We start from the raw sequence: 72,089 nt of genomic DNA, 5'->3' as shown, positions 1-72,089 counted from the left end.
ATATAAAACACATTAGTATAGGCTCTACCTTAAACATACACTGCACCCTGCCCATGGGGCTACCTACCCCTACCTTAGGGTTACCTTACATGTAAGAAAAGGTAAGGTTTAGGCCTGGCAAGTGGGTACACTTGCCAAGCCGAGTTGGCAGTTTAAAACTGCAAACACAGACACTGCAGTGTCAGGTCTGAGCCATGTTTACAGAGCTACTATTGTCGGTGGCACAACCAGTGGTGCAGGCCCAATAGTAGCATTTGATTTACAGGCCCTGGGCACCTCTAGTGCACTGTACTAGGGACTTACCAGTAAATCAAATATGCCAATCATGGATGAACCAAGTACATATACAGTTTGTATAGAAACACTTGCACTTTAGCACTGGATAGCAGTGGTAAAGTGCCCAGAGTAACAAAAACACAAAACAGAGTCAAGCACACATCAACACCATGGGAAACAGAGGCAAAACAGTAAGGGAGACCACGCCAAGGATGAAAAGTCTAACAGTCACATACAGATGAATATTGTGACATAGCAATCTATGCTATTCCAATAACATTAGCAAACAGCATCAAGAAGAAATCTTGGATTGTTCTCCTCTACACTTCTTGGATGTACGACATGTTGGGTATGGCTGTCACTTGGCAGCCATCATGGAAATAATAAAAATCTCCGCAAATGGCTAAACTTTTTTTTTCTAGAAGTCTAGACACAAAGTGCTGACCATCACAGAAGTATGGGAAATATTGCTCCAAGAGAGTTACCCAGAGCCATTGGCTCAAATGCAAATAGGGGGGGCAGAAGCAATACCAGAGCAGTGAGACTAATATTGGAGCAGTGATGTTTGGGGAGAGGGGAAGGGGTCTCAAGAACCAATGATGATCGGTGGGGTAGAGAGAGAGAAATGGTGGAAGACAGGGGAAGGAAGGGAAGAGAAAAAGAGAGAACATGCACTCCTGTTGTGTGCTAAATCTGACATGGCATGAAAAAACAAAGAGCATAGTGGAAACATTTTTTGTAATTTTTTTAATATTTTACAATTAAACATCAAACGAAAGCCTCAAACTACTAGCTCAGTGCATTTGTTAGTGTGTGGCATGACATTCTGTCAGCAACACCACAAAAAAGACAATATCATATCAAATAAAAGGTACTGTCTTCAAGCTCACATTAGCAGTGATGTCAAACTAGTAATGGGCTTCCAAACAGAGGACAGAGTAATTGAAGTTTCAGCGCTCCAGTAAGCTGTACCAAGTGCAATGGAGGGGGCGCTAATCTTCCTCTGCACTGCAGTGTCAGTGTCCTCTATATGTTGTTAGTATCAGAAGGACTATGCCCAATAGAGACTCATAGGGGGTCTGTCATCCACTTTGACTTTTAATGTTGTAATCATTAGATGCCAGGATGTGATCCCCTCCCAGACCACCAGCCCATCTCTCTAATGAAAGCAGAGTATAACCTCCATCATCTGCCCATTTCTGGTACTCTCTCATCCGCACATAAACATAAGGTGCCTGGGACACCTTTCAAAACCAAGTAACTTTTGACCAGCAACCATGCTAAATCAGCAAATCTCTTTTGCACTTTTGCCGCCTTTGCCCTTTTGCACAATCCCGAGTCATTTTTTGCACAGGAACGCCTACCTTGCATCTCATTAAGGCAAGGTAGGTCTCCACTTTCAAAAAATGACTTTAACTCCATAAATTTGGTGCTAGAGGGGTCTAGCACCAAAGTATAAATATGGAGTTAGTTTTGCACCGAATTAGAGTAAAACAAAATGACACTAATTCGGTGCAAACAGAGTATAACTATGCCCCTATGTCTCCTGTGGCAGGCAGCTGAAGCTGTTTGAATTAAGATGACAAAAGGGGTCTTCAATAGGAGTTGAGCACATAATGGAAGTTTTCCCTACATAAATATGGGACAATATGTAGCAGTACCAATAGAAATGGGAGAAATAAGAGGTAACTTGATGGAGAGGGGAGAGTGGAAAGTAAACAGATGGTACTTTCTTGGCAAATATTACAAACCCTTCATTATATAGCAGTTAAGGGAGCAGTACCAGTAAAATAATAATGATGATAATAATAATGCAAAAGAAGTAGAAGAAAAATGTGTGTGGGAGAAAGGTTGTCCCTATTTGAAATTCGAAACCACATTTAAAATTGTGGGTGCACAGATTTTTACACCATTTCCAGAATGTAAATCAGGCAGAGTTGTAAGGAAGCACAAGGGACTGTCTATAAAGAGTAGAATTATATTTGATCTATGATGAAAAGATCAAACCAATTAAATAAAAGGCTCAGCTAAAAGAATTCCCATTAGAATGTGTTTAGCTTTAACTGCTTATTAAATTATGTTGTTGAAGCGGATTAAGTTCATTTTGAGGATTTAATGCACAGTTCTACTTCATAAAAACCCCATACATTGCACAAAGGTGGCCCTTCAATTGACTGCAGCTGTAAAGGTGCTTTCAATAGAAAGGAATGCAGCCTAATTGTATGTTTTAATAAGCATTCCTTGGAACTAACAAGGACATACAAATTATTTTTCATGGAAGTTAAAAGAAGCAAATATGCGCTTGCCAAACACTAAGGAAATCAAACAAGATTTAAATTTAATTAGAAGGTTTAATTAAAGACGATATTTGATGTTATATTCTTCATAACAACATATTGCCCGCCATTCTTGTGAAAAGACTTGCTCGATTCTGTTTGATAAAAAATGTGACTATCTATAGAGACCGATGCAGTTAAAACTATTTGCTCAACTAATTGTTGAGGCGCAGGAAGGTGGAGAGTCTGTGTGTTATGTGTCACACACCATTTTAGTAGCATGCAATTAGATGGAATGGCAGTACTCCTCGTAGCAACTGATGACACATACAACTGTTACATGATTGGTTACAGTGCAGAGTCGCAATTTGATTAGTTAGAGCGGCAGCGGTGCAATTTGCGAGTCAGTCAGGGAATAAAATAATAGTCATTTGGCTTGCGCTGCAGTCAGCATCTGCATTAATATCTGTAGAAATAGAGAGCTCTCTCTTAATAGGTGTAGACAAAGCCACGCCTTTTTTTACAATGAATGGTTTTTGAAGTGTAGCATGTGTTGCCAATCAAGGACCATATTTACAAGCGGCCTGCACAGGCTGCTGACCCATATCTACAAGGCTACGCAAAGCCTCTTTGTGTGGCTTTTCATTGACTCGTAAGTATAGAGTAAGGCAATGCAGGGCAAGGGAGAGAGGTGTTTCCATGGGTGTTGCGTTTTTAATGCATTCCCAGATTTACAAGGTTTTGTAAACATGGGAATGCGTCAAGAGCCAAGAGTGACACAACTGGGAGGAACATCTTTTTTTCTCCTCATTTCTAACTCTTTCTATGTGTGCTATGTTCTGCTGCATACATGTGGGAAATGCCTCCATTGTTTTTTTTGTGCATGAAGGTGGTCCTTCCTGCACAAAAACACTCATCTCCATAGTGCAGGCAGGTGTGCACCATGGTGCAAGGGTGCCTGCATTGGTGTATGGCAGCAATTTGTGCACCAGAACAGGGGAGAGGACAGAAATGTGCCTTATCCTGTAGATACAGTGCATTTCTGCCATTTTCCCAGTGGTGCAGGGTGGCTCAGCAAGTCAACTGCTGCGCCACCATGTGCTATAGGCCTTGTAAATATGGCACCAAGTTTTAGTAGATGGGGTCCATTTGTAATGCCTTTGTGGCACAGGGCAGCTCAGCAAGTCACCTTGCTGCACTGTCTTGCATCACAGGGTAGGAGCAGGAATGTGTGGTAGTTAAAAGAATACCTCACATTTGTGTTGTTTTCCCTGCACTGGTGCGCTTTAGCTGAAAGAGCATCTGTGCTGCTTGCAGGATTGTATTTGTGCAGGAAGGGACACCTTTAAGCACAAAAACAATCCTAAGAGCAATAAAGATATTTCTCTTCATTACACCTCTCCTGGGGTGGCATATCTTCTTGGCACATTCCAGGTTTGCAAGTTCTTGTAGATCTGGAAGTGCCTCAAAATCCATGGATGTTGCATGGGAAATCCTCTGCAATACCCACGGAAACAGCCTCTCTGCCGCAGTAATGTAACGCCGCAATTTGCACTGCATTACATTGCTTGAGATTTCTGAAGCCACATAGGACCACGCAAGGTGCGCTGCGTGGCTTCATAAATCTTACTTAAGGTCTGTGTTGCTTTTGTACCACATTATGTGGTGCAAGTGTGATGCAAACCAGGCCATAAGTACGGTCCTGTGTGTCTGAAGATAGTGCGTTAACAATTGATGATCCTGTCACCAGAAAGGACAAAGAATGAATAACTTTGAGCCTCAACTCTACATAATCCTCCTGACCAGGTACAGTGCAGACTGATCGGAAGTACGAGAAGCCACGTACTATTTTCAGGAAAACTGCTCTGCTTTAAATGCTGAAGTTGCGCAACGTCAAGGCCTCATTTGGCATGTGAGTATCACTCAGTACGGGTTGCACTTCCTACCCAGGCTATTGTGTTTTAATTGCGAAAGTATGGTCACTTCTCAATAGAGTCGCTACGCATTTCATGACAGTGGGTGCGCTTCACAGCAGAGCTGCTATGTTTCTATAGGAAGCTCCAACCTTTTCTAACACAATTGCCACTTTAGTGGGGCAGTCTCAGATATTCTAAGCGAGACTTATATACCGTGTCGTAATTGCCAAAAGACCTTAGTTGGGCTGCAGTAATTTTATTGAAACATTAGGGACTTTTCTCGAAAGGCCTGTATACCTTTAGATACCACGCTTTTCACATTTCTTAGTGACACTGCTATGTATTTAATGTACCTGCGCTGGTATACCTCTGTTGGAAAACTCCCAGAACTGCAACTTCTAGGCTGGTCTACTATGATTTCATGACATTGTGAACAACCTCCATCAAGGAACTCGAATTTGACTCGGGCAGTCTTGGGTCTTTTCAAAAGGTCTGCTATGACTTCCATGGGACACACCCAGGATTTTTAGCAGGGCTGCTACGCATGAAAGCGTACAGGATCATACTTTCTCATATAGAAGTACCCATTCCCAGACATGCCCAGCAAAGCTGCACGATTTTAATGGGACAGCACCCGAACAATTACCAATACGATGTTGACTATTTGCACTCTCAGTAAAGAAACTATTGTTTGAATGGATATGGAGTATGGTGTCCTCTTGAACACTCGTAAGGAGTGTGAGAGGTATATCCATGCAATATTTTCTCACAGACAGAACAAGTACAGCTCAGGAAGCAGTGGGGTCCAGACAACATAGGCAAAAGTTCCACTGTCACATGCAGCAAGACACAATACAGGTAGCTGCAGTGCCAAGTAAACTCACAGGGCAGACAACTTACAAGCAGCAACAAGGTAATATCATTTCAGTGCAGGTATGAGTAGCTCATCCTGTCCTGTTCATTGTTTCGAATTTTATTGAGCAGTCGTGTGTTAAAATAATAAGCAGAAAAATAGTGTGGTAAAAAAATCATGGCCAAAACATCGAGAAGGTAAGTGCATATAGGTAAATATAGATTTTATGTCAAGACCGGAGGCTCAATTATGCATTATTTTCTTACTTTATTCTCAATAGCAGTAGTCAAGAACTACAGCTCCCAAAAGGGCTAGCAACAGGCTAGCTAATGGGAGCAAACAGAATCCAACAATAAACCAATCAGGGAAACCCACTAACCATAGAGACTACCCTTGACTGCAAGCAGCCCTCTTTTCTTGCTGCTCGCAGTCAAGATAAGTACTCTTTCTTGGTTTCTCCCTGTTTATGGTGATATTGTTTATTATATATTCGTGTTTAATAATTATTTTTCCTTGCTATTTCCCGCCTATTACTCATGCGGTTATCGCGTTCATTATATCTGGCCCCCTCCTTCCTTCCCGCTTTATTTACCGTGTTATAAGGCAGCGCGCGCACTAACCGTCGCGCGTTCTATTCGGCTGCTTTTTTCTTATTCCTGTCAGCGCGCTCTCTATCTTCGCGCGTCTGACCTCCAGGACGGTTCCCCTGGGTATTGCGCTGCAGTTCACGTTGTTTTCCTCCGAAACGGCTTCTCTGGGCACCTGTTTCTGTCGGAGAGCCTTCTGACTCGGCACCTCTTGTCGCGCTGCTTCCTTCTGCCGGCAGCGAACCTCTAGGGGGCGAGGCTTGTCGGCCCGGCTTCCCACTGCGTCCCCACCCTCGGGGAGGAGTTTTATTATTCTTCAGAGAGCGTGTTGCTCTCAGTTAACCCCTGCCTGCCCAGCAATTTCACAAACACCAACTTCCTCGTTCCTACTGTTTGCTTAATTTGGGGATTCATTTTATTAATGGATCCTGACAGCTCCCCTATGATGCCTGATATTAATGAGGATGAGGAAACCTTTAAACAGGTTTTAAATATGTGTATTCAATCTTCTGTGAAACATGCTCTAAAAGCATCTATGGACAAAATGTAAAAAAACATCGAAAATTCGGTAATGTCCATGGTGTCCAATTCTATGACCCATTCTGCGGGGGAAGGCAGAAAACGCAAATTAACTGTAACTAAATCCGGTAAAGGCGCGCAACTGGAAAGTGAGCTTGCCTCACAACAGACTGAGGACTTGATTCCTCCCAGGCCTCCTACGAAGGAGGGGAATATTACTAAAAAAAACGGTGTCTCAATTAAAATGTTAATCAAAAACAAGACATATTTCCGCACCAAAAAAGATTGTTATCTCAAAAATATTGGACACAGATGATGAGGACATGGACGATTTATCTCAATCAGATAATCCTGACGATGTTTTTTCTCTATCCTCTCCTCCTCCAAAATGTTTTAAACTTTCTTTCAGTGATCCTTCTTCTAGTGTTGTCGATTCAGAGGGTGTCCCCATGTTCGATCCGTCTCTGATACAACATCCTAACTCTACTGAGTGTCTTCCTTTGGATCACGTGGGCGATTATATATCTTCTTGTTTACGTCTCCCTTTGGACAAACAGACTCAGTCGAAACTAAAATCAGAGTGTCTTAGACCTTCGTTGGAGTCCAACATAACAGCCACTCCGTCTATCGACCAGTCGCTCATAACGTTCTTTACCAAATTCGGTAAAGATTGGGGGTGGACAAGGCCTGGACGACGTGCCAGGATAAACTCCTGGATGTAGTGGGACCCCTCGCTAGAATCTTTGACTTAGCCGAAACAGCCAGATTGGAAGATTCTCCAATTGGTCTTTCAGATCTTTCTCCTTGGACACAAAGAGCCTTCTGCTTCTTGGGAAATGCGAATTCGGCAATCATTCATGAGAGACGTAAGGATCTCCTTCTAAGGATGGATCCTAAGCTGGCTAACCTTGCTACTTTGGATCCCGGCATCCAGGCCGATGGCAAACTTTTCGGTGATTCTTTCATCAAACATCTTAGCTGCTTCATCTCCACTTTCTCTTCATTGGAAAAGGCCCAACAGTCATTAAAGAAGGTCTTTAACCAGCAGATTTTTGCCCGGGCCGGTAGAGGTAGGAGCCGCTTTACCAGCCTCACATATCGAAATCAAGGCTCAAGAGGCTATTCCAACTCCAACCAGGAGTATAAACCCCAATTCTACCCTCAAAAATTAAGTGGCTTCCGCAGCCGTGGACAACGCTACTCCAGGTCTTCCAGTAATCAAGGTAAGCCAACTTTCTGGCCTTCCCGTGGGAGGTCGGTTACGTTTTTTCCTACAAAAATGGAAGTCGATTTCCTCAGACCCATGGGTTCTAAGCACTGTTCAGGGATACTATATCGAACTCCTCTCTCCTCCTTTCCAGTCCCATCTGCCTCCTTTCCCAAGATTTTCTCTCGTAATGTCCTCTCTCATTTCTTCAGAAATTCAGTCTTTTTTAGACAAAAATGCCATTCATCCTTGCACCCCGGACCCTTCCGGGTTCATCAGCTCCCTTTTCCTCGTTCACAAAAAGAACAAGAAAGTAAGGGCCAGATGGAGGAAACTGTTTGCGACTCGCAAACGGCAAAAATTGCCATTTGTGAGTCGCAAACCGGAGTTTCCTATGCAGAAATGCATTTTGCGAGTCGGGACCGACTCGCAAAATGCATTTCCGAATCGCAAATAGGAAGGGGTGTTCCCTTCCTATTTGCGATTCGCAGTGGTATGCAATTCCATTTGCGACCGCGTATGCGGTCGCAAATGGAGTCGCAGTTACCATCCACTTGAAGTGGATGGTAACCCACTCGCAAATTGGAAGGGGTCCCCATGAGACCCCTTCCCCTTTGTGAATGGACCACAAAATATTTTTTCAGGGCAGGTAGTGGTCCAAGGGACCACTACCTACCCTGAAAAAATTCAGAAACTAAAGGTTTCAGATTTTTTTTAAGTGCAGCTCGTTTTCCTTTAAGGAAAACGGGCTACACTTAAAAAAAAAAAAACAGCTTTATTGATAAAGCAGTCACGAACATGGAGGTCTGCTGACTACAGCAGGCCTCCATGTTAGCGTGTGCCCATAGTCGCTATGGGGCCGCAATTTGCGACCCACCTCATTAATATTAATGAGGTGGGTCTTTGCGACCCCATAGCGACTCGCAGACGGTGTCTGAGACACCGTTCTGCATTGCAAATTGTGAGTTGCAATTTGCGAGTCGCTTGGACTCGCAAATTGCAACTCGCAATTTGCAATATTGCTACATCTGGCCCTAAGACCAGTAATCAATCTAAAATCATTCGATCAATTTGTCGTCCATCGACACTTCAAAATGGAAACCATCATCCATCTCAGGGATATTCTGCTTCAATACGATTAGTTGGTCAGATTGGATTTGCAGGATGCGTATCTCACCATTCCTATTCATCCTTCTCACAAAAATGTTTACAATTCCAATGGAATTAAATTTTTTTATCACTTTTCCTCCCTTCCTTTCGGCCTATCTTCGGCACCCTGGTGCTTCACGAAACTGTTGAAACCCATTGTGGCCTATCTTCGATCTCTGGGCATCAGGCTTATTATTTATCTCAATGACATTCTTGTCATGCACCAAAACATATCTTCCCTTCTGACTCACCTCCATACAACAACCACACTCTTTTCAGAACTAGGTTTCCTTATAAATCACGAGAAATCCATGGTTGTTCCTTCCCAACAAATAGAATTTCTAGGCTTCCAAATAGATTCTGTCTCGGCCACTCTTCTCCTTCCCCCTTCCAAGGTTACCGCAATCAAAAGAGAATTGGTCCTAACGCTCCAAAAATACCTTATTTCCCTCAGGTCTCTCACAAGGGTCGTAGGTCTTCTCTCCTCTTCAATCCAGGCCATTTTCCCAGGGCCTCTACATTACCGCACGTTACAGCATCTCAAAATACTTCATCTTCGTCGAGGATTGACCTTTTCCGACCTCGTGTCTCTAGACCAAGAATCCCGAATGGAAATACAATGGTGGATATCCCATTTAGATGCCTGGAACGGCAGATCCATCTTCCCCTCTGTGACCGATCTTGTGTTAGAATCAGATGCAAGTCTCACGGGCTGGGGCGCCCGCTGTGGTTCGATATCGACTGGCGGCATATGGTCCGCAGAGGAGTCGAAATTGCACATAAACTGTTTAGAGCTTCTTGCAGGCTCCTTTGCAAAAGTTTTATAAAAAACAGAGTGCGATGCTCCATTCTACTCCGTATGGACAACACATCTGCGGTGCAATACATCAACCATCTAGGAGGCACCAGGCCTCTCGCTCTTCTGGCCAAGAGCCACTCGGAATTCTGTCTTACCCACAAATTTACCCTTTTAGCCGAGTATATCGCAGGATCCTTGAATTTCACTGCAGACTGGCATTCTCGCCATCTCACGGATTCCAGTGATTGGAAACTGCACCACTCAGTTTTCCTTCAACTCATAAGGAAATGGGGTCCCTTTCGTGTAGATCTCTTTGCGTCCAGACTCAATACTCAGCTTCCACTTTTCTTCAGTTGGCACCCGGATCCTCTGGCCATCGCTACGGACGCTTTTCTCCAAGAATGGTCCCGGACACTCAACTATGCCTTTCCCCCTTTCATACTAATCAATAGAGTCTTGAACCAGGTCAGATGTCAGAAAGTGTCTCTTGTCCTGATAGTTCCCTTCTGGCAATCCGAAGTTTGATTTCCTCCTCTACTCGAGTTAGCGGTAGACTTTCCAGTTCTGCTTCCGGTGTTTCCATCCCTTCTCCTGGACCCTTTCGGTTGTCCCCACAATCTAATTCTCGACAATTCTCTAACCCTTTCATTTTGGAACATCTCCGGCCTTCCCAACAGTCCTTCCCTATTTCGTAAGAAGCTTTGGAATTCATTAATATTGCATAGGGCACCCGAGCCTACAGATCAGCTTGGTCTTCTTGGTCAGGCTGGTGTGTGGGAAAATGTGCCAATCCCTTTTCAGCAGATTTAAATTTAATTATCAATTTTCTAGCTGCCCAAGCGGGTACAGGTAAATCTTATCGAACGAAAAACCTTTACAGATCTGCTATATCTATGAACCATTCAAATATTGACGGCAAACCAATCGGAGTACATCCCTTGATTTGTCGACTTTTAAAGGGTGTGAAACTGTCGAGACCTCCGACCGCCAAATATTCCCATGTCTGGGATGTTTCCCTAGTCTTGAATTTTCTTCTGTCTTGGCCAGACAATTCAAGTCTTTCTCTTAAAATGCTTAATGCCAAACTAACTATGTTGTTATGTTTAATTTCTATTAAACGAGTATCAGATTTTAAATCCCTAGACGTGTCCTCCCGGCAGTTCTTGCCCTCGGGTGTTCTATTTCATATTTCCAAACGTACCAAAACCAATTTACATTCTGTCTTCTATCCTTTCTTTCCTGACAAACCAAAGCTCTGTGTGGGTCTCTGTTTAAAGGAGTATGAAAGAAGAACCTGTAACCTGAGAACGTCCTCTTCTAACCAACTTTTGATTTCCTTTCGCAAACCCCACAATCCGGTGGCTTCTGCAACTTTGGCCCGCTGGGTTAAATGGATTATGTCTCTTGCGGGTATTGATATTTCTGTTTTTGGAGCCCATTCTTCTAGGGAAGCAATGGCGTCCAAGGCTTTCTCCCTGGGGTCTAGTTTGGAGGACATTCTCAGGTCAGCAGATTGGTCTAATGACAATGTTTTCAAAACCTTTTATTGTAAACCTGTTAGAACTGCACCTTCGTTGGTTATTGACAAGCTTTAAACTTGCATAATAGAGCCTCCGGCCTTGACATAAAATGTAGATTTTCCTAGTAATTTATGACGGAAAGTCTTAATTTTATTAAAGACACGGAGGCGAATATTATCCCACCGCAGTTTTTCTATTAAGATGTATTTTTCTTTTTCCCACCCAGCGACTCCTGCATTGCCTCCAGCTTCGGGATAGCGCCGCTGGCTCCATCTCCTCCTTTTTCAAAGGAAGTCCTCTGGATTTTGTTCACCAATCTCCTCAGGATCGCCATCCTTCATCAACGTCTTCATGGTTTATTGCCGGTGTTCAGGACCTTTGCTCAGCTTCCCTCGCACTAGCGATCGTTGGACTTATTTACCATTTGTTTTATGACTCTATTTGATTTGCTCGCTCAAGAAAAGAGGACTGCTTGCAGACAATGGTAGTCTCTATGGTTCGTGGGTTTCGCTGATTGGTTTATTGTTGGATTCTGTTTGCTCCCATTGGCTAGCCTGTTGCTAGTCCTTTTGGGAGCTGTAGTTCTTGACTGATGCTATTGAGAATAAAGTAAGAAAAGAATGCATAATATTCGCCTCCGTGTCTTTAATAAAATTAAGACTTTCCATCATAAATTACTAGGAAAATCTACATTTAGTATTCTTGACTCCTCATCTACCTACTTTGAAGATATGTATATCAGCAAAGTATACGTATGTACAGTTAAGTATAGTAAACTTATAGCTAACTATATATACTTACTTTCGCAATATTTTGGTTCCCAGTGAATAGATTTGTTCTTTTGCTCCCACATTTGGGTCTCTGTAGCATTACAAGACACAATAGATTCAGCAGTTAAAAAATGTAGGTGTGACAATTTGACATACTGAAGAGTTCTTTTTTCCGCTTGTCAGATATGCCTGGTACATAATCGCTGCTATATCTCTGCTTTCTGGTTTTAGGAGGTTCATTTTTGTTTTATAAATCAAGAGTTGTAAGTAAAATCATCGAAAACAGTACAATAGAATATTTTTGTTTTCAGTTGCATAACTGAACATAAAGTTATTGCTAATGATTGGTTGTATCCAGTACTCCTTTCACACACTGGTGTGTAAATTAGACACCAAAGCATTAACACCAAAGCGTTTTGTCCATGGAAATGTACGATCGGATTATTCAATTCATTCTCTGAAAACAGATCTTAAATAACACCCCTTGTATTAAAATGTTGTAATTTAAACAAATATAACTTCACACAGTCTTTAGCATGCAGAACTACGCTTCTAAATTGCAAAATGTAAACTTACTTTCAGACATGCTCCTTACAGTTCCATGTGTGATGTGCGTTTTATTTATTATTTTAGAATAGTGTCCAAAGTCAGAAAAGGCATCTGAGCATTATTTAATATATAGTATGATTACAAACGTCTGAGATCCTTGGCTGGAAAATTAGACCATTTCTGCTATGATTGTGGTCATGGAGGCAGTTCTTCTGAAGGCACATAGATCTTTGAACTGCTGGCAGAGATCTCATATTATGGTGGGTAGTAATTTGGCCAGGATGATAGAGCTAATTCCCTCTGTCACCCTGACTGATGGCTAGTAACCTGCAAAAATCAAAACAGGCCCAGTCTGGATCCCTTTTCAGGATATTCCAGTTAGTTGGTTAACCCCTTTGCGGCTAGACCCACCCAACCTAAGCCTGTTTTTGGCTATTTGGAGTAGTTTGTGCTTAGGCATCCATAACCTTTTGTCCACTTAAACTATCCACGCCAAATTTGCATCCTTTTTTTCAAACATTGTAGGGATTCTAAAGGTACCCAGGTATTATGGATTCCTGTGGAGGGAACCGAAATATTTGCCAGGAAATAGCTACGTTTTGAGGTTTTTCATGAAAATGTGAAAGAAGTGCTGCAGAAGAAAGTGTCTGTTTTTTCTCCTGCAAATGGCATCAACAAAAGGTTTGGGGTGCTAAAATCACAGTCTTCCCAGCTTTCAGGAACAGGCAGTCTTGAGTCAGAAAACCAAATTTTCTAGCACAGTGTTGACATTTTACTATTTTCCTTCCTATTTTCTTTCCAGTTTGTGGTGGATACAGATGTGAAACCCATGGTGGACCCTGGAACGTTATACATTACTGAAGACAAGACAAAATTCTGAATTCAGCAAGCGGTCATTTGTGTATACCCATCGAGATTTTCGCAGAGAAACCAAGGGCCAGATGTTCGTAGCTTGCTGTTTGCGATTTCCTAATAGTGCATTTTTGCAATTCGCTATTAGAAACTCACAAACAGCTATGTACAACAGTGTCTAACACACTGTTTTTGATTCCTAAATGGGTCACAAGGGACCTGCCTCATTAATATTCACGAGGCAGGTCGCAATTTGTGACCTACTGGGAATGGCCACAATCACAGGGATGGTAGCCTGCTGGGCTCAGCAGGCCACCATGTCTGTGATTGTTTTTTTTTTTTTTTTTTAACTTGTTATTTTGTAATAAGGACCATTACCTGCTCTTAAATAATGTTTTCACCCATATTCACAATGGACCCCTTCCTGTTTGCAAATGGGTTACAACTGCATTCCAGATGGAAAATATTCATACTTATCAGTGAGATTCATATTAGAAAGGGGTGCCCTAAACAAGCCCCTTCCTAATACCCAATCGCAAAAGCCAAATGTGATCCCATAACAAATTCTTGAGCCACATTTTGCCTTTGGTACATGCCAAAAAGCATTTACTAGTTGCAAATGGCCCGCTTGCGACTGGTAAAATGCTTCATACATCTGGACCCTGTGTTGAAATATATTTTTGTTTTAAAGAAGTAGGAAAAAATGCTCATTTGTGACAACGTTTTTATTCGTAACTTCTCATCACGATGGCTGATCACAAAACTACACACCATTACATCTACTAGATACTTCTGGATACAAAAATATATAGGGTTTGGGGCTTTTCCAAGAATTCAAGGTACCCAGAGTCAATAACTAAGCTGCATCTTGCAATGGTTTTGCATTGTGTACTGATATAGAGCAATTCATATGGTAAAATCTAAATTGTGAAAAGGAGGTATCAAAGAAATGTAAATATTTCTGAAATGGGCACAAAATATGGAGTTTAAAAGCAGAAGTTATTTGCACATCTCTGAATTTGTGGGTACCTGCATGTGAATTAGAGGGTATTTCTCAAAATTACTTATTTTTTACACATTGTCTCAGATTTGAAAGGTGCAAATGCAGAGATATACCATTGGTAATAACACATGTTCTACTATTCTGTGTTTCTCTAAGTCTCCCAGAAAAAATGGTACCTCACTTGTGTGGGTAAGACCTGGTGCCCAGAACAGGAAATGGTCCAAAAACTTGGCATAGATTCATCAAATAGTTCCATGCAAAACTGACCCATTTTTTGCAAAGTAGCTGTAGATTTTTGGATCTACCGCAGCTGGTACCAAGGAAAACATGGCAAACCTACCCAATTTTGAAAACTAGATACCTGGGGGGAACCAGGTTGGGTTGCTTTTTGTGTCTCTCACCAGGTTGTTTTTCCAAAGAATCCCATGCAAGCCTCAAACTTTGATTAAAAAACACATTTCCCTCACATTTCTGTGATGGAAAGTTCTGGAGTCTGCACAGAGCCATAAGCATCCTTCCACCCAGCATTCTCCTAAGTCTTCTGATGAAAGTGGTATTTCACTTGTGGGGGTAGGCCTAGCGTCCGCAACAGGAAATGAGCCCAAAACACAACATGGATACCTCAAATTCTTCTACGCAAAACTGACCTGTTATCTGCAAAGTGAGTAGATGTAGTTTTTGGGACCTATCTACTCAGGTGGAACTTAAGGAAACCTAGCAAATCTGTACATTTTTCAAAACTAGACACTGAGGGAAATCCAGGCCGGGGTGACTTGCATGGATCCCATGAGCTTTTTTTAACCCACAATGCTCTGCACAAACCTTGCCTGGAATCACTCATTTTCCTTACATTACTGTGATGGAAAATTCTAGAATCTGCAAGAATCCACAAAATTCCCACTACTCAGCATTGCCCCACTTGTGCCAATAAAAATGCTGCTCCACTTGTGTAGGTGGGCCTAGTGCTGCAACAGGAACGGATCAAACCAAAGACAGTGGGAGTCCTTGCATGGGGACTCCATTCCTGTCGCTGGCACTAGGCCCAACTACAAAAGTGGGACAGCATTTATTTTGTCAAATGTGGGGCAATGCTGGTTGGTAGGAATTTTGTGGATTCCTGTGCATTCCAGAAGTTTTAATTGCAGAAACCTGAGGTAAAATGTATGTTTAAAGTCAACATTTGAGGTTTGAAAGGCATTGTGAGTAAAAAAATGGTTTGGGATGGATGTGAAGCACAGCGCCCTGGACTCCTCCAGATGTCTAGTTTTCAGAACCACCTGGGTTTTTCCAGGTGGCAGCCTACCCAAGCCCAAAAAGTGTAGTTGTCCACAATTGCAAGTGGGATGATACTGGGACTTTGCAAAACTCTCCTGGCCTAATTTGTAAAAACAACACCACAAAAAATAAAATATCCTTCTGCTTGCAAATGGGATGAAAAGCTTTTGTCTGCATGGGAGCAGAAAGACTGTTTCCTCACTTTTCAGGGAGTGGAGCTATGGCCATACCCATGCCAGGCAGCCCCCAACCCTACAAGTAAAATTAAAATCCCTGGTGTCTAGAGGGCTTCCCCCTCCCTGCCCCAGGGGGAGATGGGGGTAACTGCCATATCTGCCCTCCTGTGGGGGGGGCAGAAAGGCTGCTTCCCTTTTTTGCGTGGGGGGGGTAGACATGGCCATGCCCATGCTGGGCAGCCCTTACTGATACAAATAAAAAAATAAATCCCTGGTGTCCAGTGTGCTTTCTGAAACCCCGGGGGGGGGAGCGCAGGTTGAGATAAGTGCCCCATCTGCCCCCAAGGGTGGCAGAAAGACTGTTTCCCTTTTGGGGATGGGAATGCCCATGCCCATCCTGGGCAGCCCCCACCAAAACAAAAAAGCAGTCCTTGGTGTCTAGAGGGCTTTTTTGTCCCCATCTGCCACCCCGGAGGCAGAAAGACTGTTTTCCTTTTTTGGGGGGTGAGGGGGATTGGCCATGTCCATACTGGGAGCCCCTATAAATAAAAAAAAAAAGGAATCCCTGGTCTCTAGAGGGCTTTCTGTCCCTCTGTTGGGGACAGATGGGGTAGTTGCCCCCCCCCCATTTCCCCCAGCCCATAAAAATAAAAATATGAACAAGTAATCCCTAGTGTCTAGTATTTTTCCAACCCTCTTGGGCAGATTGGCCTAATAATAGGGCCAATCTAACCCAGGGGGACAGAAAATGGCTAAAATAATGCTCCCATAATAGGAGCCGATTGCCTTTGGCAAGGGCTGCTCCCTTCCAGAAAAATAAATCCCTGGTGAACTAGTGGAGTGGAACCCTTCTTGGGGATCACCGTTCTTGGGGTACACTTGGGAAAGGTAAGGTGAGATCCTCCCCTTCCAACAATACCTATTGTGTGTACTTTGGTGCTTGGGGGGGACGACTGAGATAGCTCCATGAGCACCTAAGTAGTGAAACTGAAATGAGCTGATTGTTTCATTTCACTTTCACTGTAATGACACCAGCGTGCCATGAGCGTCGATTGTCATTGCAGTGAAAGAAAGAAAATGACTTGAGCAACTGGGGAAAGTCTTCCCAAGCTCCTTAGGCCAAAAAAATGCCTCTGTTTACAGCAGAGGGATTACGTGGTCCTGTAATGTGAATGGAATGGTTTGTCCTCAGCACACGACCGCCGGTACTCATGATGGAACCATTTCATCATATGCACCGAAGGGGTTAATTCCTTAGCATACTTATTCAAGAAGGGGCTGTATTACAGAAAGGCTAATGTTTACAGGTCAACTAAAGAGAAGTTAGGCATGTATTATTTGATTATCTGTCAGTAGGTAAAGATCTTTTAGTTTATGGCAGTATGAGAAATATTAAGCAGGGAAGATCCTTTGACCCAAAAGGAGCTCCCCAGTTTAAAGGGCATTTACTGTAATGACTGTGATAGGTTCAGTATGCACTAATGTACTTAGTTAACAGGATCCTGATAAACCAGGGGGAGAGGGTGGAAAGTTAATTGGGTTATAAAATAATTAATAAAATTATGTTAATTCGGAAATTAGTTAATTAGCCAATTTAATAAGTATTGAGTGATTGTTGTACTATTTTATTTTTCCTAATATGTACTTTAGGTTTTATATGTTCATTACACATGTATTTTTAATGCTGTGATATTTTCTTGTAGGGGACTACGTTGGGAAAATAATAATTATATTGTTCTTTTATACTAATTGATGTTTGTATGTAATGTATTTATTGGTAGTTAAATAAAATGTATTGATATTTATTTGTTTAATTTTTTATTTATTTAATGGTAAGTGTTTGTGAAATTTTGTTTGTGAATGATTTTTTGTTTTTTACATTTTACTTTCTTCTGTAAAACAATATGCAATGATTTCATAATTTTGCTACTTTTGTGGTAGTTAAGGAAGTTCATATTGTTCTAAGTGATTTTATTTTGTTCTTTGTTCTTTTTTCCTTTTTTTATTTAAATTTTTTGTTTTTGTTAAAAAATGTACATTTTTGTGTTCTACATACTGTAAATTAATAAAATTGTATAATAATTGTTCAAACAGTTTTAGAAAATTAATAGGACTTGTATTCATGTATGTAATCCTTTTAAATCTAACGCTTTCCTTACTGTTGTGTAGACTGGGATGGGATGGAAATGGACATTCTAACTCCTTCAAAATCCAATGCTTTCTCTACTGTTGTGCAGAGTGGAGTGCTACTTAAACTGTGGTAGAAATAGTAAATATAATATTACCAGAGACTAACACTTTTTCTACTGTTAGTGAAATAGGATTTATAGTTATTTGTTTTTATTAAATGTTATCTGTTTTCATTTTTTTTACTTCTTGTGAATGATTATACTATTTTTAGTCAATGTGTTTTTTTGGGGGGCTTTAATATGTTAGTATTTCATACATTAGTGAAATTGATAAATATATTTTGTTTTGGTTTGTTACTTTTTTATACTTTTTTTTATTTGTGAGTTTATTTTATATACATATGTGTTTGTATAAATATATATACCTTTTTAAGTACAACAATTAAAATATTAAAAAGTTAAAATTAATACAATATATACTAAAATAAATAAATATTTGTCTTATAGGTATATTACTGAGTGACCGTAGCCAATTTGTAGAAGTAGTTAGGATTTAAACATATGGGAATTCCTCAAACTTTTGGTCACTAATAACGTTTAATCAATCTCCATGAAACTTTCCAGACGTGGCTTTAACTGCATTGGCAAAGGATAGAAAGTTTTGTGGTGATTGGTCGAGGTGGTGAAAAGATAAAACGGAGTTCCTAATTATTATTTTTTCCGCCGATGTGTTTTTCATAAGCTTTTATATCTTGCATAGCTCAAATGCAGCTGAACCTATTTATTTGACATTTGGCAGAATTAGACATTATGGTATGCAGATCTTCCTTTTGGGTACTACAGGTAAGTAGGATAAGTATGTTTAGGTTAGACATTAACTTAGTGACATGTGTTGTTGTTATACTTTTGTAAATTTGGCTGGCATTTCATGGTATTTCAAGGAAGTACAGAGGAACATAGTTATGACAAGGTATTATGCGATTGGCTATGACTGCCTTTACAAAAGATAAAGGCAGTTATGTTTTTTTTAGGTGCACTTGGACTGTGTTCTGTGTTACTCCCTTAGATATAGGGAAGTATTGGCTTTGATAGTTTCTCCCTATGTATTACCGCAGTGTATTCAACTCAGTCGCCACACTACATTAACTATAATTCACCACTCTAACATGCACTGTATTCTCACAAACCGTATAATTTGTGCTGGTATAAGTGTTGTTGTAAATACTATTATTTTAGATAGTATAACTAATATAATAGAAAATAGGACATCTGTTGTGGAGATGCGGTGGCAGACTACAGGCCCCAGAAAGTCCTGCAGGAGGAGGCAGAGCAGGACTTTTCATAGAACTTAAGCGCTTAATTAATCAATCAATCAATCAAACATTTGTTATGCATACTACTCACCTGCCAGGGTCTCAAGGCGCTGGTGGGGGCGAGGTGGGAGGGTGTGCTACTGCTTGAACAGCAGGTCTTGAGACGCTTCCTGTAGGTCAGGAGGTCCTGGGTCAGGCGCAGGTTGATGGGGAGGGAGTTCCGTGTCTTGGCACAAGGTGGGAGAAGGATCTGCCGCCGGTAGTGGTACGGTGTATGCAGGGGATGGTGGCGAGGTTGGCAGAGCGGAGCTGGTAGGTTGGGACGTGGAAGTTGAGACGCTTGTTAAAGTAGGCAGGGCCGGCATCGTGGAGAGCCTTGTGAGCATGGATCAGGAGTTTGAAGATGACTGGGAGCCAGTGAAGGTCTCTGAGGTGGGATGACGTGTTCGTGGCGAGGGAGGTTAAGGATGAGGCATGCTGAGGGGTTCTGAATGTGCTGAAGTTTCCTCTGGAGCTTGGCTGTTGTTCCCGCGTAGAGTGCGTTGCACGTGTCCAGTCTACTGCTGACGAGGGCGTGGGTGACCGTTCTTCTGGTTTCAATGGGAATCCATCTGAAGGTCTTGCGAAGCATGAGGAGGGTGTTGAAACATGAGGATGAGATGGCGTTGACTTGCTGGGTCATAGTGAGCGATGAGTCCAGTATGAAGCCGAGGTTGCATGCGTGGGTGGTGGGAGTTGGAGTGGCTCCTATAGTGGCAGGCCACCAGGAGTCGTCCCATGCTGATTTGTTGGAGCCGAGGACGATGATCTCAGTCTTATCCAAGTCCAGTTTGAGGCGTCTTACCTCCATCCAGTTGGCGATGGCGTGAAGTCCGTTGTGGAGGTTGGTCTTGGCGGTGGCGGGGTCCTTCGTGAGTGAGAGGATCAGTTGTGTTTTGTCCACGTAGGAGACGATGTTGAGGCCGTGGGATTAGACGATTTTGGCGAGCGGCGCCATGTAGACGATGAAAAGGGTGGGGCTAAGTGAGGAGCCTTGGGGTACTCCGCAGATGTTCTTGGTGGCTTTCGACAGGAACGGATGGAGGTGGACTCTTTGAGATCTTCCAGAGAGAAAGGATGTGATCCAGTCCAGGGCCTTGTGGCGGATTCCAGCATCGTGGAGGTGTGTGCGAAGTGTGTGGTGACAGATGGTGTCAAAGGCTGCCGAGAGGTCAAGGCCTGCTCACTCCTCACGCCACTGGACATCTGTTGTGGAGACACTGGAGGCAGACTACAAGCCCCAGAAAGCCCTGCAAAAAGAGTTGGGGGTGCTCCACACAGCACGCTTGCATGCTAAATTAAGCCTGCCTAGTCCCAGTGGTGAGGGAAGCACACAGACCGAGTCTGGGTGCATGCTAGGGAGAATACCAGGCCAAGAACAGGCTCATCTGCATCCATCAGAGTCGAAGTAGGCTGGGCCCCACTTTCTTTGACCACCTCCTTAGAAGGTAACTACGTTTCTTTTTCCAGCCTTAGATATTGCATCATTGAACTACTTGAGGTGCTTGGTTGTGACTCCATTATTTGCATATTGCTAGTAGCAGCAAGCAGTATGGGCAAAGAGAAAGTCACTGGTGGTCCTCCTGTTTTCCCAGCCAAGTGTACCTCCATGGACAGAATGTTAGAAAGGGCTGTGGTGGCTATCAGCATGGAAATGGCCCTTACAGAGAGATGACTCTCATTGAAGTTGGGAGCTGCAATAGGTTCATCCCCAATTGTGGATTTTGCATTTTCACCCCTGGCAGTGTTGACCTCCTTTTCTTGCAGGAATCTTTTGGAGTTTGATACTTCTCAGGCTAGAAGTGGGGCACCTCAGAATAGCCCCAAGATGGTAGTCAAAAACAAAAGGTTAAGGCGCGACACTCGGGTAAATCCGATGGAAGCCAATATCGAAATCTGTTACTCTGATGGCAAGGGCCTTATGAAAGGTTGTAGTTCTAAACTCAGAGTTGCTGCGTTTTGAGCTATCTACATTGATACATTGTTTAGAAGCTATTGAATACTGGCTTACTCTTTAGAGGATGGGTGGCCCACCCTGCGAGCAAGGATGTTGGGATCCTTACGGATGCTCATTTATCATTGGATTTCATGCATCCATGATCGGTATAATCCAATCGGGAGCAAGAAGGGGTGCTTCTGAAACCACCTCCAAGTTCACCTTGGTAACCAAGGGGTCAGGTTTTATTTCTGCAAGCACTCTTGGTAACCCACAACTTTGCAGGCCCTTCCATACTGGGGTGCATTTACGAGATCAACAGGAACAACAGGGTCTGCAACAGGGTCAAGCAAGTTTAAGTCAGTTCAGGTGGAATTAGAACCAATCGCACCCTAAGTTTAGCACAAATCAACCTCCCTTCTGCAGCCTGCCCATATGTAGCTGTCTCACTGTACCTCCCTTGTGGAATAATCAGTTGGAGTCCCAAGCGCTGTTGGCAAACAAAGTTTTAGACTGGCTAGTCCGCCACAGAGGTTTCCCATTTTATTGGCGGAGAACGTTTTGCAAACAAGGATGGTTAGTTGGATTGGCCAGGGGCCTGTGGAAACTGATGGTTACTTATCAATTTTAAAATCTCCACATCTGGTCCAGAGGCTTTTGTTTGGAAACTCAAGCTGCAGCCATGTAAGGAGCAGTTTGGGTGAAACACTTTACCTCCATCTACCAGGTAGGAAGCAGAACTCATTGCTAATGTGTTTATTTAGAGGTATTTTAGGTGGCATACCACCCCTGCAAATCACACTGCCTGGAGTTGAAGATGTGATCCAAAAAAGCCTGGTGGTAAAGCTCCAGGGCCGGGCAAGATTTCAATGCAGCTTCTTAAATGCAACATCGACCTTTGGGGCCCCTTGTTTGTACATTTGTTTAACAACTACTTTTGCTACAAGATTCCTTGGTTATGGGCACTTTCAATTATCGCCCCTATGTTTAAAAAAGGGATAGGAACCTGCCTAAATTCTATTTCCCAACCTCCCTCACTTATAGCACTGTAAAGATCATAGGCAGGGTAATCCTCCAGCAGATCAGAGACAGGATATGTCAAAATAATACCCTATCTCATTTTCAATGTGGTTTCCTTTCCACAATGGATACAATGGAGCAATGTTTGAATTTGTAGTTGAACCTGGACAAATACACGACTGCCAAGCACTGCCCCCTTTGCTTGGCATGTCTGGACCTGTCCACAGCTTTTGATTCCATTAATAGGACCAAGCTTTGGCTGAAAATGATGGATATGGGCTTTGAGGATACCCTTGTAAATTTTTGAAATACCTTAAACGAGAACTTAACTGCCAAAGCACGGTGTGGCCTGGTGGGTGAAACCTCTGATACTTTTCCATTGGCTTGCAGAGTGCGCCGGGGTGAATTGTGATGCTCTTCTGTTTAGTCCATACATTATCTACTTATGTCCTGTGGTATTATACATGTATTACATCACATATAGAATGTAGAATTTATGAGGATTCTACGTCCTCAGGCTGAGGGTTGGCAGAGCTGTTGACAGGAGCTGTGGATCGGATGCTCATAATAAATTAACCTGAAAAAGATTGACCTGAGACTTGTTCACTTCTTTACACTGGTGACGAGTGGAGGAACTTTGAGCGTCCCAACACCTTGAAAATCCATTTCTAGCTTTCTATCTTGCTGCTTCTAAATCTACGTGATACATTGTTTGAGTTGGCTGTGAACGATATTCCAACGAACCACTCAGAGTTAGAGAAGAAAGGAAATTATCAGAACTGCAACTAGATAAATTTTATCCACAGCGCTACTCTTGTAGTCGCGCTAATGTGTTATAGACTAGTGCTGCCTGCCAAAGTCTGAAGCTATCGACAGGAGTGCAAATTTTGGCCTGTGAGCTGTGTTTTTTTTATTGAGTCCGAACATGTCAACCAGACTACTTTTACAGCATTTAGGGGCATATTTATACTCTGGTTGCACCGAATTAGTGTCATTTTTTTTTACTCTAATTCGGTGCAAAACTAACTCCATATTTATACTTTGGTGCTAGACCCCTCTAGCACCAAATTTATGGAGTTAAAGTCATTTTTTGAAAGTGGAGACCTGCTTTGCCTTAATGAGATGCAAGGTAGGCGTTCCCGTGCAAAAAATGACTCTATGGCCTTAACGCCATATTTAGGGGCATATTTATACTCTGCGGCATATTTATACTCTGTTTGCACCGAATTAGTTTCATTGTTTTTTACTCTAATTCGGTGCAAAACTAACTCCATATTTATACTTTGGTGCTAGACCCATCTAGCACCAAGGCCCTGATTTAAACTTTTTTTGCACTGCATTACCGTCACTTTATGACGCAAAAGTGGCACAAACTTACAAAATATTGGCCCTTATTTATACTTTTTGCTGCAAAACTGCACTACCTCAGTTTTGCACCAAAAGGTTTAGCACCGGCTTGCACCATTTCTGTGCACCAGCCGGGCACCATATTTATGGAATGGTGCAAGCCGGTGCAAAGGGTAGGCTAGAGTTTTAAAAAATGACTTTAGTCGGGTGGGGCTGGCAGTATAGAAGAAGAGGATTTAGCACCAAAAAATGGCTTTAGGCAGGTTAGAGTAAAAAAAAATGACTCTAACCAGATTAGCGTCATTTTATGGTGCTAAACCTACCACGCCACATGACTCCTGCCTTAGAAAAGGCAGGAGTCATGCCCACCACCCCAGTGGCCCGCACAGAGGACAGGGGTCCCCTGGGCATGGCCATTGCACCCTGTGCCATGTATGGGGGCCCATTTCATGGTCCCCTATGGCACTTTAAAAAATAAAATGCACTTACCTGTACTTACCTGGGATGGGGTTCCCCATCCTCGCAGTCCCCCTAGTGTGGGTGGGGGTGCCCCTAGGGCCTAGGGAGGGCACCTCTGGGCTTATTCCATGGTGTTCCACCATGGAAATAGGGCCACAGGTCCCCTAACGCCTGCCCTGACCCAGGTCTTAAAAAATGGGGCAAAGCAAGCTTTGCCCCATTTTTTGACCCCTCCTCCCTCCCTTGCACCATTTTTACATGGGAGTATAAATATGGTGTTAAGGTCATAGAGTCATTTTTTTGCACGGTAACGCCTACCTTGCATCTCATTAAGGCAAGGTAGGTTTCCACTTCCAAAAAATGACTTTAACTCCATAAATTTGGTGCTAGACGGGTCTAGCACCAAAATATAAATATGGAGTTAGTTTTGCACTGAATTAGAGTAAAAAAAAAATTACACTAATTCAGTGCAAACAGAGTATAAATATGCCCCTTAGCGTCAAAAAATGATGCTAATCTGGTCAGAATCATTTATTTTGACTCAAAACTGCCTAACGTAATTTTTTTTTAAGCTAGCCTACCCTTTGCACCGGCTTGCACCATTCCATAAATATGGTGCCCAGCTGGTGCTAAAAAATGGTGCAAGCGGGTGCAAAACTTTTTGGGGCAAAACTGCCTTAGTGCAGTTTTGCACCAAAAAGTATAAATAAGGCCCTTAATTTTTTTTTTTCATGTTAAGCTCACGCGCTGAGTTCAAGCAACATTTGTGTTTTATTTTTATTTTAAAAATAAACCTTACTGTTTCTTCACTTCTCCTTGGTGACGCTTTTCCACACCTCGTGCTCCACTTTGTTCGCCATCCTGTCTTCTTTGCCTTGGACTACATAGCTCGCGCTTAACATGACTTCATGCGTCATGACAAAAAAAGAAGGCAATTTCTTTTAGAAAACGCCCTGAGAGTTTTCTCGTTGGCTGCTTGGATACCAAACCGAGCAGAAAGACGAGGATTTCTCACATTATTTTCTGCTATTAAGTGTATATTTTTACAGCGATATACACGCTATTGAAGACTTGTAGTTATACTTTAAACAGCCATTAGTGTATATTTCTACAGGGATATGCAAGCTATTGAAGATTCGTACTTTAATTTTGAACTGTGTATTAACTATTGCTTAATCCTATTTTGTTTTGTTGTCCTCTTCAATATGCAGAACATTCCTCCACTGCACTTTTTCTTGACTATGCCCTCATTACTCCAGAGTCTGTGGTACTAATTTGTCTAATGAAAGGAAGACATCTCTACTTATGCACTGTCTAGTGAGTGAACGTCAGGATGTTTTTGTAATGCTACCGGAACCTGGTGATGAGTTAACTAATATAAGTGAGTTTGAAATATGTTTAAAGAAACTAGATTTACACTATTTATGCAAAATGAGTACTATTTTAGAACGCTATCATTTTGGAATGAGGGAACAGAAACCGAATGAAAGTGTGGAAGAGTATATTACAGCACTAAGGAAATTAGCTTCAACATGCAGATCTGGTCCCACTATTGAAGAATGCATTAGAGATCAGTTCATGTTAAGATGTTGCAGTGACAAAATAAGAACTAAACTATGGGGAAAAGATGATCCTTCCTTACATGAAGTAATCACTTTAGTGAAGGCTGTCGAGCACACTCTAGCTTGTGTTGAGGAATTGGAAAAAAACTAAAATCCAATAGTGAATAAAGTTTATGCAAAAAATTATCAAAGAAAGGTCAAAGAAGGTGACAAGGATGTGGTAAGGAATATTCAAGGGCAATGGTCAAGGTTCAGAGATGTAAAATGTTTCAGATCTGGGAATGTTGGGCATTTTGCTTCGCTTAAAAAGTGTCCAGCTCTCAACATGACTTGCAAGTTGTGTAACAAAAAGGGTAATTTTGCCAAGTGTTGCAAGTCAAGCAAGACTCCTAGTGTTATGCCTATAAAGCTAGTTGAAGATTGTATTTTATCAGTGTTTGCTGAACCTGAACAAAAGAGACATCCAAGAGATAATGTCACTATCATGGATTTTGAGAGTGAGTTTTTGTTTGACTCAGGGACATGGTTAAAGCTGATGTCAAATGAATTGTTTGACAAACAATTTAATCATAGGGTGAACTTGAAAGAACCAGATGTGATTCCAGGTGTGTATGGTGGCCAAGTTATAGAACTAAGAGGCTATTTTGAATCGGATATTTCCTTCAAATCTAACACTATGTCAGGGAAAATGTATGTTCCTGTGAAAGAAGATAGTGTTCTCAGTTGGCCACATCAGAGAGAACTGAACATTATATTAGACCCAAATTCTCCTATGCCTGTTATGATTAAAAGTGAATTTGTGGAAAACATACGTTTAAATGATGTGCATGAACTTACAGGAGAAAATGGAGAGAAAGAATCCATGTGCAAGTTCTTGAATGAGTATAAAGAAGTGTTCAGTGACAAATTAGGATGTCTAAATGGATATGCACACCGCATTAAACAGGGTGCTGTACCTGTAGTTTCTAAAATACGTCTTATCTCATTATCTATGAGAGTTGAGGTTGAAAGGGAAATCACAAGACTATGCAAAAATGGTGTAATTGAACCAGTTGAATGTTCAGAGTGGATTGCACTGATTGTTGTAGCACGTAAACAACCTGGGGACATCAGGTTGTGTGTTGATTTAAGAGGACTCAACACATGCATAGTGAGTAATCAATTCCCTCTTCCTAACATAATTGAGATGATTTCACTTCTCCATGGATCCAAATTTTCTAGAACTTTAGACTTAACGTCTGCATATCATCAAATTATGTTACATCCAGACTCGAGAGCCTACACCACATTCATCACTCCTTTTGGAACCTTTCGGTTTAAAAGGATGCCGTTTGTATTAGTATCAGCTGCTGCTGTTTTCCAGCGCGTGATGTACAGTTTATTTGGGTCAATGACAGGGGTTATGTACTTTCAAGGCAATATTTTGGTTCATGGTCAGACTGAGATGGAGCACTATATGAGAGTGAGGAGTGTGTTAACCATATTGAGAGATCATGGTTTAACTCTCAAATTAAAAAAATGTTCTTTCAATAGAACTGAGATTCAGTATTTAGGTCACAAAATAACTTCCAATGGTTTATACCCTAAAAGCGAATTGGTAACGAACATTCTAAAGTTGCAAGATCCAGCAGGGAAAGATGAGTTGTTGTCCTTTCTGGGGATGATAGAATTTCATGCTAAGTTCTTACCTAATTTAGCTTCCAAAATAAGAAACATGAGGAGACTGCTAAAAAAAGGTATAGAATTCACATGGGACGAGGAATGTACAGAGGAATTTATGAGTATAAAGAGGGAGTTGTACCAAGTTGATTGTCTGACTTCTTTTGATCCTAGTAAAAAAGTGTAATCATGGCTGATGCAAGTATGAAAGGTTTGGGAGCTGTACTGTTGCAGGATTCTGAAAGAGGTGATGAGCTCAAGCCTGTAGGATATGCTTCAAGGACATTACGGGGAGCTGAAGTGAAATACTCCACGATAAAAAGTGAGGCTCTGAGTGTATTTTGGGCAATTAACAAGTTCAAGAATTTTGTGTGGGGAAGAGAATTTTCCATACGCACGGATCATAAACCGCTGGTAGAGGTCTTTACAAGAAAGGGTCTGGATATGATTTCTAGTAGAATTGGTAGATGGATTGTAGGTCTTCAAGATTTTTGTTTTGAAATTTCCTATGTACCTGGACCTAACAATAAGATTGCGGATTGTTTGTCTAGGCTCAGTCCAGAAGTGGAAGAATACCTAGTTGAGGATGATGAAGATGAAATCAAAGTGTGCAGTATTACAGAAGGAATTGTGCAACAAAAGGAATGGTTGGAAGCTGTAGCTGAGGATTCGGTGATACAACAAGTGTGTGAGGGGCTTAAGAGTGGTTGGAATTTGAATATGAAGCAACATGAGTTTCTTGGTGGATATTGGAAAGTAAAGGATGAGTTGTCTGTTGTCGATGGTTTTCTCTTGTGAGGTTCAAGGCTAGTTGTTCCCTCGGTGTTAGTCAGCAAGATAATGGAGCTGGGACACACTGGACATCAGGGAATGAGCAAAACAAAAAACAGAATTTGCCTTAATTATTGGTGGCCAGGCATGGACCTGATGATAGAGAGACTAGTCAGAGATTGCCCTGACTGTTGTAATAGTGATAAAGTGTACAAGACTAGAGTACTGCCAATGTGTGTCAGAGAGTCTTCCAGTAGACCGTTGGGATACAGTGGCGATCAATATAGTAGGACCTATCCATGCAAAAAGGTGGAACTAACTATCTTCTGGTAATGATAGATCAATTTTCTAGGTGGGCTGAAATAGAAGTTGTTAGCAGCATTGAAACCAGGAGAGTTATAGAATTCTTCAATTATGTTTTTAGTCATGAAGGTTTCCCTGACATGATTGTGACTGATAATGGTCCTCAATTTGTATCTCTAGAGATGACTGAATTTCTTAAGTCCAGAGGAATTGGACAGAAATGGGGTGCTTTGTATCATCCTGAAGGGAATGGTACTGTTGAAAGATTCAACAGGAGTGTTAAAGAATGTATACAGTTGGAAATTTCAGCTGGCAGAAAATGGAAAGAAGGATTGAAAAGTTTTTTGCTTGCGTACAGGTTTACACCACATACTACAACTGGTGAGGTCCCCTTTGAAATCTTCAGAGGATGTAAGGGTAACACACTGTTAGCTCCTAGGTAGGTTTCCTGGGGGAAAGATGACTATGTAATCTGGTCCAGGATGAAAGGGGGAACAAAAGTGAGAATAGAGGCATAGAAAGAAGAAAGGAGTATTATGATGCTGGAAAGAGAGTAGCAGATATTGGAATAACTGTGGGGGATGAAGTTCTCGTGAGAAAACTTACTCTGCGTAAGAGTGAAAGCAAGTTTATGGGTCCTTTCAAAGTTGTTAAACTTTTCAGGAACGCAGTTGAAATTAAGGATGGGAGGATATGGAACCTCAATCAAATTGTGAAATCAAAAAAATAAGTTATGGCATTTGGTTACTATCAAATTGTGAAATAAAAAAAAAAAATTGTGGTATTTGTTTATTTGAATTTTACTAGAGTGCTACATTATTTTGTTTTCCTTGTATTGTTTCTTGTGTTCTGTTCAAATTTGATGGGGGAAAGTGTGTGGTATTGTAAATGTATTACGTCACATATAGAATGTAGAATATAAGAGTATTCTACGTCCTCAGGCTGAGGGTTGGCGGAGCTGTGGATGGGATGCTCATAATAAATGAACCTGAAGAAGATTGACCTGAGACTTGTGCACTTCTTTACATGTCCCACCTGGGTGCAGTTACTGGTTGTGGTCCCAAAATTGCCCACATCCCGGTACTGGTGTTACTTTACACCAACGATACAATGTTGTTGGCCAGGACTCCCAAAGCTTTAAGTAGTTTAATAGAATCATGTGTTTCTTCTATGAGAATCCTTGATTTAGCAACTAACTATTGAAAGTCTCATATTATGGTGTGTGGTCCAGGGAAGAGAAGCATGGTGTCTATGATAGGGCTCAGTCCCTCAGTTGTGTAAAAAAACATTTGCTATCTCTTGTTCACTTTCAATTCAGGAGGGTCATTGCAGTGCCAGATTAATATTTCAAGCAAACAAACACAAATGATGGACAGAATGTGGAACCAATCAAACATTAATTGATCAGTTCTTTTGCTTACCATGCCACCCCAGTTTGGTTCCAGCCATGTGCAAATCAGTCTTGGCCCTGTTCCTCATGGGAACAGTCCAGCCTGAACTGCCAGTCCAGGTCCTCCCTGGACCAGGAACAAGCATCCTGGGACCAACAGGGTATCGCCCTTCATTAGGCAGGCTAGTTTGAATCCAGTGGCATAGTGTGCCTAGGACCCACGTCTGGGCATACCCGGCAAACTTAGGGTGACAAAAGCAAACAAACACAAATTAATGATGGGATGCAGAACCAATCAAACATTCACCCCCCAGTCACAATCTGGGTTTAATCCATCAATTGTTTTGCTCACTGTGCCACCCCAGTTGGACCCAACCATATGCAAATCAGTTTTTACCCTGTAAACCATGGGAACAGTCCAGCCTAAACTGCCAGGCCAGGTCCTCCTTGGACTGGAAACAAGCATCCTGGGACCAGTTTCAAGGTATCACCCTTCATCAGCCAGGCTAGTTTGAATCCAGTGGCATAGTGAGCACGGGGCCCACATCTGGGCATACCTGGCTCATTTAGGGTGACAAAAGCAAACAAACACAGATGATGGATGGAACGCGGAACCAATCAAACATTCACCCTCAGTCATAGTCCTGGGTTAAATCTATCAATTCTTTTGCTCAACATCTCACTTCAGTTTGGACCCAGCCATATGCAAATCAGTCTTGACCCTATTGGAGTGTCCCAGCGGTGGCTCTGCGGCCAGAGAGAGTGGAGGAGCCACAGAGCTGGGGACAGCAGGGCATGAGCTGTAACCCAGTGGCTGAGGGTGTGACGGGTCCCAGTGAGGAAGTAAGATCGCAGGAGAAAGGTGCGGTGGAACTGGGCGGTACTCTCACCCGTGTCCTGGTGCACCCAAGGTGCTCCGGAGTGCCCCTGGAAGCTGAGGCTGCGATCCCTGTCAATGGAGGCCCCAGTGATGCCTATAGGAGATATAAGTAGGGCAGAGATAGGAATGAAGATTGGCCGGAGCGGGCTAGCAGGCAACCGACAGGTTGGCCTGGAAGACCCCACTTCAATCCCAGGCGAGGACGCGGCTTACCAGCAGGAGTGCGACAACACGATCGGATCTCCAGCTGTGACTATGCGCAATGAGGGGACCTGAGGGGGAGACTTATCGGCGGCTCCCACAGAGACCTGCCCAAGAAGTGGAACGAAAGACGGGAGGATACAGCATGCAAGGACGTTGCACTGAGACGGTGAGAGGGGCTCCCTATTGCAGAGGCGCACGCTCCCAAATAGACTCAGACTGTGAACCGCAAACAGGTACGACCCTACTCTACAGAGCTATACCATGGCTATAAAAAGACTACCTAACAAGGCACTAGTTTGCTAAAACCAGAAGTGCTGTGATAGCCAAAGACCTGCCACTCTCACATTATATTATGAGTTCACAGTCACAATATGGCCAGAAACCACCCAATACCAGTGGCTATCCCCACAGTAAAGAACTTGAACCTGCACTAGGATATCAAACCACTGCAACTATGTAAGTTCAGACAGGCCCACACTTCTACTAATATTTGGAGTAATCGAAGTTCAAGCCCATCTCTTAGAGAACAAGAATCTGACGAGTCTGGGCATACACGTTAAATTGACCGCTAGTCAGAGCACTATTCAAAATTTTGGACTGGGGCTCATGCTCCTTAGCCGAAGCCACAGTGGTGAATGTCTCTCCTTAAAAATAGCACGATCACCACACACATTGAAGCACAGATGGGGAAACCTAAAAACGTGCAGCTGACCACCCTGGCGGTGGACAGCTCGGTGGCACAATCGTTACCCTTAAATGACACTACTCATGCCATGCGGTGACTAGCTGCTACCCCTCATGTCCACTCCTCCCAATTCAAGAAAATTCTACAGGCCATACTAGACACTAAAACATCCCTAGAGTCCAGGATTGATGTGGTGGCCCAAGATGTTGCTAGCGTGCCTGTTCCTTAATAAATAAACCTACACGGGCGTGTATAGGTCGATGAACCTTTTGATTTGCATGGAGTATCATAGTCATGTAATAACCAGTGCCATCAACAATCAATATTCAATACAATAATCAAGAACCAGGACATTAATCAATAGATAATAACATCACCATTCATGAATAACCACAACTTGATATACTTTTTAGCAATTTTATTTCCCTATTAGTTACAATACTAAGGCATGGGGTTAATTCAAAGTTTTATTCCAATCAACTCAAGATTAATTCATTAGTGACCACCAATAACATAATCTAATCAGAACTTGAGCAAGCATGCGTTCTAATGCTTCAACGTAAGCCAATAACGATGAATATGTCAACATTAGTAGTTCAGCAAATCAGTCCTTCAATCATTTGTCACCGTTATGTCAACGTCTCAGAATAGGAACCCTACCTAACCCAGATTAGTATTAGCATGTAGGACTTCATGCGAAAAACAGTTTAGAATATGAATTTGGAAAAACATCTAGCTTGGGAGAAAAAAACTATTTAGACAGCGCAGTTGGTACCTAGAAAGTAAAGGCACAAGGTAATTCAGTCACATTGTCATAGCTACCTTTCCTCGGTATGGATCAGTAACAAAGTCAGTCTTCGTCTTCAGGTCATCAATCGATCAGCATCTCATCAGGCTCTTAAGAGCTTGAGCCCAATGACAGAATCTCGAATCTCTTCTGCCCCAATATTGCATCAATTTCTGAATAAGGTCTCTCTCTGGACATCTGCACCTAACATCTCTCATCACCTGAAGTTTTCTCCCTTTGTCACAGCAATATATCAAAGTCACCTAGACTATCCCCCAATTACTAATTGGTCAGTTAGTCACTAGTTATGGCTCTGTCCAATAATCTTGTTTTTTTCAAATCTATGACTTCTCTGCAGTATCATTGCAATCCTTTCTCTAGAAATTCTTCTTGACCCTTTCTCAATTTGGTGTCCCAGGTATTTCACTGACTTCTGACAATACTGCAATTTCAAAGGTGACACTTTATGTCTCAATTTTCCCAAATGATTTAACAGGGCAATCGAGTCGTATTTACACTCGTCCCTCGTTTTGGATGCAATCAGTAAGTTGTCAATTTGGTATGGCAATTCCAATGACTCCAGATTCTTTTTCAAAATCTGATTGAACAGAGACGGAAACTCCATGTACCCTTGAGGGAGCCTGCACCCCCTATAGACTCTGTTCAGGAATTTGAAACTAAAAAGAAACTGACTATCCTCATAAAGAGGCACAGAAAAGAAAGCTTGTGACAAATCAGCCACTGTGAACCATTCTGCATCGCATGGAATCTGAAACAATATTACCGCTACGTTTGGTACCACAGGACAACACTTGGCCACCATGTCAATTCACTTTAAGCAAGTCTTGCACAATTCGTACTTTCCCACAAGGCTTCTTCGAAACCATTATCGGTGAATTACACGGACTGCTCAACAGTTCCTTCAAAACCCCTTGTTTCAGAAAATCTCCAACTATCTGCGCCACCTTCATCAGAACATCTAGTGTCAAGTTATACTGTGGAAGCTGCAGAAACAGTACATGTGACTTCAAAGTGATCTTAATTGGTTCTACTCCCTTGTTCAAACCCACCTCTTCACCTGTCAGGTCCCACATATTTTCTTGCACTGTTCCCTGCAAGTCTGCATGTAATTCTTTCACAGTAAACATCAGGAAAAATTCAAGCTACCCCAACAACCTGAACTGTCCTGCCTGAAAGAGGTAAGTTTGGGACTTCTGCACTTCTCACTGTAGAGCTCGTAGCTCCTGTGTCCACTAGATATGAGACCCTATGACCCATCGCCTTTCCTCTCACAAAGGGCTCTCTCTGATCTACCTCTAGGGACGTGGCAAGCATGCATGGCTCCTCATCCGAACTATCACGCATTCATTTGTTGTTTATTTCATTCTCACTATGGAATGGGAATTGGTGTACTGTGTCACTACTTCTGTCTTGTCTCTGACCTGTGACCTGCTGAGTAATCATCATCTGTTGCTGTTTCATCGGGGCTTGAGGTATCTGCATTTGCTTTCTAGGTACCACAGGAACCTGCTGCTGCATTGGTTGCAACTGTGTTATTTGTGCACGAGGCATTTGCACCTGCGGCATGGGTTGAAAATTCTGCACTTGATTCAGGTTACTCTGGAAATTCGGATTAAGTCCTCTCATTCTTGAAACTTTTACAGTTTAAAACGTATCGACTTTACTGAACAACCCCATCCTGCACCATCATCGGATACTCCCACTTCCAGTGTTCCACATTTCCACAAAGATGACACGGCAACATCTTTTTCCTTGCACATAATTTTGAACCACTACCGCAGTCAAATGTGGACCACGATTCATATTAGCTCCACGACCTCTGCCTCTCACCTAGGGTTGGAACATAACAGTTCCCTGCTGCTGAGGCATCTGCTACACTAAAGTTCCCTGCACTCCTGTCTGAGCTGCCTTAATTTGCATCACCATTGCTTTTTCCTTCAGCTTCTTCTGTTTTAACTCAATTTCATCACAACAGTATTTCATATACTGCAACACCTCACCAATCGGTTTTGCTTGCCAACAAATCAAATGAGTCTTAATCATCTGACCTATTTCAGGCCTCAATCCTTCCACGAACCTGAACACAAAGTGTAGCATATCTTTTGACTCAATCGCTTCCTTGACACTGTACTCCTAGAACGCCTTCAACAACCTCTCATAGTGTGCATGTATCAATTCTTTTACTTCCTGCACTGTCCTGTCAATTCTCTGCTAGTCAATATTTTCAGTTCGAGGTTGTCTCGAGAATTGGTATCTCTGGATAATTCTCTGTATCGGTGGTGGGTGCATCAGCACCTGGACTACCGAAATAGTCAGTGCATTAGGAGAACTATGTACTACCCCTTGTACCTGTCCATTATCTGCTTGCACTGGTTCCGCTATCCCCAACACTTGTGCTTGAGCAGTTGGAGCAGAAGTAGTACTTGGACCCCCCTCATGCACCGCATATGGTGGAGGTCGGTCCCTCAACATCTGAGTAACACGATCCTCGACATCCGAGTCTTCTTCCACTATGTAAGACTTTTTCTTCTTTTTACTCCCTGACAAACTGACAAACTCTTATCACTCTTGCTAGTTTCCTCTTTCCCTTCGGACTCATCTTCTTCTGTGATAACAGGAAACAACTTGACATCCTACAATATCACTGTTCTCTACCTCTTCTGTTCCCAATCCCATCTTGCCTCTGCTAAAGACTTCTCCACCTTCCATATTCTTCTCTGGAATTTGATTTCTTGCTGCTGTCTTGCTGTGAGCTCCCAAGCTGCTAATGCCTCAAACTGTGCTGGTCTCGGGAGATCCTTTGTCTTAAACAGTGCCATTCGCAACTGATCCAAAATTCTCAAAGTAAATGTTCCATGCTCTGGAAACGCTAAAGCTCCCTGTTTCTCGGTCAATTTGCACCACTGTTTTAACCAAAAACATGGCACAACACCTCGCTCCCCCATCACAATATAAGCTGGAGAATTTTCCGGTGGGGTAGGCTCCCCCACTGTCGCCTTAATGTATGTATCACCCTTTATGGCACTCCTAAACGCTTTGAAAAACTTAATTTTTCTCTGTTGTTTTATTTGAATTCAGTAAGGAAATGACTTTTACTCCACGATTGCCTTCACCCGCTTTCTCAACCAATTGTCTCTCACGGACGGCTGCCAATCCGCACACGACCCTTCTTTCTAACCAAACTATGCCAGTGCGGCTCACTCTGGCATCACACTAACACACTGTGGCTGACAAAGTCTTGAGGCTTGTCCTCTTAAACTCCAACTCACACAAAACTGATGCAAATTATTGCGAGCACTAACCAAAAATCAATAACCAAAACAAATCAGCTGGTTTACTACAAGAAGGTACACAATCGCTTCAGAGACCTTACGAATTTTCACTGAAAGCCCTTTCGTTTATGTAGCTATTCCTCTTTCTCAGTCTCCCACATTCGCAAGCAAAGTTCAACCCGCAAATTTTACTCTCAACTGATCAATGGGTCTGTCCTGGAGCACATAGGACTCACCAAATCTCAGTTGTAGACTTCTATTACTCACGTAACTTACACACCCACTTGTTGACCACGCCCGATCAACCTACTAAACCAGACAGATTACAACATATGACCAAGTGTCTCCTACACTTGTCAATATACTCCAGAGTCTTAGACTATGCAGGGTCCATACATCACCAAAAACCACGTGGACAATTTTGTAGCGGAAAGCGCCACACTCAAGTGAAGTTCTACAGCTTCCCTACTCTCATACTTCGGAGTATGCAGACTCGTACTAAACTTCAACTGGAGTACGCAGACTCCCTACTTCCGTCACATATGTCACAATTCATCTGTGATTTGCATAAGTCTTTGCAAGTGCAATCTACCACTTTCACACTATCACAAGAACGCTGAGAACATACCCAAGTCTACTTGCAGGATCCAGGACATGGAAAGTCATTTCTGGGCTTAAGGGGACATCATTTTTGCTACTATTGCCATTACGAAAAACAAAATCTAAATTAAAATAATAATGAACAACTAATCCTGATTTAAACTATCACCATAACCATTGGTCACCACATAACTAGTTCTCCAAGGAAACTAATCATCAAGAAGCTACAAAAAACTGCTAGCGCGCCTGGTCCTTGATAAGTAAACTTACAAGGGGGCATGTATAGGTCGATGAACCTTTTGATTCGCATTGAGTATCCTAGTCATGTAAAAACCAATGTCGTCAACAATTAATCAACAATCAATATTAAATACAATAATCAGCAACCAGGACATTAATCAATAGATAATAACATCACCATTCATGAATAACCACAGCTCAATATACGTTTTAGGAATTTTATTTCCCTATTAGTTACAATTAGTTTAAATACTAAGTCATGGGGTTGATTCAAACTTTTATTCAAATCAACTCAAGATTAATTCATTAGTGGCCACCAATAACATAATCTAATCAGAACTTGAGAAAACATGAGTTCTAATGCTTCAACGTAAGCCAATAATGATGAATATGTCAACATGAGTAGTTCAGCTAATCAGTCCGCCAATCATTCAACGTCTCAGAATAGGAACCCTGCCTAACCCAGATTAGCATTAGCATGTGGGACTTCATGTGAAAAACTGTTTAGAATATGAATTTGGAAAAACCTCTAGCTTAGGAGAAAAAAAACTATTTAGACAGCGCAGTTGGTACCTAGAAAAAAAAGGCACAAGGTAATTTAGTCACATTGTCGTAGCTACCTATCCTCAGTTTGGATCAGCAAGAATTCAGTCTTCTTCTTCAGGTCATCACTTGATCAGCATCTCATCAGGCTCTCAAGAGCTTGAGCCCAATGACAGAATCTCGAATCTCTTCTGCCCCAATATTGCATCACTTTCTGAATAAGGTCTCTCTTTGGACATCTGCACCTAACATCTCTCATCATCTGAAGTTTTCTCCCTTTGTCACAGCATTATATCGAAGTCGCCCAGACTATTCCCCAATTTCTAATTGGTCAGTTAGTCACCGGTTATGACTCTATCCTATAATCTTGGTTTTTCAAATCTATGAATTCTAATGTTACACAGTTCTCAAGGTGTTGATTAGTTCACTATACAATGTCTTCATTATCCAGCTCGTCAGGTATAAAAAATGTTGCATCTTCTTCTCCAGTAATTTTCTCCATTGTTCGAGTCCTGAGAAAGTACATCTCGTCTGCTTTACACCAATTCAAATACAAACTTTTATTCCTTCATCTCCTGATCATCTGTTAACACAGAGAATATTAGCCAAGCAGTTTTTATTAAACAATGGGCGGTTCATGGTCTGTTCAGCACATTAGCTTCTCTACATTGTGTTAATAATTAAGTTTCTGCAGGAGGCCTGGCAAGACTAGGCCACCACTTCGGCTAAGTTAACTCTACAATATAATGCAAAACATACATTATATATCTCGATATGACATACTACTACATTATTCAATAGATTTTCAATATTACATATTATTAGTTACTCTTTTAATACAATTCGTGACTCTTGGTGACCACTCTCTGTGGGCACATTTTCAAACGTGCACATTAATTCTCTATGTTATTTATTTCTACATTTTTTATTATTCAATGTTACTGTTTACTGGCCAAGTTTGGGCTGACCCCTGAGAAATACCGTCAGATGTTTCGGACAGCACCAAACTCTCCACACAAACTTGGGTAAATTGTTATGATTTCACCAATAATGCACTCAATGGATGGGTGCGGGGCAGCAAAGTAGATGATTACAAAGGGTTATATGGCTTGATTCTGAGAGAGCATATGCTCAGTATTTCTTTTACAGAGTTGCGGAGCACTTGGTAGATAGGTAGCTGACTGATCACAGGAAGCTTGCTGAGGGGGCGGATCTCTGGGTTAGCACCAGAGTGTCCAATAAGGCATCAGGCGGTGACACCCACAAAGGTGGTCAGGGTTCCCAACAGAAGAAAGAGGGTGGAGATAAACTTAAAGATAAGGCCCACAAAACAATTCCCAAGGGTGGGTGGTAAACATTGCTTTTCCAGATTTGGGAAGAAGCCAGGGTTCTTTCAAAAGAAATTAGGGAAGATCATCCCCAAATGTTTAGAGTGCTATCAGCATGGACACTCCAAGGGTGACTCCCAATGTTCCAAGAGAGCACAGTCCACCACCGGACAGTCACCTGGGTTGGCTAGTGTAGTGCTCAGAGGGGAGATGGTCCCAGTTAGCTTTGGGGGGCAGACAGATGTGTCCATAGTATCCCTGGGAGATAGAGAGATGGTGCCTAAAGCCCACATGCCTGCAAATACTTCAAAGTATAGGCAGTGGGTCACCATTGATGGGCAAAGGGTGGAGGCTCTGCGTGACACAAGAGCCAGGATGACTAGTGTCAAGAGTCAGCTGGTGTTAGCAGAGCAGATAGTCCCTAATACATTCCACCAGGTCATAGTTGCTGACAATCGGTTGTTCTTTTTCCCTTTGAGTGGGGGGGAGGTCTCTGGTACTCTGAAAGTAGCTGTGAGTCCTGCCATGCCTGTAGATTGTTTGTTAGGCAGTGATCTTGAGCAAACTGCCTGGAAGGAGGTAGAGCTCAGATCCCACCTGGAGATGTTAGGTTTGCCTGAGTGGATCTACCTGACCTGAAGGTCCATAGCTGCCCGGGAAGGGCGTGAAGTGTGTCTGGAGTCTGGAACAATGGCCCAGACAGCTGCAAAGAGGAAGGCTAAGAGGATCGGGAAACCCACCTCAAATGTTCCCACAGTGGTGGACGGGGCCCCTGAGGAGGCCCCTGAGCCAACTTAAGAGGACATAGCTGACCGGGAAACCTGCCTGAGCTTGCTGGGAGGCAAGTAGAGGCTGGGCCAACCAGGGCAGAATTCTTCAAGGCACCGAAAGAATGCCCCACCCTTGAGGGTCTGAGGCGACAGGTCACAGCCCAAGCAGCTGGTGAAGTCTCTGACGATCACCACATCTACTGGGAGAATGATCTCCTTTACAATGAGCCTAAGGTTCTGGCCATTGGGACAGCAGTGCTACTGGGCCTTCCTACTGGGTCTGGCTCACGACATCCCCCTGGCAGGACATTAGGGCCAAGACAAGATCTTTGTCAGGCTTGTCACCCACTTCCATTGGCCTAGAATGTGGGTAGCCTCAGATAATTTTTGCAGGGTCTGCCCCACCTGCCAGGATAGTGGGAAGTCCAGGAAAAGGCTTAAAGTCCCCCTGATCCCACTCCCCGGCATTGGCATCCCCTTTGATAGGGTGGGCATTGACGTAATTGGTCCCTTGGACCCCAAAACTGCCTTGGGCAACAGGTTTATCCTGGTTTTTGGTGGACCATGCCACCCGCTATCCAGAGGCAATCCCTCTAAGAACAGTGGCTGCACCTGTGGTAACCAGAGCCCAGATGGGAATATTTACCCATGTGGGATTCCCTAAGGAAGTTCTGTCTGACAGAGGCACAAACTTCATGTCTGCGTACATAAAGTCCATGTGGGATGAGTGTGGGGTGACCTACCGGTTTACCACCCCTTATCATCCTCAATCCAATGAGCTTGGTAAGAGATTCAACAAGACCCTTAAGTGCATGATCACTGGCCTACCCGGGGCCATGAGGCGTGTGTGGGAAGTCCTGTTGCCATGCCTGTTGTTTGCTTATAGAGAGGTGCCCCAGAAAGGGGTGGGGTTCAGCACCTTTGAGCTTCTCTATGGTCACCCTGTCAGGGGACCGCTAAGCATAGTCAAGGAGGGCTGGGAGAAAGCTTCCAAGACACCTCCCCAGGATGTGGTCAGCTACATGCTGGCCCTCCGCAACCAAACCCAAAGCTTTTGGAAGCAGGTCAAGAGTAACTTTGAGGCCAGTCAAGAGGTGATGAAGGAGTGGTATGACTGGAAGTCCACTCTGGTTGAGTTCTCACCTAGAGACAAGGTTTGGGTGATGGAGCCAGTATAGCCTAGGGCTCTCCAGGACAGCTGGTCTGGCCCATTTGAAATCAAGCAGTGGAAGTAGGAGGCCACTTACCTAGTGGACCTCAGGATCCCTAGGCACCCCCTAAGGGTTCTCCATCATAACAGACTCAAACGTAATTTTGAGAGGTCTGAGGTCAGTATGCTCCTTGTTACAGATGAGGGCATGGAAGAGGAGAGTGAACCTCTTCCCGACCTCCTCTCTGCCAAAGAAGGTGATGGGTAAGTGGAGGGTGTAAATCTCTCTGACTCCCTGACTTTACATCAGAGAGGAGAATGCTATGAGTTGTTGGAGCAGTTCTCTTCCATGTTTTCCCTTACTCCTGGAGTCACCCATCTGTGTGTCCATGACATTGACACAGGAGACAGTCCCCCTGTAAAGAACAAAATTTACAGGTTGTCAGATAAGGTGAAGGCCAGCATTAAAGAGGAGGTCTCCAAGATGTTGGCCCTAGGGGTTATTGAGAAGTCCAGCAGTCCCTGGGCAAGCCCTGTGGTGCTGGTTTCTAAGGCTTCTGCCTCTGGTTCTGTGTGGACTACCGGAGTCTCAACTCAGTCACATGGACTGACGCTCACCCCATCCCCCGAGCTGATGAGCTTGTTGACAGGCTAGCTGCTGCCAAGTTCCTGAGTACTTTTGATCTCACATCAGGGTACTGGCAGATTGCCTTGACGGAGGGGGCTAAAGAGAGATCTGCATTTTCCACACCTGATTGCCATTACCAGTTCCGGGTGATGCCGTTTGGGTTGAAAAATGCCCCCGCTACCTTGCAACGGTTGCTTAACAGGGTCCTAGCTGGCAAGGATGCCTAGCTAGATGACATAGCTGTCTATAGTTCCAGCTGGGAGGAACACCTGCTCCACCTCAAGGAGGTGCTTCAGGCTCTGCAACAGGCAGGCCTGACCATCAAGGCTAGTAAGTGCCAGATTGGGCAGGGTTCCATGGGGTACTTGGGACACCTAGTAGGTGGTGGCAAGGTGCAGCCACTCCAGGCCAAGATTGAAACTATCAAGGCCTGACAACCACCTAGAACTCAGACCGAAGTGAGAGCCTTCTTAGGCCTCACTGGGTACTACCGTAGGTTTCTCAAGGGCTATGGTACCATTGTGTCACCCTTGACAGAACTTACCTCCAAAAAGCAACCTAAGTTGGTGAATTGGACAGAGGCTTGTCAGAAAGCCTTTGACTTCCTGAAGGAAGTCAGGTGCCTGGCCCCAGTGCTCAAGGCCCCTGACTACTCCCAGGAACTTATTGTGCAGATAGACGCTTCGAGCATGGCATCGGGCTGTTCTGGCAAAGTGACATGAGGAGGGCTTAGATCAACCAGTAGTCTTTATTAGCAGAAGACTATTACCACGGGGACTGAGGTGGAGTGCTATTGAAAAATAAGCATTTGCTGTGGTCTGCGCACTGAAGAAGCTGAGACCATACCTGTTTGGGACTCACTTTCGGGTTCAAACAGACCACAGCCCCCTCAGATGGCTCATGCAGATGAGGGGTGAGAATCCTAAACTCTTGAGGTGGTCCATTTCCCTACAGGGGATGGACTTTATGGTGGAGCATCGCCTGGGGATTGACCACGCCAACGCTGATGATCTCTCCAGATACTTTCGCCTTAGCGATAAGAGCTACCAGGAGGTTGGATAGCTCTCCCCACTTTCAGCTGGAGGGGACACATTTTAGACCTGACAGCCTTAGGGTGGTCACCCCTAACATTTTGCCTGCCTCCCTCCACTTTTTAGATACTGTTTCTGCTGGTTTTACGACTCTGCACACTTTACCACTGCTAACCTGTGCTAAAGTGCATATGCTATCTCCCTTTAAACATGGTAACATTGGATTATACCCAATTGGACTATTTAATTTACTTATAAGTCCCTAGTACAGTGCACTATATGTGACCAGGGCCTGTAGATCTGATTGTGCCACCCACTTAAGAAGCCCCTTAACCTTGTCTCAGACCTGCCATTGCAAGGCCTGTCTGTGCAGTTTCACTGCCTATTCGACTTGGCATTTAAAAGTACTTTCCAAGCCTAAAACTCCCCTTTTTTTACATAGAAGACACCCCTAAGGTATGCCCTAGGTAACCCATAGGGCAAGGTGCTGTGTAGGCAAAAGGCAGGACATATACCTATGTAGCTTACATGTCCCAGAAGAGTAAAACTCCTAACTTCCTTTTTACACTGCTGTGAGGCCTGCTCCTTTCATAGGCTAACATTGGGGCTGCCCTCATACATGGTTTGAGTGGTAGCTGCTGATCTGAAGGAGTAGGAAAGTCTTATTTAGTATGGCCAAAATGGTGATACTAAATCCTGCTGACTGGTGAAGTTGGATTTAATATTACTATTTTAGAAATGCCACTTTTAGAAAGTGAGTATTTCTCTGCACTTAAATCTTTCTGTGCCTTACAATCTGCATCTGGCTGGGTTTAGTTGACAGCTCCCCTTGTGCATTCACTCAGTCACACCCCAAACACAGGATACTCAGCCTCACTTGCATACATCTGCATTTTGAATGGGTCTTCCTGGGCTGGGAGGGCTGGGCTGGGAGGGTGGAAGGCCTGACACTTGCATGTCAAAGGACAGTAGCCTGCCCTCACACAAAGGACTGCCACACCCACTACTGAGACCTTGGCAAAGAGGATTGAACTGAAAGGGGACCTTGTGCACTTCTAAGCCACTCTTTGAAGTCCCCCCACTTCAAAGTCACATTTGAGTATTTAAATAGGGCCTCTACCCCTACCAACTCAGACACTTCCTGGAGAAGAAACTGGAACCAGAACCTGCATCCTGCCAAGAAGAACTGCCTGGCTGCCCAAAGGACTCACCTAACTGCTTTCTGTGAAGGACTGCTGCCTTGCGGTTGCCCCGCTGCCTTGCTGCTCTCTGGCTGAGGTGAATAAGTGCTCTCCAAGAGCTTGGATAGAGCTTGCCGCCTGTTCCCTGAAGTCTCAGGACCAAAAAGACTTCATCTCTTCAAGAAGGACTCCTTGTGCAGTGAAATTCGACGCACAGCCTGCCAGAAATGACGCACAGCTTGCACCGCAGTGAAAATTTCACTGCACGCCGAAACGGAACGACGCAGCCCAATTTCGCAACAAGAAGATCAACGCAGCACCAGCGTAGCAACAGGAAATTTGATGCACGGCCCACTGGACCAACGCACAGCCGAGCTGGAATGACGCAGCCTGACTTCCAGAGAGGAATCGGCGCAGCGACTGCCCTGCGGTAGAAAATTTGATACAGGTATCAAGGATCAGACTTAGGTGGCCCCTCCTTAAAAAGAGAAAAGATGAATTTAAGTTGAGACTAAACATGATTGATTCAAGGATTTTAAAAGGGTTTATGTAGCTTAGGTTCCTCTATTTTTAAATCAGAATATATTTAATACATATTTCATACAGTAGAAAACAATAGAACCTTTACGTTGGGGTAAAAAGTCAACTGGGTCTATACATACCGGAAATTTGATGCACGGCCCACTGGACCAACGCACAGCCGAGCCGGAATGACGCAGCCTGACTTCCAGAGAGGAATCGGCGCAGCGACTGCCCTGCGGTAGAAAATTTGACGCAACACCCACTGGATTGACGCAGCTCCTGTGGCTTCATCCTGCCAGCGCAGGAAATCCACGCATCGTCCCCGGGGCATCCAAAAACCCCGCAACCCAAAGAGGATGCATGACCAAGCACCGGAAATCGATGCGCCGTCGTCCCTGCTTGAAAACTAAACAACCCATCGCTGTGTGCGGCCTGAGAAATTGACGCACACCCCTTTGTTTCCACACATCTCCTCTCCTGCGGTTCTTTGTGGAAATTTTTCACGCGAACCAGGTACTTTATGCTTGAAAGAGACTTTGTTTGCTTTTAAAAGACTTAGACACGTTATATCACTTTTCAATGATATCTCAACATTTACTTATTGCATCTTTAATAGTTTTGACCTGCATTTATCTAGATAAATATTATATATTTTTCGAAACTCTGTGTGGTGTATTTTTGTGGTGCTATATGGTGTTATTGTATGATTTATTGCACAAGTACTTTACACATTGCCTTCTAAGTATAGCCTGACTGCTCAGTGCCAAGCTATCAGAGGGTGGGCACAGGATAATTTGGATTGTGTGTGACTCATCCTGACTAGAGTGAAGGTCCTTGCTTGGACAGGGGGTTACCTGAATGCCACCCAAATACCCCATTTCTAATATACTCATTAATATTTCTAATTAATGTATCTGCTTTAGCAATGTTAACCTACTTTGGGTGGTCCATGGCACATTATCCGATAGGGTGGAGGAGACGGAGTCTGATATGGTGACACTGCACCCATCTGTCCAGGATCTCCAAACACAAATAAAGCAATTAACCACAGAAGTAGCAACACTACAACGGAGGGCAGAAGACACATAGGGGCGCTTGAGATGCAACAATGTCCACTTCATTGAGTTCCTGGAGAGGGCAGAGGACCCCAGTGCGGAGCTGTTTCTGAACAATGGTTAACGTCCACGGTGTTTCAAGATCCCAAAACTCTTTTCAATAGAGTGAGCCCACAGAGTCCCAGGAAGGCCGCCACAACTGGGTACCACTCCCCGCCCAATGATAGCCTGCCTTCTCAATTCGCAAAATAGAGACTTAATACTCCAATGCTCTCGCACTCACGGGCCGTGGAAATATGAGGACGCGAATATCATTGCCTACCCAGACTTCACGGAAGAGGTTCAGAAAAAAAGGAACCCTTTCTTCAGAGTCAAACAAAGGCTCAGCGAAAAATAACAGAAAATATGCTTTGCTTTTCCCCGCGAGAGTAGGCATGATTGATGGGGCAAAAACACACATTGTTGCTACCCCTGAGGGTGCTTGGACATGGCTCCATGCCATGGGTCTAGCCCAGCCCACTAATGAGGGAGAAACGGCGACACAATGGTTTTCCCCAAGGCCCAAATGAAAGCGCCGTACGAGATCCAGGCATGGTCCTACCCGGGCACAGGCTGTGGAAGAATAAGCAAAGGAATTGCTCGAGACCACATAACTCACGTTTTGCTGTACTTCAGACGCTGCCAGAATCTAACTCTGATCAAGGAGACCACAGTGACTCAGTTGATACCTGCAATAGCTCAACTTTTACTCCCCGTTTAGCTGACGGTTTATAAATAGGATTGGGCCCAACAGGAACAAATGGAACACATGAAGATTTATAACAGGAGCACAGCTACCTGAAAGTATGCACTGCTCTTGTGTGACGCCTTGTATGGACTACAGTATACGAAAAGAAAGACAAACAATATGAGGACCACGCTGCTGCTTATCTGCCCTAACAACTACCTATTCCATGTTGGGGTTCCCAGATGAAGCAACTGAGGCCCGGTGACCAGGACTACCGCCTGGGGTCCCTCCTGGGGGCAGGAGGTTAGGATCGCACACATATTACTTTGCACATGGAGATGATTGCCAAACATATAATATATCCTATGGCCCTGATAAAGGATGCAAGCCAGTTTTTGGTGTCCCCACACAAAACTTACCATATGGAATGGTTCTATTTTAAATGTTTTCACTTATCGGATCGGTAGACAATGGTTACCACAATGTGCTCCGTTTAGGCACGTTGCCACTTTTGATTATTTTTTACATTGCTGTCATGAGTACAAGACCGCACAATTTTATGGGAGAAGGGGCTGCAAGGGGGAAGGGACAAACAGGATGGAGGTATCAGACATACTAGGCACACAAATTCAACACAGACACAGACAACAAGGTAGTAGCCTCAGTTATTTTCCCATTTAGGTGGCACGATCCCCTATAAGTAACCAACCTACATTATCTCTTCCTAATAATATCTATGTCTTCCTAATTATAATATCATCACATGGAACGTACGTGGTATGGCATCCTCATCTAAGCAACACCGCATACAGGCTTACCTAAAGCGTAAGGAAATACACATAGCTATGCTCTAAGAAGCACTCCTAATGGAGACAGGACTCTCTAAGCTTAATCGTAACTGGAGAAGGCAGGCATATGGCACTATTGTATCCGCATTTGCAAGGTGGGTGCTAATATGGGAATTACTAAGTGTCCCGTAGGTAACGGAACACACTCAAAGAGACCCTAATGGTCGATAAGTGATCACAGAAGATTGACTAGATGGAACGCCACTGACCCTGGTGGGTATATACGCTCCCAATTCCAGCCATGGGGCACTCTTAAGTAGGATCATTCCTGGCCTGCATCTTTCACATGACTTCTGTTCCCCCAGAAATCCAACCGACTCTCCCACATTAATGATTGAGTTTGTGTCCTACTACGTTTAAATATCTTGGAGTGTGGATATATCACTCCTTGCATGACCTGAGAGAGGGTAATCTGGATCGGGCGATAAGAAGTATTTGCGGATCGCTCCCCTTCTGGTGCTTGCTCCTGCTTTCACCGATGGGAAGGGTGGCCATAGTCAACATGCTTGTTCTCCCTAGACTGTTATACTACTTCAACTGCCCTCCCGAAGTCACTTTTTCGTACGTTAAATAGTTTACTAACTGAATCAATCTGGGGGAATAATAGATGCTGAGTTTCAAGCCAAAAACAACACTCGACCCCCATGAACGAAATACATTACTACACCCTCATCTGTGAGCGATGATTTCTCCGTTGCCCTTAAATGTACACCATGCCGGTGACTCATTACAGACCCGCAAAATCGTACTCTTCACCCGGTGATAGTATAATGCGAAACACTCTGCACACGAGGGAACCTCCTGCACATTGCACCAACTCAATATATAGATCCATTGTTGTGGTTTTTCACACACCCGTATTCACACTGACTTATATAGGGTCTCGTAGGCACTCAAGTGGGGTTGAAAGTTATCTTAGTAATGTGGCACCATGATCAGATTAGCTAGTAACAGAGTCCTTTATAAACTATGGAAAATGTTTTCATGTCTATAGGCGCGCCAGGGAGATTATATGTATACTAAAGGGGACACACCCTCACGTTCATCGTGTCTAACACACGGCACTCCCCCACGTTCCCATCCCCCAACCTCCCTCAAACCTCACGAAATGGTTAAAATATGATGCAACTGTAATTTTGCAATCTCATTTTTATTTTCAATTTGCTACTTTTCTGTTTAACTCTTCTTTCAGTTTTCTGTTGTATGCATTGAGGGCCTCATTTATACTTTTTTAGCTCCGCATTTTGGCTTTTTTTGACACAAAAGCGGCGCAATCTTACAAAATATAATTTAATTTTTGTAAATTTGTGCCACTTTTGCGTCAAAAAATGACGCAAATGCGGCACTAAAAAAGTATAAATCAGGCACTAAGTGAATTATAAATCTCAATAAAAAGATTTAAAAAAAAAAACTAACTTATGTTTTAAAACGGATTAGGTTGTCCTGTTACTGTTATCGGTCAAAGTATGGGCCAACAGTGAGGCTTGTTTTAACAGAAAGGTAATTGTAGACTTCCTTAAGCTTGACATCGGCCTGCCTATCTCTTGGTTGTACATTCTAAACAGGTCTCGCAATCACATGAGCTTGTCTGACCTATTTTCTGCACCACACACCATAGTGAGATCAGAAAATTACCGGTTCAAAGGTAAGTTTAGGGACTTCTGCTAAACTCAACAATTGGACCAGGAATATAAAAAAATGTTCGGTGAAGGATTGTATTGTAACTGTAGTATTGTCAGAACTAGCATCTTATCTCGTCCTGGAACTTAATAGATGAAAAAGGTCTCTTCTGTTTTGTTTCAGGGCAGGCACCGTGCCGAGACTTGTGTGTTTTCAGTGAGATGCCTATCAATGCGAAACCCGTACACCTGCCGACCCCTTTAAGGGTGTGTAGCACAATCACAGATGCGCTTTCTCTTTTTCTATAAATGTTATAGGTATCATCTTATCCTTTTTCTTAAACCGATTTAAAATGTTTGTTTTGTGAAGTGTAATGAAGCCTTACTGTACTTGCAGCAACATGGCAGCCCTGATGTTTGTTTCAGCATTTGTTCCCTTTTAAATCGGCAGTAAAGTGCAGGAAAGCTATATAAGGTTTTGAAGTCACTTTTCTGATGATGAACATTTCCCTTTAATGAATATTTGTGATCCACAGAGCTGTGATTAGCTGTACTTATCCCTTGTATGTGTTTATGGCTACTAATGCCTTTGAGTTGACATGAATTTCAATTGATTACTGTTTTAATAATGTTCATATTTTCAGTTTTGCTCATATTACTTGGTGTACTGGTTTATATTTTTTATGGTTGATGCAACCAATAAAGATTGTCGAATCGAATTGACAATTCGATACATTGTATACATTTAGAATTGTACAGTTTTGTGTAGTTCTAGTTTGGTTTGTAGTTAAAAAGTAACTAAAGATAATTATTTAAAAGGCAGTGCTGACACTCTAAGCTTCTGCAAAACTATTGTTTTCTTGAGAGTAGCCGATGCTGTCAACAAAACAAGAGTGTTTGCAGAAGTTTAGAGTGTTGGCACCTGTTTCTTTGAGCCGAGTGAAAAAGTGTAGATAGAAAGATAGATAGATAGATACAGTGTATTATATATATATATATATATATATATATACATACGCGTGTGGTAATCCACACAGATTCCTTTAAATTGTACACTTTATTTCTCATAAGATGACAAGTAGGTTCATATTTATATAAATATATTTGTATATTTTATTGAATCATTTGTGGAAATTATTTACTATATATTACATTAACTTTACAGAATATAATGCTTAACATTTACTTCTTTGAACTGTATATATATTAGAAAACAATATTTACCTGTTTTGGGTGTTATTACTGTCAATAAAATGTTTTCCTCAATTTTTACGTAGTTTTCATTAAAAGTATATGAACATTATATTGAGGTAAACAATATTTTTGGCACAATATTTTTCTCAACAACATTTTCTACCACAATATTTTGGTATTAGACCACTAGAGGTTTCCTACAAACAGTAGAGAATACTTGCGTTTCTCCTTAACCTCTCCGCTGCCAGCCCTTTTCCCCCTCAGGTGCCAGGCCTTTTTTTGGCTACTTGGGGCAGGGCACGCTTAGGCCCTCATAACATTTTGTCCACATTAGCTACCCACGCCAAATTTGCGTCCTTTTTTTCCAACATCCTGGTGATTCTAGAGGTACCCAGACCCAAAATAAAGTGACAATTTCGTTTTTTTCAAAACATTTGGAAAAAAGGGCTGCAGAAGGAGGCTTGTGTTTTTTTCCTTGAAAATTGTATCAACAAAGGGTTTACGGTGCTAAATCACCAGCTTCACAGATTTCAGGAACAGGCAGACTTGAATCAGAAAACCCATTTTTTCAACACAATTGTGGCATTTTACTGGGACATACCCCATTTTTACGATTTTTTTCGCTTTCAGCCAGTGACAGAAATTGGTGTGAAACCAATGCTGGATCCCAGAAACCTAAACATTTCTGAAAAGTAGACAATATTCTGAATTCAGCAGTGGGTAATTTGTGTAGATCCTACAAGGGTTTTCTACAGAAAATAACAACTGAAATAAAAACAAATTAACATTGAGGTGAAAAAAACAGCCATTTTTCTCTACGTTTTACTCTGTTACTTTTTCCTGCAATGTCAGATTTTTGATAGCAATATACCATTATGTCTGCTGGACTTTTCTGGTTGCAAGGACATATAGGGCTTGTGGGTTCATCAAGAGCCCTAGGTACCCAGAGCCAATAAATGAGCTGCACCTTGCAGTGGGTTTTCATTCTATAGCGGGTATACAGCAATTCATTTGCTGAAATATAAAGAGTGAAAAATACGTATCAAGAAAACCTTTGTATTTACAAAATGGGCACAAGATAAGGTGTTGAGGAGCAGTGGTTATTTGCACATTTCTGAATTCCGGGGTGCCCATACCAGCATGTGAATTACAGGGTATTTCTCAAATACATGTCTTTTTTACACACTCTTTTATATTTGGAAGGAAAAAATTTAGAGAAAGACAATGGACAATAACACTTTTTTTTGCTATTCTATGTTCCCCAATGTCTCCCGATAAAAATGGTACCTCACTTGTGTGGGTAGGCCTAGCGCCTGCGACAGGAAATGCCCCAAAACACAGTGTGGACACATCACATTTTTCCACAGAAAACAGAGGTGTTTTTGCAAAGTGCCTACCTGTGGATTTTGGCCTTTAGCTCAGCCGGCACCTAAGGACCCTACCAAACCTTTGCCTTTTTGAAAACTAGAGACCTTGGGGAATCCTAGATGGGGTGAATTGTGGGGCTCTCACCAGGTTCTGTTACTCAAAATCCTTTGCAAACCTCAAAATGTGGCTAAAAAAAACTTTTCCCTCACATTTCAGTGACAGAAAGTTCTGGAATCTGAGAGGAGCCACAAATTTCTTTCCACCCAGTGGTTCCTCAAGTCTCCCGATAAAAATGATATATTACTTGTGTGGGTAGGCCTAGTGCCCGCGACAGGAAATGCCTGAAAACACAACCTGGACACATCACATTTTTCCACAGAAAACAGAGGTGTTTTTTGCAAAGTGCCTACCTGTGGATTTTGGCCTCTAGCTCAGCCGGCACCTAGTGAAACCTACCAAACCTGTGCATTTTCAAAAACTAGAGATCCAGGGGAATTTAAGATGGGGTGACTTGTGGGGCTCTCACCAGGTTCTGTTACCCAGAATCCTTTGCAAACCTCAAAATTTGGCTAAAAAAACACTTTTTCCTCACATTTCGGTGACAGAAAGTTCTGGAATCTGAGAGGAGCTACAAATGCCCTTCCTCCCAGTGTTCCCCCAAGGCTCCCGATAAAAATGATACCTCAATTGTGTGGGTGGGCCAGGTGCCTGCAACAGAAAAAGTCCAAAAACTTGTAGAGATTGAAGGGGTAGTACAGCGAGTTGATAAGCATATATTCTTCTTTTATACATCTTTAGGCTGACTCTGCTTTTTGGACCCACACAAGTAAGGTGTCATTTTACTTGGGAGACTGATGGGAATGCTGGGGAGTAGGAATTTTGTGCTGGAGCGGTGACCCTACAAAGAAAAGTCAGGAAAATATGCTTTTTTAAGCAAATTTTGAGGTTTGCAGAGGAGTCTGGGTAAGAAAATGTTGGGGGATCCACGCAAGCCACACCTCCCTGGACTCCTTGGGGTGTCTAGTTCAAAAAAATGTCTGGGTTTGGTAGGTTTCCCTAGACGAAGGCCGCACCCAGGAACAAAAATATAGGTGACCCCTCCCCCCAAGCACAGGTAGTTTTGTAATATATCATTTTGATGTGTCCACGTACGTCTGTGATGTACCAAACACTAAAATTGTGAAAAGAAACGCACTTAGGTTATGTGAAAAAGACCCCTCACCCACCAACCAAGTTGGTGGCTGTTAGAAATGGGGTCTTTGGTTGACAGTCAGGTTACCCTCTGTTCAAGCAAGGACCCTCACACTAGTCAGGGTAAAAGAGAATCACCCTCAGCTAACCCCTGCTTACCCCCTTGGTAGCTTGGCAGAGCAGTAGGCTTAACTTCAGAGCGCTAGATGTAAAGTATTTGTACCAACACACACAGTAACTTAATGAAAACACTACAAAATGACACAACACCAGTTTAGAAAAATAGGAAATATTTATCTAAACAAAACAAGACCAAAACGACAAAAATCCGACATACACAAGTCAAGTTATGAATTTTTAAAGATTAAACTCAAAAATAGCGCTTAGAAACAAAAATGCTTCGATGAGATGTTAACACGGCGTCGTGACGGAGTCGTTCCCAACAAGCCAACACCAGCGGCGCCGGACACGGAGTCGTGTAGACCCCCAAGTACAGTACCTTTGGTGAAGAGGGAAAACAAGCCGATGAGCGAAGTCGGGAATCGCGGCGTCTGTGCGAAACGTTGAATCCGTGCACTTCGAGCGGTGTCGGTCACGACGTGGTGCGGCAACTTCCACGGAGTTGCGGACTTCAGCGGGGCTGCTGTGGCGTCGGGCCTGCGAAGGTCACGGCATCAGGTGCAGGCGGCGTTACCGGATTCAGCAGCGGCGTCGGTCCGAAGTCGTCCGAAGTCGATTTCCTTGGATTCCACCAGCTTTCCTTTCAAGGGCCCAGGGACTGGATAGGGCACCACTTGTCGGGGCAGGAGTCTCTCCAGAGACTCCAGGTGCTGGCAGAGAGAAGTCTTTGCTGTCCCTGAGACTTCAAACAACAGGAGGCAAGCTCTAACTCAAGCCCTTGGAGATTTCTTCACAAGATGGAAGGCACACAAAGTCCAGTCTTTGCCCTCTTACTCTGGCAGAAGCAGCACTGCAGGAAAGCTCCACAAAGCACAGTCACAGGCAGGGCAGCACTTCTTCCTCAGCTATCAGCTCTTCTCCAGGCAGAGGTTCCTCTTGGTTCCAGAAGTGTTTCTAAAGTCTGTAGATTTGGGTGCCCTTCTTATACCCATTTTAGTCTTTGAAGTCACCTTTCTTCAAAGGGAACTCACACCTACTTGTGAAATCCTGCCTTGCCCAGGCAAGTCATCAGACACACAGCAGGGGGTTGGGGCCGGCATTGTCAGAGGCAGGCACAGTCCTTTCAGATGAGAGTGACCACTCCACCCCTCCCTCCTAGCAGAAATGGCTAATCAGGAAATGCAGGTTACACCCCAGCCCCCTTTGTGTCACTGTCTGGTGTGAGGTGAAAAACAACCCAACTGTCAAACTGACCCAGACAGGGAATCCACAAACACAGCAGAGTCACAGAATGGTTTAAGCAAGAAAATGCACACTTTCTAAAAGTGGCCTTTTCAAACGCACAATCTTAAAATCAACTTTACTAAAAGATGTATTTTTAAATTGTGAGTTCAGGGACCCCAAACTCCAAATGTCCATCTACTCTCTAGGGGAATCTACACTTTAATCATATTTAAAGGTAGCCCCCATGTTATCCTATGAGAGAGACAGGCCTTGCAACAGTGAAAAACGAAATTGGCAGTATTTCACTGTCAGGACATATAAACCACATTACTATATGTCCCACCTTATCCATACACTGCACCCTGCCCTTGGGGCTACCTATGGCCTACCTTAGGGGTGCCTTACATGTAAGAAAAGGGAAGGTTTAGGCCTGGCAAGTGGGTACACTTGCCAAGTCGAATTTACAGTTGTGAGAAACTGGGGCTGATTGCAGAGGCCCCCTAACTTTTTGCCCCCATTTTCCACTTTATGCTGGTGTTTTCCTGACTCTGATGGTGCCCTGGGTACTGCTAACCAGTCCCAGGGCCTGTGCTCTGTGTAAAATGGATATGCAAATTAGGCTAATTATAATTGGCTAAGTTAACCTACCTATAAGTCCCTAGTATATAGTAGGGCATGTAGGTTTAGGGACCACAGCATAGGTGGTGCACACCTAGGTGCATTGCTGAGGTGCCCAGTGTCATTTTAAAAGCAAGCCTGCCTTGCTGGCTGCTTTTAAATTAAAGTTATATGCAAATTCGACTTTGGAATTAAAGGTACTTCCAAAGTCTTCAACTACCTTATTTTTACATATAAGTCACCCCTAAGGTGTGCCCTATGTGCCCCTAGGGCTGGGTGCCATGTAACTATAAGCAGGGACTTTATAAAAATAGATTTATAAGCCCTGGTGAGGTAAAAACAGCCAAATTCGTTTTTCCCTCATTGAAGTAAATGGCCTTCATAGGCTAGAATGGGCAGACTTTATTTTAAATTTTAAAGTCCCCTTAAATGTTACATACCAAGAATTTGGTATCAAATTGATTGTTATAATAAATCCCCCAACTTCCAGTTGTTGGATTTAATATAACTAGTGCAGGTAAAAAGTTTAGACTTTACCTAAAAAGTTGCCAATTTCAGCTCTGCATTGTTTTTGCTGCTGTGCTCTGATTGGCCAGCCTGCAGCAGCTTCTGCCAGGCTACTTTAATGAGGTGTGAAGTGGCCTGACTTCACACAAAGGAATGTGCTTGGGGGAGAGAATCTCCCCTCAGCAGATGGTGAGGCAGGAAGGGGGAGGGCTGCCAAATTGGTCTTCAAAGGCAGAGAAGGACATCTGGAGCACCCAGCAACACCCCCACATCCTGCAACCCCAGACAGCTAGGTGCCCCCTTGATTAGATTAGGAGAGGGCAGGAGAGGGGTGTGTTTATGATTTTTAGCCACACCAGTGGGTGGGCTCAGCCAGATCTCTCCTCCAAAAATCAGATTCATCCATTTTGGATTTTTAGAGACTTGCCTTCTGGGATGGATTTTTGCCACACTTCCCAGGAAGTGGTCATCACAGGGGGACGACCCTGTCCCTGATTGGAGAACCAGGGCCCCCCTGCTTTTCACCCAGGAGCAAGGATAAAACTGGCAGACCTGCACCCACGCCTCAGATCCCCTCCAGAATTCAACAAGAAAGGAACTAAAGAAGAAGAAGGACTGCCCTGCTGGACCCCTGGCCTGCACCTGGACCCTGCACTCAGAAAGACTGCACCAGCTGCACACTTGGGCTTCACCACAAGAAGGACTTTGCCTGGCTTCCACTGGTTCAAGGAGGGACTCCCTGTTTGCTACAGGTGAAAAATTGCTAACCAGAGTCCCCTGCACCAACTCCTGAAAAAGTGACCAGCTGACCACTGTCCAGTGGCCAAAAAGGAGTTTGCGCCAGGTGCATTCTGGGAGTTGAAGTCCGCACTTCCCAAGGACCATCACAGAACTTCTGGACCCTTGGGGTGAGCTGTGGACCCCAAAAGAACCTTAAAAGAACATCTGGGTGAAGCCCCAGAAGTTTGGAAAAGATTGGAGAATTTTTGGAAAAAAGCTCCATAAAGTGACCGACCCGACGCGGAAATTCTAGCCGGCTTGCCTCAACCGCGACCCGGCCTGACTTCGTGGTTCGTCCCGGTAAAGAAAAACATCCAAAAAAGAGACTAAGTCCGAACGTAAAAAGTTGACCGGGACCTTCCAGCCATTGTATCCGAGAAGGGCTCCACGGACGTCGGATCAAGATCCAGGTTTACCCCGGTCGAAGGATTTTCATCTCGAAAAAACGACTAAGTCCGAAGGTAAAAATCACCACCGAGGAAACCGACTTCGCGTATCCGGACAAGGGCTCCAGGAGGTCGGATCCAACTGGCAGGTTCGTCCCGGTGAAGAAAAACTTCAAAATAAAGACTAAGTCAGAAGGTAACTTTTTAACCGAGGCCTCCCGCGACCTGTAGCCGAGCAGGGCTCCATCGCGGTCGGCCTGAAAGTTTGACTTTGCCCCGGTCCTGGTGCAACCAGTTGACCCGATTGGCGCTTTTTGTTTCTAAGCGCTAGAAAATAATAATACTTTAAAAATTCATATCTCCGGTTCCCCTGAACCGATTTTAATCGTTTTTGTGTCATTTTAAAGATAAAAATATAAGCTATTTTTATAAATTGGTTTTGGATTTTTAAACTGTTTCCTGTGTTTTATTTAATTACTGTTTTGTGATATTTGAATGCTTTACACTTTGTCTCCTAAGTTAAGCCTTGACGCTCGATGCCAAGCTACCAAGGGTAGAGCTGGGATTAATTTACTGAGACCTAACTGTACTTTTGTGGAGGTTTGTGGCTTGTTGCTAGGTGTAGGTACCTACCTGCCCTACCAATAACCCATTTTCCAACAACAGTGTAAAAATACACACACAGACACTGCAGTGGCAGGTCTGAGACATGATTACAGAGCTACTTATGTGGGTGGCACAACCAGTGCTGCAGGCCCACTAGTAGCATTTGATTTACAGGCCCTGGCACCTCTAGTGCACATTACTAGGGACTTACTAGTAAATAAAATATGCCAATCATGGATAAACCAATTACATACAATTTACACAGAGAGCAAATGCACTTTAGCACTGGTTAGCAGTGGTAAAGTGCTCAGAGTTGAAAAGCCAACAGCAACAGGTTAGAAAAAAACAGGAGGCAGGAGGCAAAAAGACTGGGGATGACCCTGCATAAGCAAAAGTCCAACAGTGGCATGCTTCATCGGGGTCCCACCTGAGACACCTAGCGTGTCACAAGTGTGCTGTGACGCCTGATTACAGCGGAGCAGGTTTTGTTATTTTCATCACACATACTGGTTGGATTTGGCATGAGGGTGAATGATGGTTCAGTAGATAAAATTTTATTACCAAGGGATTTTACAAAAGTGAAATGCACTGTTAATAACTGAAAGGCCAAAAAACTGAACCAAGTGCTCACAGCTCGTGAGCTGTAAAGCTGTGTCAAGGCACCAACCGTTTTACAGTCCATTCACACACCTTTCACACATGACATGCACAAGACCATTCACTGCCAACAGCCATGGACCCAGCATATTACAACGCTCGCATCGACAGACAACGCCACTCAAGGACCCATCACTTACATACGCCCACATGGCTGATACAGCAGTCACACTAGCTAATGGGAGTGTGTGGACTGAAGTTTGTCTGGCACCTCCAGCCAAGCGCCACCCCAAGCACACCACCAGCCAAGCGCCACCCCATGCACACCGCCAGCCAAGCACCACTCCAAGCACACCGCCAGCCAAGCGCCACCCCAAGCACACCACCAGCCAAGCACCACCCCACGCACACCGCCAGCCAAGCGCCACTCCAAGCACACCGCCAGCCAAGCGCCACCACACGCACACCGCCAACCAAGCGCCACCCCAAGCACACTGCCAGACAAGCGCCACCCCACGCACACCGCCAGCCAAGTGCTACCACATGCGCACCGCCTGTCAAGCGCCACCCCAAACACACTGCCAGCCAAGCGCCACCACGCGCACACCGCCAGCTAAGCACCACCCCACGCACACTGCCAGCCAAGCACCCCCACACACACTGCCAGCCAAGCACCACGCAACACACACCGCCAGCCAAGCACCACCCCAAGCACTCCACCATCACTTTTTTTTGTTTATAAACATCAAAGAAACCACTAACTAATTATAAAATAAGTACAAAACTACAAACACAAAAGCTCTAACTAAATACATGACAGTAATGCCAACCATGAAACTGAACATAGGAAAATATAAAATAGGTAGTTTACTCTCACAGTATTTCCCAAAACAATTTCTTCGTGTGGTAACTTCTGAAACAGCCGGCCCCACACAGCCCAGGCTTTGAAGGGCAATCAGGGCAGTACATCCGGCTCTCCCTCCGGATACCTCTTTGGGCACATACTCTACATTTCTTAGTAGGCAAGTCTTCTTTGGGAGTGGGAGGAATGTGATCTGGAAAGTGGCGATCTTTCTATCTAGCCACATCCTCCACCACTGCTACTCTAGGAACTCTTGCCTTTTCCACCACAATAAGGCTCTCTATCACTGACTCCTGAAAATTAACAAATTATATCCTTGACTCAGGTAAACAATCCTTGAACACAATAAAAGCATTAAAAGTTGCCAAATAAAATAAATGTAGGGCCAACTTTTTATACCACACGTAAGACTTACGAAGAACAGTGTAAGGTTCCAACCTCTGATCTACTCTATCAAAACCACCCATGTGCTTATTGGAGCCCAAAATGCACACAAGTTTGCGCACTTCGGCAACCTGACCCCAAACAGTCACAGGGGAAGTACTATCATCCTGGATGGTAGATAGCATATACACATCCCTCCTGTCTGAAAATTTCAGAGCTCGCAGCTCATTATTCCGCAAGGCACTGCACTGTCCCCTCTCAAGTTTTTTACAGATAAGCTCCCTTGGATATCCTTTCCGGTTAGACTGGATTGTGCCACAAGCAACAGTGTCCACTCTAAACAACTTCTTGAACAACTGCACTCCAGTGTAGAAATATCTATGTACAAATGGTGACCTTTGCTAAACAGTCATCTACCAAGTTCCCACACTATTTTCTTGCTAACTCCAAAAGTGGGCAGACAACCAGGAGGGTCAATACTGGAATCCCTACCAGTGTAGACCCGGAAATTATACACGTATCCTGTACTACTTTCTGACAACATATACAATTTAATTCCATACCGTGCCCTCTTACTAGGAATGTACTGCTTAAAAACTAAATAACCCTTGAAAAGGACCAAAGACTCGTCTAAACTTATCTCTTTGTCTGGAACATAGACCTCTGAAAAACACTCTACAAAATGATCAAGGACATGCCTAATCTTAAAAAGACAGTCACAATCAGGGTGATCTCGTGGCAAGGCTAAAGCGTTGTTTACAAAATGCAGCATACGAAAAAGAAGCAAATAGCGGTTACATGTCATAGTTGCAGGAAATATAGCCATTGCCATCAAGGGACTAGTAGACCAATAAGAAGCCAGTGACGGCTTCCTGATCAACCCCATCAAAAAAAACTTTTCATCTCTTCCAGATATGTGGGAACCCACTGAGTAGCTCTAGACTGAGGCCTAAGTCTGGCAGCGTTGTCCCTCAGATATTGCTCCTCCTACAAATTAGTCTGCTGCACAATCTCTTTCAAAAATACATCGTCCATAAACAAGTGAAAGAAATTGACAGGCAAAAAGTTTTCCGTATTGACTCTACACCCTAGGAGACCAGTAAATGCAGGTAACTGTGGCTGCTCCATGTTTGGGGCAATCCAGGTGCCAGGTCTTCTTATGGGAAACCCTTCAGCCCCAGGCTGCTGTACTCTTGGCACATCAATGTCCTCCTCTAAAACAGGCCCTTCATCTGCAGTGAGAGTGGCTTCCTCATCAGAAAAATCCTCTAAGACAGAAAACTCACTGCCAGAATCTCTCACTTCCTCCTCTGCCTCAGATGCAGAGTCAGTCTCATAATCATGATCTGAAGATGACTCAAAAAGCATGCCAACAACCTGCTGAGCAGTCACTCTGTGGCTAGCCATGATCCTTCCTAACAACAAATGGATTGCCAACAACAACCAGCACTAAAATAAGTAATAAACAAAGTGTAGCTTTATCACAAAGAGTTATGTACTAAAAAACTATACCACTCACTTGCCTGAAAAAGCTACTCACCAGCAACTACTCTGCACAGACACAGCAACCACCAATGATATCCTAATGAAAAGAAAAAAGAAGAAAACAAATTAGACATATGACAACACAAATATCATTTTGCTCAAATCTAAGGACAATTTCGTACACCACCTACAAACATGTCATTCATGCATGTCAACAATACTCCTTTGGAGTAAATTACTTTTACTTACCTAAAACATGCAACTATGCAAACCGCAGGACAACTACTGCCAAAACTGCAAGGATCCGCAGCAAAGGAAGCAACTATTACAAAAAGAAGAAATAAACTGTTATAATCACAAATACAAATATTTCACCAGTTGAAGAACACCCCGCCACCAAGAACTTAGAAAATGTCCCTGGAGCCTAAGTGGCTTCTGCCCCCTTGGGAGCACATGGGCCTAAAAAAAAATAAGCCGATCTGCCCCCTAGGGGGGCAGAAATGGCCAAGAGCTCTGTACCCTGTTTGGGGGGGGCGACCCTTGCCAAAACGGGGCGAAAGGGGGCACCCCAGCACAAAAAAACTATGAGGAACAAAAAAAAAAATCCCTTACGTCTTGGGGGCAGATAGGCCTTAAAAAATAGCCCGATCTGCCCCCAAGGGGAGCAGAAATGGCCATCAGTAATGTGCCCCCCTTTGGGGATCGACGCTTGCCAAAGGAGCCGCCCCCCACACAAAACACACACACACACAAGATCCCTGGTGCCTAAGTGGATTCTGCCCCCCTTGGGGGCAGATGGGCCTAAAAAAAAATAGGCCAATCTCCCCCCAAGGGGGGGGGGCAGAAATGGCCAACATCTCTATGCCCCCTTTGGGGGGCGACCCTTGTCAAAGGGGGCACCCCCAGCACACAAAAAAAGACAGGGATCCACAAAAACAAATCTCTGACTTTGCAGTGCCTTCTGCCCCCCTTGGGGGCAGACGGGCCTAAATAAAGTAGGCCGATCTGCCTCCAAGGTGAGCAGAAATGGCCATCAGTAATGTGTCCCCTTTGGGGGGCGACCCTTACCAAAGGTGCCGCTCCCACCACACAAAACACACACACACACAGGATCCTTGGTGCCTAAGTGGATTCTGGCCCCCTTGGGGGCAGATGGGCATTAAAAAAAGTTAGCTGATCTGCTCCCAAGGGGGCAGAAATGGCCAACAGCTCTGTGCCCCCTTTAGGGGGCGACCCTTGCCAAAGAGGGTGAAAGGGGGCACCCCCAGAACAAATCAAAAAAAGGGGAACAAAAAAAGAATCCCTGGTGTATTGGTGGTTTCTGCCCCCCTTGGGGGCAGATGGCCTAAACAAATTAGGCCCATCTGCCCCCAAGGGGGGCAGAAATAGCCAACACTAATTTTCCCCACTTTGGGGGGGCGACCCTTGCCCAAGGAGTGCCCCCAAACACACAAAACACACACACCACACAATCACTGGGGCCTAGTGGGTTTCGACCCCCCCCCCCCTGGGGCGAAATCAGACAAAAACATGGCCGATCTAGCCCCAGGGAGGACCGAAATATGTACAAAATTATTTCCCCCGAGGCAGCGCCCTTCCCTAAGGGGTCACTGCCCAAAAACGTAAGGAAAATGCAATCCCCTAAATAAAACTAAAAGGGAATCAATGGTGCCTAATGGGGATTCCTGCTCCACGATCAAGGGCCCGCGACGATCGTGGAGCAGGAATCCACTGAAAACAGGCACGGGGGAAAGGAAAAAACTTTTTCCTTTCCCCCTGTGTCTGTTTTCCCCCCAAAAACCCAAAAAGAGAAGGACTTACCTAAAAGGCGTCCTCTCTCTAGACACGCTGGAAGCAAATGGCTCCCAGCGCATCCTTGGCAGCTTCTGATGACGTTGGTGCGCTGTGAGCGCGCTGATGTCATCAGATTGCCGAGGGGGGGGTCTGGATGGAAGGGGAAGCGATTCCCCTTCCATCCTCAACTGGGGTGTGTGGGTGGGAGGCCCACGGGGATCGCTACCGCTCCCCCCGTGGGCCGGATGCAGGACGAGCTGGTCTCGTCCAGGGCACACGGGAAGCGTGTGCCCTGGACAAGACCAGCTCGCCCGCGGCACCCTGGGGTTTAAGGAACGCTACATCATGATGCATTTAGAGGCATATTTACATGTCCCTAGCTGCATATTTACACGTCACTTTTTGTGACTTAATGCCACCTTGTAAATATGGGCCCCTCCGAAGTAGTTTTTTGTGGCCGAGGGGCGTGCAATCAGTGTTGCTGTGGGCATTCCACCGGAACACCCATTGCTTTTGACGTTGCCCCAGATTTACAAGGAATCGTAAATCTGAGGCAGCGCCAAAACATATAGCATGACTCAATGAGGAGAAATACTTTTATTTCTCCTTGTTTTTGCTTTTTCTATGTGTGCTGCATTCTGCAGCATACATAGAAAGAGCAAGAGTTCATTAATGATTGTTTATTTGCAGGCAGGTGTCCCTTCCTGCACATAAATATTCATTCAATAATGAAGATTTGCTACTACATTCTGCAGCACACATAGAAGTGCCAAATCGTCATAGTAGATTGTTTATGTGCAGGAAGAGACACATTCCTACACACAAACAATCATTCCCTGCAACGCAGACACTATTGCACTTTGGTGCAAGGATACCTGCATTGGTGCTCTCAACTAAATTTAGCGCCAGCGCTAGGGGAAACACAGGGGTGCACCATATTTTTGTAACTACGGCACATCCCTGTGTTTTCAGAACTGGCGTGGCAATGCCAATTTTGTCACAGGGCTGCGCTGCGCCAGTTCCATGTAAATATGACCCTAAATATTTACAAGCCAGCTACCTCTCCTATCACTCATGAACTTTAAGCTTGCCTTTTGGCAAGGTTTGTACTATAGATATACCATATTTATTCACCAAAATGCTGTGCAAATGGGGCTTTATATAGGGAAAAAAATAACAAGTACTTGTAATGGAGGCCTTAGGTCAGTAAGGTAAGTTTGAAGGAGCAGTGCATGCTTTTTACCGTACCTAGTAAACTCCATTACCCCGAGGGCAAAGTATTTACCTGGTGTGGTAAATAGCACCTATTCCAAGGGTTCAATGTGAAAATGAGGCATAACATACATATGCGGCTTTTAACTCACAGAATTGCATGTTTTTCTTTTTTTCTGGGCTGTTTTCACCTGATACATTTTGGCAGGCTGAAACACCCAGGATCAGTGGCCCTAATTATGAGTGCCCCTGATGAGAGGACTGAGATTTACCACACCGACTGAAATACCATACCCCAAGGGGATGGTTCTAATCGAGTGCGATATATTTCAACAATTACGAGTTCCTCAGAAAAAATAATTACATGTGTATTTTAGGACTATCTGCATCAAAATCTGCATGCAACAATAATTAGTGGGTGTTCTCCTCCAGTAAGTTTCAGCAGGTTTGGCCCGTCAAAATTCATTTGTGTAAAATTATGGGAATGCGGTAAGTACCGCGAAACGTGTGATTCCAATCACTGCAAAATCACCTATCAAGCTGGACTGAGCACCCTGTTGGCTTCATAGCACTGGTACTTTCTGATGCATTGTGATAGATGCAGTAGATAATTATTTTAGTCACTTTCAGTTATTCACAAGTAGAAGAGCGCTCGCCATCAGTGTTGGTGCAGTCAGTATTTGCATCTGTGGGTGGGTGTTTCTGGATTCTTACCTCTCTTGGTCAGAATGTAGAAAGTAGGGGTGGGGTTGCTTGAAATGTTGCTTATAGGGGAGGTGCCACTCCAAAGCATCTGGTATATCCCATAGACTTTGCAAAAGATCCATTAAGAAGGCCATCGATCAAGGGGTCGTATAAAAAGGGCAACTCACAGTGAGGGCCCTTCAGGGGAAAACTGGGAGGTTCTGATAATTATCACAGAACTCCTAATTTTGATACCTGTGCTAGCTATGTGCACACTGATTGGCATTTAGCAATGGACTTGTAATGAAGCGCCTAGTGTTTAATTGGCATTTAGCAATGAGCTTGTAATGAAGGCCTTAGTGTCCAAAACAATGACTGAATGATTCAAAGATTGTCTTGTTTGAAATAGGCACTTGTTAACGCAAACAACTCTACCAAACTGAACAGGGCCTTCACATCTTGCAATAAAATCTGTGATACCTCTAGTTAAGCAATGTGAAAACACAAATCAAAACAGTTGAGCCTTTATCCTTTCCAACACAATCCCAAAATCAATTACTCACGATAAAAGCAGGTCTCAGTAATGATTTAGAAAGTGTGATTCAGTTGACAGAGTCAGTTTAGAGCAATTTAAAGATTAACTACTAATACGACTAAACACACTGTAAGAATTAATGTAGATTGACAAGCTACTCAATATTGTACCCTGTAATGTGCTGAAAAATGAGTTCATTTGTTTCAATCCATTACTTTTGCAATTTATCAAATCCTGTCTATTCCGAGGCACTAAAATAGGGCAATGTGGCCCTCTAGTGGGCCCACCAAACATCGAAAGGTGGCTGATTTGTGATGTCTAATTTAAAGATTTGGTTCCGGTGTTTAAATGCTTTTAAAATGATGACTTTATCACAGACGATATTCACTATTTTCCAGAACTCTGAGGTATTTTTTATATGTTCGTAGCCATGACTCACACTTTGTTGACCATTTATACGATCTGTGGAAATTAAAGTCCATATTGTCCAACAAGTTTATTTTAAATTAGGTAATCACTCTTGCACAGTATATATAGAGAGAGAGTCTGAGTACATAATGACCATTTATAAACGTCACCAGCATCACGCGATGGCAATATTCGACCATAATACATATTTCCTTCATTATATATTATATTGTTGCTTTTGGGGTAGGTAGCTTCAAAAATCGATTTTTTAAAAGGGTTGTTGTTTTTTTAAATCAACAGTCCGACCACTGTGCAGAACTGTGTTAGTGTTGCTAGGATTATGTGGTAATGAAGGACCAAATTATACAGCATGGTTATCTACATTATGTGGCAAGAAAGAGCAAATTACGACGGACGTTCTGTGGCAGTATTATTTTCATCCATTTGCACTAGAATGAGCATCGTGGTTGAAATAAGAAAACTACTCAAATTATGTGTCAAATGCATTATATAGTAAATGCCACAGACTCATATGAATCCATGGGGCTACGCCATTGCCCATTGCTTTCTCAACAATTTATTCAGGAAAGGCAAACTAAAAATAAAATTGCCGTTGTTAGCAGCACTTTGAGGAAACCAACTTTTTCATGCTAACTACCCCAAAAGAAACGTAATATACACACTACATAACAGGTAACGTAAAATAATGTTCTATAGTAGCATCGCAGGGGCTGGTGACATTTACACTTCACTCGACCTTTGACCTTATGGTTTTTTAAATGTCACCGAGCCTGAAGATGTAATTTTAGAAAACTTCGAAATCTACTAAAAAACACAGTAAAAGTGCAGTTATGGTTACAAGTTAAAACCTGAAACCCACCAGAGTTCTTTTTAGGACTGCAACTCCCCCAACAGTCTTACAAATCATGGCCCAGATTTATGAAGCTCTAGAGCCACATTAGTGTCATTTTTTTACGATAATGTGGCGTTAGGCTTTAAAAATCACTGCACCATATTTACAAAGTGGCACAACTTTGAAACACTTTGCGCCACATTATGCGTGCGCCATGCATAATGTATGCAAAGTGGCCCGTTCGTCATTAGAGGGGGGCCAATAAAATGTGGCAGAGGAATCTAAGAGATTCCACTGCATCATTTTTTGCAGCTTCTTTTAACGCCTGCTCAGAGCAGGCATTAAAAGAGGGCACATCGTTGGTTACAATGGACCCCTATGTACTGTTCAGAGTTTGGGCCAAATAGTACATCAATAGCGTAATTTTTTTTACTGTTACTGCCTCCTACTCTGCGCCATGGTGCACCGTATTTTAAATGCGGCACACACATGGTGGTGGTAGTGTGGCACTATGGGGCACATTAAAAGTAACTCTGCAACGGGTGCAGTGCCACTTTTCTTAAAGCTGCCCCCATGACTCAAACACGAAATGCAATACTCATGGCCTCACCCTTAATGTGACAGATGCAATTAAACATATTGCAAATATTCATACAAAAGAGGCTACATATCATATTACCATTTACACTATGAAGGAGATGACTACGAAAACACTGAAAGAATTTTTTTCAAAGGTTTGAGTTAGTGTTGGGATTTCATTTAGGATTTTATGTGTTGCTATTTTTTGCTAATAATAGTGTGATGTTTTTAAGAAAAGTTTTTGGCAAGGTAGAGCAGGGGTTAGCTGCAACCAAATCACCACACACAGCAAACCCCCATGCTACAGAGATTTTGGATATCTGCAGGAAGAGTTCATGGCAGGGCAGTTTCTCTGATGAGGCCTACAGACCACCCACTGTGGTGAGCCTAGTACCACTTAGCATGACTCTTGTTGTTGTATTTTTTCATGCCCTTTAACTGAAACATTTTTAGTGCACTTTTGGTTAATATCAAGTTTTTGGAAAGTATATTTTTTTTCTTTAGCAATTTGTATAGATTTCTTGTTTCTCCTAAGAAGGACTTTCTTTTTTTTAGTTTTTTACCTTTTTTATTTAACTTTTTTACGTGCAACAAACTTTGAACTTATTTTCAAAAACAATGTTGGCAATCTTTTTATTCAGTAAAGCTGCAAAAAAGCGTTTGCTGCGCTTTTTGGGATGTCTGTTCATTGGTGAAGAGATTATTGTTCAGTTTTCTTCCCTAGAGCAGGTGATGATCTTGTATTTTCTTCAGTATGTGGCAAACACTGTCAGTTATGGATCAGATTCTTTTTTTGTTAGTCTGATGAATTTCAGCAGAACGAAGATCTTCTTCCTGCTTCTGGTACTTGATCCCTGTGCAAGAATGTCCATGAGGGTGAAGGGCACATAGGTGCTTTGTTATGTCTGCAGTAGCAATTCAGTATAGGACAGAAGGTTATCTCTGTAGAGCATGTTTGCATAATGTGCATGTGACCTTAGGTACATTCACTTTCTGTTCTCCCCTTGGATGGGTCAATATTCACGGGAGTGACTCAAGCTGGATTTTGTGAGAAGTCGCAGAATATGACTACAAAATGTTATTTGCGTTGTATGTTGATCCTTTTAAATGTATATGCAAATCGAAGGTGTGTAAATAATTCAGGTTAAGGAATGATGACTGGAGAAATGCCAATCTAGACTGTTTGGTCAGGACTCATGCACTAACCTAACTATTGATTATGTTGATGTTTTCAATACATTAGCTTAATTATCGAACGGCCTTCTGTCTGAACCTGCCTGTGTTAACATACTATATCAGAGTGGATTTAGCATGATGCATGCAGCCCCAGTGATTTGCAATCCAAATCTACCTTTAAACAACCTTTACCTTATGACTCCATTGGGACCTTCTAAGATGTCATGATTAGAAACCTTAACAAACTGGGGTGGGAGAGTGTAATTGTTCTCCAAAGGTTGGCTAAGTTTGGGCCAATTGAATGCTTTTAGAACATTGGAACACGATCCAGGTATTTTACTTCACTTTTCAAAATGTGCATTCTATTGTTAACAATTCTGTACTTACTTCTGAAAAAGAGGATGTAAGGAAGCACCTGCACAGACCTATTATAATTTCCTAAGATAGCTACTGTGCAATGCATCAAAATATGTGGCCTCTTTCCTTCACACCTGTAGAGAACTGGGTTACTGGTTGGGAGGTGGAACGCTACTCAAGCAGCAACCACAATTCTTGTCAGGGTGAAACACAAACAAACCTCATATTAACCTGTGTTGAACCCTCTGGTAGCTTGCCACAAATGCAGGAAGGTTTAACTCAGAGGCAATGTGTAGAGTATTTATGCAGCGCTTCAAACAACAATAAATTAAAAACACAGCACAGCAACTACAGCAATTTCATAAAACAGAGCAAAATGTCATGAAGTATTTGATACCAAAAAGACAAAAATCTAATAAGTAGAACCAGAGATATGCAATTTTAAAGATTTCAGGTAAGTAAAGTGATGAAAAGCACAATGTGTCAGTCGTGGTTATTAGGTTGCACAACACTGGGTGAAAGCCACAAGTTCAGACTATCCTTAATGGAGCGCAGACCAAATACAGAGAGAAGGTTAATCCCACTGAAAGGATTACCTTCTAAAGCCAGTGAAAAGAGTTCCGTTCACGGTAGAGGGGGCCAAAAGGAGAACATCTCAGATGGCCATCACTGTGGCATGAAGAGCAGGCCAGATGACACAGATGGTCATCGTTGTAGTGCAAAGGTTTTATCGAGCATTGTGGATGGTCACTGCTAAGGATTTGCATTGGCAGCCACAGCAAGCTATCGATGAAGTATCTCGGAGTGTAAATATTGTGTTGCCAAACATCGCTGGCAGGTGCTATAGTGCAGCACTTTGGCCGACGGTGCGGGTGTCAACATCCTGGTGTTCATGGTCAGAAAGAGTCCAAAACTTCAGGATTTCTCTTTTGCTTGGAGAGGATGCTCATCTGATGCCACACCAACAACCTTATTTACGAGGCCCTTGTGCCACCGGTGAGTCACTTTTAGCAACCCTCCGGTGGTGCAATGCCTTGCACCATATTTACAAGGCAACGTTAAGCCACTTTTTGATGCTTAAATATGTAAATATGGCCCCTTCAGATGAATCTTGTAGCATGGAAGGGGCATGCAATGGGTGTTGCTGTGGGCGTTCTACTGCACCACCCATTGCATTTTGATGCTGCCGCAAATTTACAAGAAATCATAAACCTGAGGCAGTGCCAAAAACTAACGTCACCCCAGGGGTGGCATTAGCACAGCGCAACAAGGAGAAATACTTTTATTTCTCCTTGTTGTTGCTTTTTCTATGAATGATTGTTTATGTGTGGGAAGGTGTCCCTTTCTGCACATAAGCAGTTATATGCTGCAGAATGCAGCACACATAGAACTAGCAAATTGCCATTATTGATCATTCTGTGCAACACAGGCATCCTTGCACTATAGTGCAAGCATGCCTGTGTTGATACTAGGCAGCTAAAGTTAGCGTAAGCACTAGGGGAAACACAGAGGTGCACCATATTTTTCTAAATACGGTGCATCCCTGCATTTCTGAAGTGATGCAGTGTGGCACTGCCAACTTTGATGCAGTTCTGCACCACTTCCTCATAAATAAGGACCCAAGAGTCCAGGCCATGTTTGGCACCTCTTGGGGATCAGCAACTCACTCCAGCAGAGGCCACCAGTACTCAGGCAGGTCCATTAGCAGGTCCAGACACAGTTCCAGGCCGCAGGTCAGCTGGGTAGATGCAGGGAGGACTCTGTAGCTTATGTCCCTGTAGCTCAGAACATGAGGTCAGGCAGCTGACCCTTAGAGTTACTTCAGCCTGAGATGACGGGTGCAGGTCCAGTCTTCCTTCTCAGCAAGCAGGGCAGAAGAGTAACATGGCAGCAGAGTAACAGTCCTTCTGGCAGCAGAAAAGCACAGCAGTCCTTTTTCTGTAGTATTCGCAGGCCCAGAGGTGCACTGAGAATAGGGTCTGAGTGTCCATTATTTATACCTTGTGCCCACTTTAAAGTAGGGGAAGTTTCCAGAGTCTTCTACTCCCACAGATACTTAGAATATCCTGCCTCCATACCTGGCTTCAGCTTGTCTTGGGGCACAAAAGACTAGTGTACGACTCTTTGTGAGTGTGCTGAGGTAAAGGCTCTGTGATGTGCAAGTGTGGTAAGTGACAGCTCCGCTCCTATCAAATCAGAGATGGCCCATCCTGCCAACACCTATTCCCCTTTGACTCACTGTCTGGGAGTAATACACAAAGACTAACTACCAGCTACAACTAGTCATCTGACCCAATGTGCAAACTGCAGGCACCAAATGGTTAGGGCAAGTAAATGCCAACTTTCTAAAAGTGTCATTTTCAGATTGTGACGTCAAACATGACTTTACCATTAAAGAGGGTTTAAAATTACAATTCACATTCACATTACTATCTTCTTCCAATTTACCACTTATTAAATATAGTAAGGGAACCCAATGTTATCTTATGGAAGCTATAGGGCTCACAGTAGTGAAAAACAAATTTAGGAATGTTTCACTACCAGGACATGAAAAACTTAAAAGTACAGGTCCAACATTGTAAATACACTGCCCCCTGCCTTCTGGACTGTGTAGAGCCTACCTAGCAGAGACTTGGAGGAAGCTTAACTTAGGAAGGTTAAGGCCTGTCAAGTGGTTTATCCTACCATGTTCAATTGGCAGTTTAAAACTACCCACACAGGCTGCTATGTCAGGCTTAGAACATGTTTAAAGCACTACTTAAGTGGGTGGCACAATAAGTGCTGCAGGCCCAATAGTTACATTTAACAAACAGACCCTGGGTACACGTAGTGCCACTGTACTAGGGACATAAAAGAAAAGAAAACAGGCCAATTGGATGTAAGCCAATTTTACCAAGTTTAAAGGAAAGAGGTCACGCATTTTAGCACAGGCTAGCAGTGGTAAAGTGTGCGGAGTCCTAAGGACAGCAAAAACAATCCAACAACAATCCAGATACAACAGCCCTGTTGTAGCAGAACTACCTTCAAGCATTCAGAACAGTCATGATTTTTAATCACATATCAATGGCATCACTTGGAATACCAGTTAGTTACTAATTTCTCTTGAGGTGTGTGTGATCTTTACAGGCACTTCAATCTTTCACTAGGAGAAAAATCTTGCAAACATTTTTGAAGGCTAAATCAATTATCTATCAGTTATATACTGAAATGTTCTTTTTGTTTTGTTTGAATAGCTACATGTTTCTATTTGACAATATGATTTCCAAACTTATTCAGGGGATTGCAATGGGTACAAGCTATGACCTCAGGTGTGAAGAAAATAATAGTTACCAGTGGCATATTTTTTTACTCTCTGACATGATCTTAGGTAAAACCATCAGACAAACCCCAGTACAACATGCAGACATAATAGGTCATTGAGAGATTAATAGAGAATGAAATACTGTCAACTACCACAGATATGAAAACACAAATCTCTGTTTTTATATGCAATAAATGCAAAGCATACAAATACAGCTTTATGGTGAAATCTTTTACGGTACCTCACTCAAATTAAACTATTGTAAGGATACCATTTTTAAATAATCATTCAGACTGTGTGCAATTTGTTCTACTATGCCCTATGCGTTATATTGGCAGCATGACACATCCGTGATAAACAATAAGTTAGATCATATCAGGGCCAATACACCAAACAATTGTTCATAAAAATGGGTTACCAGACATTTCTAGGTAAACTCCAAATGGCAACACTGACCTCCTGAGGTTGTACCTGAGCAATCGAGTGAAACAGAAAATTAGAGGTCGTAACAGGTAATTTGTCCTCAGACATTCGCAAACAAGGTACATTATAGAACTGGAGAATCATTTTTATCTGGCTTGAATTATGAAGAAGTAAACATTTATTTGGGTATAAACAATATGTTGAGCTGTTGATAGTGACTTTGGCAGATTGTGATTATTTTCTAGTTCTTCAGTGCTGTTTTTTTCAGGATTTTGTATGGAGGTGCTTCAGATCTATACCTCAAGTGCAAGAGCTATATGGTGTACACCAGACATGCGAAGCCCACTGGGCTAAAAGGCTGTCAGCCACCCTGTCATATGTCCTACCCTGGGCTGCTGCAGGTTCCAGGATACACATAGGTTTTCATGTGGATGTAGATGAGCCCAGCACAGGATGTATTCTGGGCTGCACTGGAGATTGGCATCTCTGAAAGCTCATACAAAGTATTTCACAGCTCTTCAAGAGGGTGAAAAGCATACATAAATTATGGAACTGGGATCCCGAATATAGTGGGGCTGAGGCCAGAGAGGTGGCTGAAAAAGAACACATTCTGAAACTTTGAGATGTCACCTGATAGCCACAGCTGTCAAGTTTGGCACTGGGGAACTAATCCGGTACTCGTGATGCTTATGTGTTTGCTCTAATGCAAGCGGACCAAGTTTCTACTACATCAAGACTGCGAAAAAACTATTTTGGTGGCCTTTCATGTTCAGAAAAATACATATAAAATATATGCCCTCATTATGACATTGCTGGTAAATCCTACTTACCGCCATGCTGACGGCCACCAACGTACCACCGCAGTGGCAGATATCCGTTCACCATAATATGACACACACACACCAATCTGACAGAATTCTGCCACATACACAAATCTGCCAGACCAAAGGTCAGTGATAAAGTGGCGGTGCCAAAACCCATACCTTTACACCAGCAGAACAACACCCATCACATTATGACCCACGAATCACCACGGTGGACATTCAATGGTGGTAAACCATTGGCAGTACATACTACCGAGCTTAGAATAGACACCCACATACAAAACAACACCACATTGGCCAATACTAAAAACACACACCTGACACTCATACACACACCACACCCACACACCCACACCACTATAAAACACACACCCACATTACCCTAAACCCCTTACGAACACCAATTGCTACCAGAAGACCGAGAAGAAGAGCACAGAGACAACTAGACACACACACCACCCACACCCATATACCCCTCACGCACTCCACATCACACACCCCACCACATTACACAACACCCATGGCACCACAAAGGCACCCCTGTTTCACTGAGAAGGAGTTAAGGGTCATGGTGGAGGAAATTGTCAGGGTACAGCCACAGCTATTCGGATCACAGGTGCAACACACCTCCATAGCTAGGAAGATGGAGGTATGGCGAAGAATAGTGGGCAGGGTCAACGCAGTGGGACAGCACCCAAGAAATAGGGATGACATCAGGAAGAGGTGGAACGACCTATGGGGGAAGGTACGTTCCGTGGTCTCAAGAAACTACCTTGAGGTTCAGTGGACTGGCGGCGGACCCCCACCTCCTCCCCCACAACTAACAACATGGGCGGAGGAAGTCTTGGCGATTCTGCATCCTGAGGGCCTTGCAG

Source organism: Pleurodeles waltl, chromosome 11 (assembly GCF_031143425.1).
Source record: "Pleurodeles waltl isolate 20211129_DDA chromosome 11, aPleWal1.hap1.20221129, whole genome shotgun sequence".
In the NCBI taxonomy this organism is placed as follows: Eukaryota; Metazoa; Chordata; class Amphibia; order Caudata; family Salamandridae; genus Pleurodeles; species Pleurodeles waltl.
The sequence above is the reverse complement of the archived record's forward strand: the minus strand, read 5'-3'. Positions refer to the sequence as shown.